This window comes from Xenia sp. Carnegie-2017, unplaced genomic scaffold, assembly GCF_021976095.1.
Source record: "Xenia sp. Carnegie-2017 unplaced genomic scaffold, XeniaSp_v1 HiC_scaffold_23, whole genome shotgun sequence".
NCBI lineage: Eukaryota > Metazoa > Cnidaria > Anthozoa > Malacalcyonacea > Xeniidae > Xenia > Xenia sp. Carnegie-2017.
In genome coordinates, this window is record NW_025813486.1 from 14586113 (window position 1) to 14658201 (window position 72089).

The 72089-nt window shown below is 34.9% G+C and overlaps 5 protein-coding genes, 5 long non-coding RNA genes and 1 pseudogene across 13 annotated transcripts; 6 read left to right on the forward strand and 5 right to left on the reverse strand.

Annotated features, from left to right (window-relative positions):
• Window positions 1-5970: 5970 nt before the first annotated feature.
• LOC124449779 lies at window positions 5971-7108 on the reverse strand. Of its 3 annotated transcripts, XR_006949591.1 has the most exons (4): window positions 6808-7108; window positions 6672-6739; window positions 6483-6561; window positions 5971-6119 (listed from the first exon to the last, which is right to left on the reverse strand). It is a non-coding gene; the product is annotated as an uncharacterized LOC124449779 (long non-coding RNA). The 3 variants fall into 3 exon arrangements; XR_006949589.1 differs by lacking the exon at window positions 6483-6561 and having other exon boundaries at window positions 6808-7103; XR_006949590.1 differs by lacking the exon at window positions 5971-6119 and having other exon boundaries at window positions 6126-6561; window positions 6808-7106.
• A 565-nt stretch (window positions 7109-7673) lies between these two features.
• LOC124449202 (enoyl-CoA delta isomerase 2-like) lies at window positions 7674-10076 on the reverse strand. The gene is made up of 5 exons (XM_047000145.1): window positions 10025-10076; window positions 9609-9706; window positions 9037-9082; window positions 8080-8222; window positions 7674-7891 (listed from the first exon to the last, which is right to left on the reverse strand). The coding sequence occupies exons 1-5, from the start codon at window positions 10074-10076 to the stop codon at window positions 7748-7750; spliced, it is 483 nt and encodes a 160-aa protein (XP_046856101.1). The 3' UTR covers window positions 7674-7747.
• A 7805-nt stretch (window positions 10077-17881) lies between these two features.
• Window positions 17882-20281, forward strand: LOC124449776 (annotated as a pseudogene).
• Window positions 20282-22318: 2037 nt separating this feature from the next.
• On the forward strand, window positions 22319-25254 carry LOC124449778. Of its 2 annotated transcripts, none has more exons than XR_006949587.1 (2): window positions 22319-22463; window positions 25141-25254. It is a non-coding gene; the product is annotated as an uncharacterized LOC124449778 (long non-coding RNA). The 2 variants fall into 2 exon arrangements; XR_006949588.1 differs by lacking the exon at window positions 22319-22463 and adding an exon at window positions 24792-25078.
• LOC124449781 lies at window positions 22745-22953 on the forward strand. The gene is made up of 2 exons (XR_006949593.1): window positions 22745-22835; window positions 22890-22953. It is a non-coding gene; the product is annotated as an uncharacterized LOC124449781 (long non-coding RNA).
• Window positions 25255-28747: 3493 nt separating the features above from the next.
• On the reverse strand, window positions 28748-29192 carry LOC124449203 (myosin-2 essential light chain-like). The gene is made up of 2 exons (XM_047000146.1): window positions 28951-29192; window positions 28748-28886 (listed from the first exon to the last, which is right to left on the reverse strand). The coding sequence occupies exons 1-2, from the start codon at window positions 29190-29192 to the stop codon at window positions 28748-28750; spliced, it is 381 nt and encodes a 126-aa protein (XP_046856102.1).
• A 12218-nt stretch (window positions 29193-41410) lies between these two features.
• LOC124449543 lies at window positions 41411-43244 on the forward strand. Its single transcript, XM_047000478.1, has 3 exons — window positions 41411-41579; window positions 42602-42703; window positions 43123-43244. Exons 1-3 carry the CDS (start codon window positions 41420-41422, stop codon window positions 43203-43205), a joined length of 345 nt encoding a protein of 114 aa, XP_046856434.1. The 5' UTR covers window positions 41411-41419; the 3' UTR covers window positions 43206-43244.
• A 574-nt stretch (window positions 43245-43818) lies between these two features.
• On the forward strand, window positions 43819-44426 carry LOC124448651. Its single transcript, XR_006949197.1, has 3 exons — window positions 43819-43941; window positions 44062-44248; window positions 44315-44426. It is a non-coding gene; the product is annotated as an uncharacterized LOC124448651 (long non-coding RNA).
• Window positions 44427-44508: 82 nt separating this feature from the next.
• Window positions 44509-44762, forward strand: LOC124449370. Its single transcript, XR_006949368.1, has 2 exons — window positions 44509-44579; window positions 44664-44762. It is a non-coding gene; the product is annotated as an uncharacterized LOC124449370 (long non-coding RNA).
• A 6090-nt stretch (window positions 44763-50852) lies between these two features.
• On the reverse strand, window positions 50853-51906 carry LOC124449369. Its single transcript, XM_047000293.1, has one exon. It carries the CDS (start codon window positions 51844-51846, stop codon window positions 51142-51144), a length of 705 nt encoding a protein of 234 aa, XP_046856249.1. The 5' UTR covers window positions 51847-51906; the 3' UTR covers window positions 50853-51141.
• Window positions 51885-52849, reverse strand: LOC124449205. The gene is given in 2 exon segments (XM_047000147.1): window positions 51885-52666; window positions 52669-52849. Coding segments are annotated over 2 exon segments (963 nt in total).
• Window positions 52850-72089: the final 19240 nt, after the last annotated feature.

Sequence of the window (72089 nt, forward strand, 5' to 3'; positions counted from 1 at the left end):
TTTTGTGTAAACGCTCTTTTTGATGTAGAAAATGTGTTCAAATGCATTAATGATGCTATTTTGGTAAAAATATGAAAACATGATAAAATTGATTTTAGGTTGCAAATGATCATCTTTTGTAAAAATATGAAAATATGATGAAATTCATTTTCAGGTGGGTGGACTCACTTTTGTGTAAAGTTCTTTTTGTGTAGAAAATGTGTTCAAATGCATTAATGATGCTATTTTGGTAAAAATATGAAAATATGATAAAATTGATTTATAGGGGGGTTTACTCAATTTTTTGTAAAAATTCTTTTTGTTCTGGAAAATGTGTTCCAATGCATGAATTATGGTCTTTTTTTGAAAATATGGTTTATCTTAAAATTTATTTTCAGGGGGGTTGATTCACTTTTTTTGGAAAAATTCCTTTTGTTGTAGAGAATGTGTTCAAATTTATGAATGTTGCTCTTTTTGTAAAATTATGAAAATATGATAAAATTCATTTTCAGGGAAGTGTTGACTATCTTTTTTTGTAATAGTTTTTTTGATGTGGAAAATGTATTTAAATACATAAATGATGCTATTTTGGTAAAAATATAAAAATATGATAAAATTCATTTTTACAGAGGAGCGGGACTCAATTTTTTTTGTATTAATTCTTTTTGCTGTGGAAAATGTGTTCAAAATCATGAATGTTGTTCTTTTTGTAAAAATATGAAAATATGATAAAATTCATTTTCAGGGGAGGGTTGACTATCTTTTCTTGTAATAGTACTTTTTGTTCTGGAAAATGCGTTTGCATTCATGAATTATGGTCTTTTTTTAAAAATATGGATTCTTGACAAAATTTATTTTCAGGGAGGGTCCTCAATTTTTTTGATAGTTCTTTTGTTGTGGAAAAGTGTTCAAATGCATGAATTATAGTCTTTTGTAAAAATATGAAAATATGATAAAATTCATTTTCAGGGGGTGGACTCACTTTTTGTAAAATTCTTTTTAATGTGAAAATGTGTTCAAATGCATTAATGATGCTATTTTGGTAAAAATATGAAAATATGATAAAATTGATTTATAGGGGGTTTACTCCTTTTTTGTAAAAATTCTTTTTGTTCTGGAAATGTGTTCCAATGCATGAATTATGGTCTTTTTGTAAAAATATGAAAATATGATAAAATTGATTTAAATGGGGGGGTGGGTTGACTCATTTCTTTTGTAAAAATTCTTTTTGTTGTGGAAAATGTGTTTAAATGCATGAATTATAATCTTGATAAAAATATAAAAATATTATAAAATTCATACTCAAGGTGGTGGCCTAAATTTTTTGTAAAAGTTTATAACCTTTTGATGAAAATATGGAAATATGATAAAATTCATTTTCAAGGGGGCAGGAATTCCTATTTTTGTAAAAGTTCTTTTTTTTGTGGAAAATGTGTTCAAATGCATAAATTATAATCTTGATGAAAATATAAAAATAATAAAATTCATTTTCAGGGTGGGATGGACTCGATTTTTCATGCATTTTTCATGGACTCATATTTCCATGTTTTCATTAAAAGACTATAATTCATGCATTTTAACACATTTTCCACGTCAAAAAGATTTTTTACAAAAAATCGAGTCCACCCCCCTGAAAATGAATTTTAACATATTTTTATATTTTCATCAAAAGACTATAAATCATACATTTTCCAAAACAAAAAGAACTTTTACAAAAAAATCGTGTCCATCCCCCCTGAAAAAGAGATATATCATAGTTTCATATTTTCCCAAAAGACTATATTTCATGAATTTTAACACATTTTCCACATCAGAAGATTTTTATAAAAAATCTACTCCACCCCTGAAAATGAATTTTATCATATTTTATATTTTCAGAAAGACTACAATTCATGCATTTGAATACATTGCATATAAAACTTTTACAAAAATAGGTCCACCCCTGAAAGTGAATTTTATCATATTTTCATATTTTCATCAAAGAGACTATAATTCATACATTTTCCAAAACAAAAGAACTTTTACAAAAATAAGGATTCCACCCTGAGAAAGATGATTTTATCATATTTCCATATTTTCGTAAAATGACTATAATTAATGCATTTGAACACATATTCCACATCAATAAGAACTTTTACAAAAAAATCGAGTCCATCCCCCCTGAAAACGAATTTTGTCATATTTCCATATTTTTATCAAAAGACTATAATTCATGCATTTGAACACATTTTCCACAACAAAAAGAACTTTTACAAAAATAGGGATTCCACCCCCCCTGAAATTTAATTTCATCATATTTCCATGTTTTCATTAAAAGACTATAATTCATGCATTTTAACACATTTTCCACATCAAAAGATTTTTACAAAAAATCGAGTCCTTCCCCCCTGAAAATGAATTTTACCATATTTTCATATTTTCACCAAAAGACTATATCTCATGAATTTTAAGAAATTTTACATAACAAAGATTTTTTACAAGGAAATCGAGTCCACCCCACTAAAAAAAATTTTAACATATTTTTATATTTTCATCAAAAGACTATAATTCATACATTTTACAAAACAAAAAGAGCTTTTACAAAAAATCGTTCCATCCCCTGAAAGAATTTTATCATATTTCATCATTTTCAAAGACTATATTTCATGAATTTTAACACATTTTCCACATCAGAAAGATTTTTTTTAAGGAAATCGACTCCACCCCCCCTGAAAAATGAATTTTATCATATTTTTATATTGTCAGAAAAAGACTATAATTCATGCATTTTAACATATTTTCCACACAAAAAGATTTTTTAAAAAAAATCGAGTCCACCCCCACTGAAAATGAATTTTAACATATTTTTATATTTTCATCAAATGACTATAATTCATACATTTTCTAAAACAAAAAGAACTTTTACAAAAATAGGGATTCCACACCCCTGAAAGTGAATTTTATCATATTTCCATATTTTCGTCAAAAGACTATAATTAATGCATTTGAACACATTTTCAAACATCAAAAAAACTTTTACAAAAAAATCGAGTCCATCCCCCCTGAAAACGAATTTTATCATATTTCCATATTCACGTCAAAAGACTATAATTCATGCATTTTAACATATTTTCCGCATCAAAAAGATTGTTTAAACAAAAATCGATTCCACCCCCTGAAAATGAATTTTAACATATTTTTCTATTTTCATCAAAAGACTATAATTCATACATTTGAACACATTTTCCCAAACAAAAAGAACTTTTACAAAAATAGGGATTCCACCCCCCCTGAAATTTAATTTCATCATATTTCCATGTTTTCATTAAAAGACTATAATTCATGCATTTTAACACATTTTCCACATCAAAAAGATTTTTTTAAAAAACAATCTAGTCCATCCCCCCTGAAAATGAATTTTATCATATTTCCATATTTTCATCAAAAGATTATTACTCATGAATTTTCACAAATTTTCTTCTTCAAAAAGATTTTTTTGAAAAAAATCGAGTCCACCCCCCTCTCCTAAAAATGACTTTTAACATATTTTTATATTTTCATGAATTGTAATTCATGCATTTGAAGACATGTTCCTTATCAAAAAGAACTTTTACAAAAATAAGGATTCTACCCCCCTGAAAATGAGTTTTATCATATTTCCATATTTTCATCAAGACTATAATTAATCCATTTGAACACATTTTCCACATCAAAAAGTTTTTTTCCAAAAAAATTGAGTCCACCCCCCTGAAAATGAATTTTATAATATTTTCATCAAGACTATAATTCATGCATTTGAACACATTTTCCTTATCAAAAAGAACTTTTACAAAAAAATTGAGTCCACCACCTCTCCTAAAAATGAAATTTTCATATTTTCATGAATTGTAATTCATGCATTTGAAGACATTTTCCTTATCAAAAAGAACTTTTACAAAAATAGGGATTCCACCCCCCCTGAAAGTGAGTTTCATCATATTTCCATGTTTTCATCAAAGACTATAATTCATGCATTTGAACACATTTTCCTTATCAAAAAGAACTTTTACAAAAAAATCGAGTCCATCCCCCCTGAAAATGAATTTTATCATATTTCCATATTCTCGTCAAAAGACTATAATTCATGCATTTTAACACATTTTCCACACAAAAGACTTTTTTTAAAAAAATCGAGTCCACCCCTGAAAATGAGTTTTATCATAGTTTCATATTTTCATGAATTGTAATTCATGCATTTGAAGACATTTTCCGTATCAAAAAGAACTTTTACAAAAATTAGGATTCTACCCCCTTGAAATGAATTTTATCATAGTTCCAAACTTTCATCAAAAGGCTATAATTAATGCATTTGAATACATTTTCCAATGAAAACCATAGAACACCATTAAAAAAGAAATTAACAACAGAATGAAATACATGGCTGCGTTGCCGACGAAGGTAGCACAAATCTGGACTTTACAGTTATTGCTTGGTTGCATTTAACCATAGAATGCTTCTCTCCATTGCAGTCGCTTTCATTGTCCAAGAAATTATGTCGCTCAGCTGAGCTGGAGAAACTTCACGATGTGAATAATAAAGAATGCGAACTGCTTGCTCAAAGATGGCTTTCGGAGGAATGCGCGCAAGCAGTGATGACTTTACAACGCAAATCAAAATATATTTGAAACATAAAGTTAATTCCTGTTTATGAAATCTTCGACGTATTTTCTTTCAGTGTATTTTATTCAGTATGATAAAAACCATTTACCACAAAGTGTTAAGCGTACAAAAGCACCTGCGCAAATATCTACTTGATGTCACGTGACAATATGTTAATTAATCACACTTATTTTTAAACAACTGCATCATTTTTCAACAAATGCGCAAGAAAATAAGGTTATTGCGACTAAGAAATCCGTTACGCCAGCAGTAAACACTGAAGTCTCAATGACTTCGACGATACAGAACGAGTGTTCGAAATTTTCCAGCAAAAATTTTTTTGCTATGTTTTGGAACTTGATTCAAAACGCAATTTTTCCTCCAAAGTAAAGATTTTAAAATCGTGGTTAAATGAACGAATATGATTTGTTATTCAACTCAAGTTACGAATGATTTACACCAACAACGCTACAAATTCCGTTGCGTAAAGGTTACAAACGGATCATTGGGACACAATATCCTATTTGTAATATAAATATTAGCACGCGCCATAAGTCTGATCGCAAGTATACCTGGATGGTAAGTCATTCCTGTAAGCTCGTCCACCATCTTCTTACGATGCCATCCACAATATCATCGTTGCTGATGTACTTATGAAACAAATCGCATTCCTCGTGATTTTTATCCTCAAGTTCTTGTATATTACCGCTGACCATCAACGTCTTTCTGTCTCGCAGGAACTACAATATTAAATATGCTGCTTTACTATTTGCTGACATGGATTTTTTAAAAATTCGAAACTGTAAATGTTTTCATCATCTGCGACGCGAACGTCCATGAATAACAATAGAAATTTATTGCATTTTCAAAGGTCCCGTGTCTAGTCGCTCTCCATCTATTTTCTAAGCTCCGCCAACCTCCTCTCCTTCTGCTTTCACGAAACACCTTTTTTAAAGACAGGGGGGTAGGGATAGGTAGTAAACCATTTTGGGGAACTTAGATGAAGCTATTCGTAGTTTTAATTACTTTCCAATGTCACAGTTAACACCTAAAACCATAACACATCCTCTAGGTTTAAGAAAAGAAAACAATTTAATGTTTATATAAAGTGATCAATAGGCGTGTATACAACTCAAATACATAACATGGCATAAATGAGGTAAAGTTAGAGAGCAACATCCAACTGGAGGATGACCCCACTCCACAAACTTCCTTTGAAAAGTTCCCTTTAAAAAAACACGACGAATACGTCAACTGAAATAAAAATTACGTAATGTTGTACTGACGAGCCACTAGGGGGTTAACAAAGTACTCTATTATATTAAGGGGTGTGGGTAAAGAGGGAAGTATGGAAGTAAAGGAAACTAAAACGAACAACTGACATCCACAAAGAATCCAAACTACAAATAAACATTCTTGGCCATGAATCACCATGACACATGAGCAATGAAAAACTAGTAACAGTAATTGAAGTGAATGAGAGAGGTGGTAAAGGGACTTTCACAACTCCATCCATGTGGGATCTACAATGTGAGAAAATATGAAATAATGATATGCAAAGTTACAATGCATCAGCAAATTTAATTTGTCATGAAATCTCGTGCATTTCTTTCATATTATATTACATTGACTCCCAAAGACTATAGTTCCTGCACTTAACACCATAAGACTAGAGTTCATGAACATAACTCCTGACTGTTATAGTCTATGCCACTAAATCACATATATTATAATGAATCCCCCTAACTCACTAACACTATACTTCCTGCATCTAACTCATAAACACTATAATTCACACAATTAGCTGGCAAACACTATATTTCATGCACCTCACACTCAAAAACTATAGTTTATGCACATAACTCCAAAGATTACATTTCACACACCTAAGTACCAATCATTAAATACAATAGATTTTTAAGAGATGACTTTTATCACAATATCTCTTTAGACGTATTCCTGACGCTAGCAAACGTGAAAATCAAGTTGTTAGTGATTATATCTGCTAAATATGATTGAAGAAAAACATCGAGCCAAGAATCATCTAAAGACATAGAAACAGAACATAAACTTACCACATCGCTTTCAATTTCATTGATAATGGCTTCTTCATCAAATTTCAACGAACGAATTTTGACCTTGCCTAAATGTAAAAGGAGTAATGTTGCAAAGGAAGCAAAGCGAGAAATGTCCGACGTCAATATATCTCACATTCAAAATATACTTTCCACGTTTTTCAGCCAAAGCCGTGTTTCGCTTTTCACGACACACTTTACGAGAACGGAATCGTAACCTTCAATGCAACAAGCCCCTAGCCAGCATATAATTACTAGAGAAAGCATGGTTTTTACATATGTAAAAAATTGACGCTCAATATTCAAAAGCATATTGAAAGGAAAACCGAATAATAAATTATGCAACGTCAATTTAAATTTTATTGTAAAACCAATCAAATTCATTCATACACATTACACTAGTTTAAATTCATAAAAAAAATCTTAAATTTTCGATCCGTGCCACGCCTTAACAGCTTTCTCTAATCTCCCTAGTTGACTTTTTATAAAGCATTGATATGTGGTTAATCTCTTTTACCGCGAATTTTGTTGTAGATGGACAACTTTTCATATTAGAAAGAATATTTCACAATAAAAAAACCGTCTGTGAAAAACTATACTTTTAAAATTATAGTTGTTCATTCCTTTTTATGCAAGAGAAATCGCAAGTTATTAGTAGCCTTACAGATCTTCTTTCTCAATCAGTAAACCATAAATTTTCTTTTACTGCTCAACATTCTATTAAAAAAAAGGTAAAAGGTGTGCGAACAGCAAGCGGTTTTAGATTATGTTCTTAAGCCATGAAGACCGCATGAAATCTTTGTGACTATCTATAAACATCTTCACACGTTTCTCAAGATCACATTCAGTTTCGGTTCCAAAATTTATATTTTTCTCGTTATTATAAAGCATCTTGTAAGTTGCGCTATTCATAACAGCTTAGCTTTCCGTTAATAAGTGATAATGAGCAAAGTACATACAACATGTGGCTTTCAGCTTCGTAAACATTATTCTTCGTTAGTGGCGTTGACAAAACTACAACGAGAATTTCTTCTTTTAATCTATTTATTGAGGCTTAAATAATCGCAATGATTGTACTATCTTGAAGCAATTGAATGAAAATTGATGAGAGACTTGCGGCTTCTTGAGAGATGCGGCCCCTTGTTGCAGAGTATTTGTCCTTTGTTGCATATTTCAAAAGGTTTTGAATAAACGGAACTTTTAATGAACTGAACCAGCAGCTGGTGGAAATGTCGAAGAAAATCTTGATAAACCTTTGAATAAATGGCTGGTCATGGTTAGAAGAGGTAGTCTATTGAATGGGTATGACTGGTAATTGTTAGAGATAAACCATTGAATAAATGGCTGGTTATGGTTAGAAGAGGTGGTCTATTGTTGGAGCATGATTTTCTAGTAGTTAACAACAAACCTTTGGGGTCAAAGCATTGTATTTATCAGGCCTGTTCATTGTGATTGTCCTCAAACCGCCATCAGTAGAGACAAGAATATTTTCAAACTCATTTGATGTATTAATGTCTTTGTTGGGTTGGCTGTTGGTCTTGGATTTTTGTCCTGAAGTTACATTTAAGAAATATTGAATAAATTTGCAATAACTGTTTTGGACTAAACAGCCCAAAAGTGTAAGAGATTGAGTTCAAAGATGTTTCATCTCCTTAATGAATGACTAAGGTGTTTCACTTGCATGTCAAACCTTTTAACAATATTTAACTTTAATAACTGTAGTCATATAAAGGGAATATGGTGATCGAGTAAGAGAGATTGAATATGCTGCTTTTACACCACTGGTTTTTTCAACATCAGGTGGTATGGGGAAAGAGACGGCAATTGCTTATAAGCGGCTAGCTGATCTGCTGGCACAAAGAAAGCTGCAATATGGCATCAGGCTAGCGTGGATGCGTTGTAAACTGTCTTTCGCACTGATTAGGTCAGCAATTACTGCGATACGAGGAAGTCAATCTGCCTCAACTCGCGAACATACTTTAAATATTGACCTAGGTTATTGGGAAAGTTGTCTTTACACTTGACTGTCCCTTTATCATGGATATTTTAAACATTGATGTTAGTTATCTTTGATTTAGTTTTGACATTTATATTTGTATGTTGTAGTTTATAATTTTAATTAAATTTTAATTTTTCTTTTTTAATCAAAATCGCGATTAAAGTTAACTAAGACAGGTTTAAAAAACAAAAAACTGTAGACATATAACAAACTTACTCCTGTAATGTTAAAAACATTGTTAGTCAAAAAATCTGTTCTATAGTTCAATGTTGAGAAGGACATGTACACAACAGGGAAATGATGTTCATACAGAATATTTTGCAGAAAAGCTTTGTGTTTATAATACACAGCAAAATTCAAAATCACCTAGTAAAGATTCCACAAGTGCTATATACTGTTTTTGTGCATCTACCTAAAAGAAAAGTTCAATTTAAAAGTATTCATTACATGCAATAGAAGTTTTTTTCAAAAGTACATAGGTATTTGATAGAGAATCAATGGTACATTTGCATTTTTTTCCTGCATCACCAATACTAAGAATGTTAAGTACAAGATTTTACTCTCCTAAATGTTAAGGAATTCTTCGTAAATACAAATAGGGGATATAATTCAGATTGCATGGCTTGGAGAAACTATGTATATTAAAACCATTGAAAAGCACAGATTTACATGCAGATATTTTAGCTGTATGTTCCGATAGGTACTCATAATTTCCAGAAGACCCACACACTCAGTTCTTAATTAACGGTGTGCTGTCAACTTTGCACAAAACAACTTTTTTACTGTAAATAATTTGATGACGATAGATTTTAGTAAGACTTGTGAGAGTGTTCAATAAAATTGTTGAAAGATACAGTCCTTTGGTGATGTTTGAAACTAGATACATATTGAATGTTCATTATAAGATAAGTGCAGCCTTTCTTAAACTAAATATTCACCTGTGATAAATCACCCAAATCGTTCCATGCATTCCATTTTGCCTTTCCAACAAAGTCCAAAGTCCCAGGCTTTGGTGTATTACATTGCCTAAAGAACCCTGGAAATGTATATTGTTATTTGGGTTCGTCTTATTTTTAACTTTGATTGTATTGTATGGTGGGACTGTGAACAGTTATAATTGAAAAAATTCACTGTGCCTTTGCAAAATGTGATTCAAATGCAATGATGCACATTGTGCTTAAAATTTAAAGTCACCATTTAATTGAAGAGTTTGTAGTTAGGAGATACAACAACTAATGTTCAAGCTTTATGTAAAACCGGATACAATATCTTTATGAATCGTAAAATACCTGCTTAAAAGGGCGTACATCTTTAACTTCAATTCATTCCCTGGATCTTGAGTTAAAGATCCTACTTTTCTTTTGCTTCTTTAAACTGGTGAGAGATTGCAGAGAACTTCGAACCATCTTCGTAAAAATGTTCAGGTTTAAATAAGGTCGAGATAGATAGTTCACTATACCACGACGAAAATTTGCATATGATTTACAAACTCTTGGCGTCACGTTCATTTGCTATAATAAAATTTACAATAAATATTTTTTTATTATTGATTGAACGTTGACGAATAAGAAAATTGATATCTAGAAATGACCATTGAGTTCTATAATAACTAGAGCGGCTAACTTTACTGGGGCGAGGATGCCAAAAAAATGGCGGCCAAAGGACGTATTTCCGCTGAAATGATCGCTTTGCAGAAAATAATATTCTCGACCTCCCCTGGTGTCTATAGTAAATTATAAAGAATTTTTCAAAACAAACACGATATCACAGAATATGGATAACGTTAGTTCCATATTCTGTGACGATTCTTTTGGCATTTCTTTATAATGCCAACACTTCAATCGTTCAATTGTTGGATGTCGTAGTTTCCACAAAAAGGAGCATATCGCTTCTCACAGGTGAGGTAGTTGTTTGTTTTGTTAGTCCGTCAACGATTGAAAAGCAATTATACATGCACTTGAAAAGCCATAAAATACATATTAAAGATCGTATTTTTAAGACTGACTTGAACGCCAAATATACTGATGTTTTCCTGTTTTTGTTTATAAAATTCTGCATACTTTTCTGTCATTTGTTAATGCATGAAATCGTAAATTTACCCATTTATTTGCAAAATAGTTTCCCTAAAGCAAAAAAGACCCTGCACACATTTTGCTCTGTGAGTAAGTATCAAAAAGAAATGATCAGCCCCAACGGTACCCATGATTTGGAGCAGAGCTTGTTATGTTCTATTTGCTGACAACATGCAGGGAAGATCAAGGAGCAAAGATGACTGGAAGATATTATTGACCAGGCAGAGTCTTAAAAAATGATAATGCTGTAAAGATAATTGATTTATTGTCTGCCCTATCCAGAGTTATTTAATTTGATCGTGGTCAAATTCTATGGATGGAGACAATGGATTCACTAAGGATGCCTTGAATGCTTTGAAGTTAAAGTTCAAGATCCAAAGAAAGATGGCAAGGTTGTGTGTGTTTTGATGCTTAATGAATTGTCAATTCACAAACATATAAAATGGGAAGGCCATAAAGTTTGTGTCAATGTAAACATTTGTACTGAGATTGATGATGACTCGATGCAGATGTGAAGCTTCAAACTGTATAAGCCATTGGGTTTTATGCAACTTAATGTTTAAATCATGTCATATCTTTACCAAAATATTTTAGTTGAGTGTTGTTTGAATGTTACTAATATCTAATGCACTATACTGAAGCATTAAAGATTCAGTGATGAAACCTTTAAAGTTACTGTACTGTATATTTCTTATATATTTCTTATATTTCTTTAAGAAAAATTTGAGCTTATTTACCTATTAGAGTACAGAATGGAGATTTATCATATGCATTATTGCTGCTTTTTTAAAGAAAAGTTTTTCACTTTTCAAAGCTTTTCTACAAATTTTGCTTCTTATTTCTTATCATGAGATTGATGATATAGAGGTAATATAATACAATAACTTTCAAATTTCTAAAAAGCTTTGAAGCTTCTAGCATAAAAGTACAGTATAGGTATGTAATTCATTTGGTTTTATTGCCTTGCTATGACATATCTACTTGCACTTCATCATTCTTATATGAACAAAACACCAGATGTGGATACTCAGAGAACAAAATGCACTACCAACTGCTTATGAAATTTATTATTGAGGTGAAAACTGTGTTAATCATTCAAATTATAGTGCACTTTTATTGCAAATATAGGAAAAACAAAACAAAGTGAAAAAGAAAGGTAGAAGTATTAAAACTACAAATGAATTATAAACACCATTGGAAGCATAAGTGTTTTGATGATTATTTGCATTTTGCCCAATTCATATATCAATACAACAAAATCAAAATGTGCTACAACTTTACAAGAATTTGATGCAGTTGCACTTCAGAACATCACAAAAAGGTTACTTAAAGTAATTTCTAGTAATTTAAAGTAATTTAAAGTAATATGCACATGAAAAACATGTGACTTGGACGAGATTTGAACTCGCACCTTCGGATACTGGTGTGCCGCTCTACCTGTTGAGCTACCAAGCCCACAGGGATTGGAGACGAGTCAAATTTCTTAAAACTGCGTATGGACGAGAGATTCTCGCCACTATATAGTAGTTTACTGGATGGCACCGTGTTTCGACTTTATTCCAAAGCCATCATCAGAGAATACATATAATATATTAATCCTAACACAGTTTTAATATGAACATGAAAAACATGTGACTTGGACGAGATTTGAACTCGCACCTTCAGGATACTAGTCTGCCGCTCTACCTGTTGAGCTACCAAGCCCACAGGGATTGAACACGGGTCAAATCTTTTAAAACTGCGTATGGACGAGAGATTCTCGCCACAAAAGTAGTTTACTGGATGGCACCGTGTTTCGCCTTTATTCCAAAGCCATCATCAGAGAATACATATAATATATTAATCCTAACACGGTTTTAATATGCACATGAAAAACATGTGACTTGGACGAACTTTGAACTCGCACTTTCAGGATACTAGTCCGCCGCTCAACCTGTTCAGCTACCAAGCCCACATGGATTGGAGACCAGTCAAATCTCTTTCAAACTGCGTTTGGACAGTGGCGGATCTAGGATTTTCAAACATCAGTCATAAAACGTCGGGGCGATCCGCACCTGGGGTGGTCTGAGGCATTCTCCCTGAGAAATTTTGAATTTCAGAACCTTGAAAATGCCATTTTCAGCGTTTTAGAGCAATACAAAATGTATTTTGTGGGCATCGGTTTTGCGTAAATACAACACATTTTGCTTACTTTTTTCAAAAAAAGTGAACAATACTTGAATGTTTTGCCAAATATTTAGGCTCATTATCATGCCAAATATATGGCTCATTAGCATGTCTAGGAACGTAAAATTTATTTCACAATAATGCTATTCAAAACAGATACAGTCTTTAAAAATTTCTACCAAGTTGTCAGGCATAGACCCCCCTAGAGACCCCCATTCAAACCTCTATGTAACGAGTTAAGTTAGAAATTTGGTACTACAAGTGACAGTTCATAGATATAGAAAAGCTCAGACTTCAAACCATGCAAGTTTATTGTAACCCTTTACCCATCTCCACATCAGTGTCAGCAAATTCACTTTTTGAGAAAAAACTCAAAATTTTTCTGCCAAAGATTAAGCAAAAATTATCAGAGTAAAAATTTGCAGTTAAGACAGCTTAATGTCATAAATGTTTATTAGGCATTTCACTAGACTATTATCTTCTGTAAGTATATGCAAGGTGTGCTATATAGCAATCACTAGTAGCATTGTATTTGCAAATACAAACAGAATGTAACCAACATGTCTTTAATTATATAATTACATGAATGTTATATTTGGTTCATGTGTCATGCTTACTGGTTATGATAAATATCTTTTGATATGATCAAAGCTCGTTTGATCTGAAATAATTTAGTTTAGAAATTATAATGATCATCAGAAAAATTACATAGTGATCATGAAAATACTTTGCTGTTTTGCCAAATTTCAAGGTTTATCTGCATACATAGGAAGACATTTATACTCTATAAAAAATGCTTTTCATACATCAATAGCCCTTTGGATTTTATGGCAAACTTTGGATTTTATGGTATGAGCCATAGATTAACACACCTTTACATCTCTACATGAGGTGTTCAGTTTGAAAAGGGGACAATATGTGACATGGGACAACATTTCATGTATGTGAAATACTCAGGTTTAATACCATTCCAGTCAAATTGTCAAAATAAAAAGCTTCATGGATCAGAAGACTCAAAATCACAGGTTATAGTAAACAGCTTCTCATTTAATCAATGTTAGTTTTCTCAAATCTTAAACAATATGTAGTATAACTGTCCAATGATTGAATGATCAATGATCATAAACTGAAAAGCCCCAAACATTTGCTTATGATAAAGTAAATAATAGTATGGCGCCTTATGGCTACAGATTTTTTGTCCATTGAAATATATTTGCAGGAATGTAGGATTTTGCTGCCATATAACGGCCGCGATTCCCCAAGCACTAAAGAAATTATAGCTAAAACCCTTTGGCAACAACAATTTTAGAAGCATCAATCTGCTTACCATACGCCATATTGACATAAATCGCATCACATACTCGCATAAATTGACTTTGATATATTACATTCATGCATACACTTCACTTGTCCTTTACTTACGATTTTGGATGTAAATTTCTGCTGATAAAACTCAAAACAATGTTGGCTTTCTTTTGAACATCAATGACTGAAATATCGCTCGCGAGATCGTCTTCGCCAAGCATTTACAATTTATCCATAAATTTTTCACCCTCTTGAAAAAAATTCACAGTTTGGACAGCTTCATTCATGTCAATATATGAATTTGTAAAAGATTTCCATAAAATCCATCTGATTGTAGTTTAGTTTCTATCATGCTTATAAAAATTGCTATGAAACGATCAAACATTCAATTCAGACAGTGAGCTTGACTATGTTAGTTCAGTTGGCTATCAGTCGAAATCCGTCAAACCAATCACAATAAAACAAAAATTCAAATGAACCAATTGTAAGATAGCAATGAAGTATTTGCCGGTTGCCAGTCTCCCTTAAATTTGCGCAAATTTGCTCATTATACTGAACTACCATTTTGCTTGCACCAAGTCAAATGGAAGAGAAATGGAGTGCAAACCATTGAGCTCTATAAGACCTGGAGGGGCAAAGGGGCCTGGGCCTCGTGGTCAAAAACATGGCGGTAATGGCGGATTTTGGTTGTCAAAACTTCCACTTTGAGAAAAATTTTTAACATTCGCTCCCTCCCGAATCCGGAACTCTATTACTGCTTATGTCAATGACAACCAGCGAAAACAACCACGATACCGTAAGCATAAAATATTGAAAATAATGCTTCAGGTTTTTGTGAAATAGACACACACATTTAAATGAGGTAAATCTACTGTAAAATAACGTATATTTCGTCAAGTAAGGCTTTAGTTATAAAGGCTATGTTATAAAATATCAAACGGCATTCTTTACACTGTCAATGTATCGTTAAGCTTTAATGCATAATCCCATGTGCAATACTTGTGTTTTTGACTGTTTGATAACAGCTTGGTGCAACTGTCTTTCTTGAATAGATGGGTAAATCTTAGTTAAAATGTCCAAAAAAGGAGTCAGAAAAAGTTAGCTTACCCCTACGACTTAAGTCGACTGGAAATATATTATAAGTAGGTATGTAATTGTTTTTGAGTTTTTTTTTGTAGGATTGATTCTGGGTGTCTTATAAGGTATTATGATATTCTGATAAATCTACTGAGAACTTATGAGGAAAATATCTTGAACTAGGAAAGCAAAAGAACGAAATTCAGAAATTCTATAATCATGTTGCTGGTTCTGTTTTGAGCCAAGATATTAGAAACTGGATTGTCATTGACAACCATGGATCTACTACTGAACAGAACTACATTAATTTCCCATTGAAAATACGATTTCTTAAATTAAAGTGCATTGGTTTCTCTGACATAACACTTTTCTTATTGCTGCATGAAGGCAAACCTGTTTAAATAATTATAATGTAGGTGAAGATATTTAGCATGTTGTATAATTGTTATTATACAGACATTATTTATAATATTATGGCCTTGTGTAATGTATGTCAAGAACTTATTAATTCTCAAAAATGCTAAACTTCTTGCACTATATTTCTCTTGTGTCCTTACAAATTACAGTTACCTATACTAATTTTTTCTAGGTTCAAACAACTTGACAAATTTTTGAATTTTACATTATGCCTTTGAATTTTTCTTTTCGTCTTTTGGTAAAAATATCAGTGAATGACTTAAAAATCAAGTTTATCTAAAATAGTATTTTGTACAAAGTAACTATACATAATTGGAAGTCTCATGTTGAAGGCAGATGTGGTTTCTTTTACTAGATTGCTACTCTTATTCTTTTAAATGATATCGTAATTCTTCAAAAGACATAAAAAGTTCTTTGCCATCAATTTTTGCTTCTTACACACATTCAACTTCATTGCAACCAATGCATCTTATGTGAATTTTTAATCACCTGGAATTGAAAAACATATGGACTTTGTCAGATGATGCAGTACTGTATTTAATGTTTCATGCATGTCATGATAAGCTTTTCTTGAGCAAATATTTCAAGGTAGGAGCAAAATTTGGCACATCATTGAACAAAGTAGTTTTTATCTTGATTTTGATGTACTAACCTGTTTACTACACTGTGTAACAAACAATTCATTTACAGAAACACCAGATGGCATTTATAAAACTTTTAGCATAAAGCAAACCTTTACACACCATCAAAATGATTGTCCATAATCGGTCAAATTGTCCAGGCTAGCTGTTTAATACAGGTATTTTTTATTGTACGACATGTACCAAAGAGCTCATTAATTAATCTTGCACTGCATTTTATTTCAATACAGCTCTGTCCTTAACATTTGCTTCATATTTTCAGGAAAAATATCATGAAAAAATCCTCCATTTCAACTGAGTTAAAACAAGGAGTTTTAAGATATGCATATCTCGATAAGAACTGGTTGCTTTGCCTCGTCTAGCAAGCGATTAAGTAAAGAACAAATAAGAATGGATAAACATAACTTAAATTATAACTTAGGAGTAAAAACATTCACAAAATATATACCATCACACTTCAAGTATTGACTTAAAACAAAACACTGAACACTTTAAATGGTAAACAATCTTACGTTGCTTACCGGTATCATGAAATGTTTCCTTTTCTGGCATTACTTCAGCATCCGTCTACCAAACAAGTTTGCAGCATGTTTTAAAGATAAAATTTCTAAAAGTTTTGTGCTTGGCATTGATATTTTATATAATCGCTATTGTGGTTGTCAAATCCGGGTGGGCGAAAAAATTCATTTTATGAGCCCGCGTTTCCGCTGACTTTGACAACCAAAATCCGCCATGTTTTTGACCACGCGGCCGCGCGCTAATAATTCTAGTAATTTGGTTGACGTTTCCCCTCCAGTTATTATAGAACTCAATGGTGCAAACAATGACCATTAAGTCGAGTACGTATATTTCCGATCGTATTGAAGTCACATTTTAACAGATGGAAAAATAATGCTACAAGTTAATGTTTCCTTGACACTTGTAAGAGTTTCTTAAAGAATCCTTTTACGTGGAGAACTGTGTCTTTACATGATCGCCGATATTGCTTTTGCTCAAAAGTCTTGGTAGTGTTTATGCCGATGAACTAAAATGGCGGGATAGCTGGTCATTTATCGTCACAAAACGTGGCCAGAAATACTCAGAGAAACATCATCACGCAGCAGACATATCGAACTGGGGTGAGCCTGTCACTGCTCGTGCTACAGTTCCTCTTGTTCCTGCTAAACAATCTCAATGTGCTTGGGATGACAGTGAAGAATCAAAGCAAAGAAGAATGTTTTGTGATAAGTTTGAAGGCTATGGAAGTGTATGCAGTTGTAAGTATCTTTCGTTACATCCATGTAGGATTAGATTTCTTATTTAATTGAACGTACAGCGATGTGTTCAGTAATTTTGCCATTCACATTGTGCATTAAAACTTCGAGAAAATATTCTGAGAATACTCCATGGAAAAATTGTAGAAATAAGGATATCACTGTTATTGCAGCTAATGTTAGAACGATATGAAGAACTGACAGAATATGTTCTTAAATGTTGTAGGTAATAATCCTGCTCCAATTGAAATTAAAACAACACCGTTGAAGTTAGAAAAGTTCAAGACATTCCTGTTGCTGTGATTGCTAGTAACAGGCCACATTATCTTTATCGTGGCTTACGGTCAATGTTGTCAGCTCATGGAGCAAAGAAGGAGTTATTTACTGTATTTATTGATGGATTCTTTGAAGAACCAGCTGCTGTGGCAAGGCTATATGATGTAAAAGTCGTACAGCATATTCCTATTAGCAGTAAGAACGCTAGAATATCACAGGTTGGTAAGGCTTTTTCTTTGAGAGTGTTTACACGATGTAATCAAAATTTTTTCGTTCCTTTTATTACTTTTTAAATGTATTTTCTCTTCCTCCCAGCATTACAAGCGAACATTGACAGAGACGTTTAATGCTTATCCCAATGCTGGGTATATGATTATTTTGGAAGAAGATTTAGACGTATCTGTGGACATATTTAGTTATTTTAATCAATTTTTGCCTTTAATGGATACAGATGAAAGTCTGTACTGTATATCGGCGTGGAATGATCAGGTTTGTTATAAACGAAAGCTAACAACATTCTTTTCATCTTTTTAGTCTTTTACTCTATTGTTGGCTTGTGTTTGCTACACAACAAAATTTTAATTCGTTTTCAACTTTATTAACGTGGTTTTGAACGTCTCTGATTCTTTTTGCTTTTTTGTCGAGTCCAGTTTATCTCTGACGAGAGTGCAGAATGTAAATTAAATAAATCTCAAATATTTTTCACATTATAATGGAAAATGGAAATCTCCGTACAAGAATCTGTTATCTTATTGTAGTTTTCATTGGTTACATTATGTTTGTCTTTATCGAGCTTCCTTCCTTGCACATCACAAAGTGAAATTTAGGAAATTTACCTTAGAAATGGTACATCCATTGAAAAACTAATTTATGTGATTAATGATTTAATTGCAAAAACAAGTATTTCTATTTTTGGGGTTATGATCACACGTGTAATGATCCTGCAATGTTATATCGTGTAGAAACAATGCCTGGTTTAGGCTGGTGAGAATTTTTATTACTACAAATGATTTTGTTTACGCTATGACATCACGCAACAGTGACGTCATGCTACAATGACATCACACTACAAGCACATCACGCTGCAATGACATCACGCTACAATGACCTCACGCTGCAATGACATCACGCCACAATGACATCACGCAGCACTATAAATGTATAGATAGTATAAACTTCATTCTATCTATTATTTCTCTTTGCATTAACAGGTTGCTCAAACGACGACTGTATAAAGAAGAACTTGAGCCAAAATGGCCAACCCCTGATCTCTTTTGGGATTGGGATATGTGGATGAGGATGGACAGCAACAAAAAGGGACGTGAATGTATCATTCCGGATATCTCAAGAACCTACCATTTTGGCGCCAAAGGCCTGAATATGAATGTATTTTTTCAAGAATCCTATTTCAAAAAACATACGTTGAATACTGAACCTAACGTTAAGTTTAATGTTGGATTGTTGAAAAAAGAAAATTATGAGAAGGAGATTGAACGGCTTGTAGGGTATGTCTTGCAGGATTTTATAAAATATTGACAACAATATTTTTCTTTTCACAGGACAATGAAGGAGATTTCTACTTAGTGATTCAGTGATCTAATTATCATCATAGTGCGTATATTTATGTCATTTGATTGTTGAGATGTCTATCTACTGTTTTTTACAGGTTGGCAGAGCCGTTGGATCACAGTAAAATCCTTGCAAGAACGAGAAAGACTTTGTTCCAGAAACATCTGATAAAACATATATATTTTATATTGAAATGAAACATGCTAACGACTGGACAACATGGAATAATATAGCGAGATGTTTACGAATCTGGGACTTAGATGCTCGAGGATTTCATAAAAGCATGTGGAGATTATGGTTAAAGGGTAATCACGTGTTAATTGTTGGATCACCGGCTTCACCTTACGCCAAACATAAACCAATTAACGTAAAACCTATTTTCATTCCTAAAAAATCGGAGACTGCGTGATCATCTTTGATTAGAGATATCATTCGTTTATCATGCGGGATTTAAGCTAAATGAATGTGGGGAAATCTTGAAGTTTAAAAAACTTTAATGTAAATGTGATTGGATAAATTTTCATCATGGTTTGATCAAGGAAATGAACTCGTTGAACAAGGAATATAAGAGGAAAAGATAACTTTCAATTTGTTCAGTTTTACTGTTAATAATGTAATTTTAAGGATTACAACCACGGAAAAGAAACAATCGCGCTTTTCCCACAAAACATTTACCGCATTTGAAAGTCCTGCTATCGTTACATCGCTAAAGATAATTATTTGAAAACGAACTTACCTCTCATTCTTTCCCTTTGTCCCATCCTATTAGGATTGCTAAAATGAATCACTTGCTACCATTTAGTTCTGTCAATAAAATTCTCTCGTTAAATTATTACATTACATTTTACAATGGCAAGTCATATTATTGCAATAAGCAGGGCTCCAATGTTCATAATAAGTATTGAGCACGACAAAAGCTTTTCTATAACATGTGGGTGATTCCCACGTGAATAAATTACAAGCTTTTGATATGCCTTCTAATTTATTTGTTGACGTAACAAGTTGAATAAAGGTGGTCAGGTGGGAGAAAATGATAACTCTCCTAGCTATGGTGCATTGAATTGCGGTTTTGGGTGAGATAATTTTTTGTTCATACTAGATAAAATTTACCACAACACGACATGCTCTGTCTGCCGTCATAACCTTACAATCATTGATTTCGCAAACTCTTCATTGAGGAAACAAAAGAAATATTCTTTTGTTTTCTCCAAACCTCTGGGGAAAAGGCTTTGCTTTCTTTTACTAACCAATGTCGTTAGTTAACTTATAACCAGGCTTAATTCCTTTTGTCTTTGCCCTGCATATATTTTCATGCAATCAATGAATTTAATCCCTTTTTATCATGGTTTGAACAAAATTGACGAATGAATTAATAATTAATTCATGTGATATATGAAAGTTATCAGAAGAAAAGTAGGGTCTTTCACTTCGATAACCCTATTTGACCGAGCTGTTCGTCTGGGAAAGGTGAAAGTCTGTTGAAAGTCGAAGACAGCCTTCAAGAAATGCGACTACTTGTTGGAAAGGACGAGCAACTGAAGACATGACACGGTTGAGATATTTTAGCCATGTTTGAAAGCGGCAGGTTAAATACAGAAAAATCGTCGATGACATAAAGATGTAAGTTTGAGATCGATGAATTAAAATGTATAACCCAATTGTGATGTGAATTCTCGTTACAGCATATTCAAAGCATCGTTATGAGTCCTATTTGTTCGAAGGAATGATCGATTTCTTTGGTTTCTTAGTATTTCTATGTTTCGATCTTGGAGCACAAAATGCCGTCAAGTTTCAGTTACATATTGAAGTGAGAACACGAACGAAACTGCCAAAAGTTTCCCACTATTCTTGACATCAATTATTGGACCTCTTCAATACATGTCCAGAAAATATTTTCATTTTTGCATTCATCGTTATCATTCACATAAGTGTGATGATTTTGCATTTTGCCTATTTCTAACAACTGGCCATTGTTAGAAATAGCAAGTTCAATCCTTTGTCTTTGTGACAAAAGGATATAATATTATGTCTCCCGAGCAGGGCCGGATTAAGATGTGTGGAGGCTCTGAGCAGCAAAAATACGTAGTAAAGATCCCCTTTCCCTTACTCTAAACGCAATGTGCTGCTCATTTTCAACAGTAAAATTTACTTTCAAATTTCGTAAAGCATTTGATAAAAGTATAAACTTCGAATATAGCGTGTAAAGCGGTTGCATACGACGAGTGAATGCTGCTACTTGAGATAAAGTAGTTATTGCGATTTTATTCTGGCAGTCTTTGATAAGTTCTTCCAAGTTTATTTCTGTTAGAATATTGTCCTCAATGCTCATCAGAGCAAAATGGCTGAGTTTACTGTGATTCGTTGTCATACGTGGTCTGTTCTTCATCAGCTGAAATTGATCCAACAAATAAACTAAATGCTTTTCCTTCGTCTTTAAAGCAACTATGTTTATTCTTCCTTTGAATAATGTGAAGGCCCTTGTTTGTGGAGGCTTCTAGACAGCTTCCTTTGGTTAATCCGTCCCTGCTCCTGAGAGGAACTACTGTAGCATCAAGTGATGTTATAGTAGGTGAGATAAAGTGGGTAATTCACTTGAGAAACGTTCAAATGAATTACCTCAAATATATATTATAGAGTATACAAGATATTGCAACATGGGGCAAAATGTTGCTGAATCTTCAAATGCGATGATGTTTTATAAACCTTCGTACCTTACCGTAATAATTAAACAACCTTTTCAATGAAATCGAGCAGAGAATATATTGCATGAGACATTCGTTAATTATCTTGTTTTATCTAGGTATTTTGAATTATATCGCATGTAATAAATCGTTTGACAATGTTACAGAACACTGCATGTGTTATAACATTGAGGGTGTTACAGCACAATGCACGGTTCAAACGATAAGCTTTCCGCGAGTCTTATAATCTTCAAAGAGTTGTTCACTTAACATACATGTTCAGTCATGTACAGTGTCGAGCGTACGGACAGTGAAAGAACGCGAACTCTGGCAGTGGTATGTGCTAAACAATTGTTTGTTTCCATTAAACAAATAACTCCTTCTTCAGTCTTTTTTTAGGTACAAGAGATGAAGATCAGGAAGAAGATAGAGGAGTACGTTATTATTTTTCCTGTCCTTATCTTAACTTGTTTTAGATTTTCGTTTAGATGAGGAGGAGGCTGATGAAAAGTAGAGGAGGATGCTGACGGAGAGACAAGAAGGATGCAGATGAAGAGACGAGGATGCAGATGAAGAGGAGGATGCAGATGAAGAGACGAGGATGCAGATAAAGAAAAGGAGGATGCAGATGAAGGGACGAGGAGGATGAAAATGAATGGACAAGGAGGATCAAGAACGGACAAGGAGGATCAAGAAGGATATAGAGAAGTATGTTACTTTTCCTGTCATAATCGTAACTTGATTTTTAGGTACTTCGTTTAGATGAGGAGGATGCTAATGCAGAAACGAGGAGGATGCAGATGAAGAGACGAAGATGCCGATGAAGGGAGAAGGATGCAGATGAAGAGAGAGGATACCGATGAAGAGAGGAGGATGCAGATGGAGAGAAGAGTATGCAGATGAAGAGACGAGGTGTATGCAGATGGAGAGAGGATTCAGATGAAGAGGAGAGGATACCGATGAAGAGACGAGGAGGATGCAGATGAAGAGACAAGGAGGATGCAGATGAAGAGACGAGGATTGCAATGAAGACGAGGAATTATATATTATATATCATATTTTGTATATTAATATATAATTGAGGTAAGTCATTTGATATTGCAACATGCGGGCAGAATGTTGCAAAATCTTTAAACTCGATAGTCTTTTATTAACCTTAGTGCCTTACCGTAATAATCAAACAACCTTTTGGATGAAATCGACAAGATTTGAGTAGAGAATATATTGCATGAGACATTCGTTAATTATCTTGTTTTTATCTAGGTATTTTTGAATTATATCGCATGTAATAAATCGTTTGACAATGTTACAGAACACTGCATGTGTTGTAACATTGAGGGGTGTTACAGCACAATGCAAGGTTCAAACGATAAGCTTTCCGCGAGTGTTATAATCTTCAAAGAGTTGTTCACTTAACATACATGTTCAATCATGTACAGTCATGGATATCGATGTTTTAGCATGATAGAACTATAACAATGTGAAAGCACGATCTCCATAATCACTTGCTATGATTTTCATTCAACAATTTTTGTTGCATTTATGTGGACATGTCGGGCTTACGGACAATGAAAAACACGAACCCAAACAGTGGTACGTGCTTACAATTGTTTGCTTCCATCAAACAAATAACTTCTTCTTCAGTCTATTTTTAGGCACTAGAGACGATGATCAAGAAGAAGATAGAGAAGTATGTTATTTTTTTCCTGTCATAATCTTAACTTGATTTTTAGATGTTTCGTTAAGATGAGGAGGATGCAGATGAAGATACAAGGAGGATGCAGATGGAGAGACAAGGAGGATGCAGATGGAAAGACGAGGAGGATGCAGATGAAGAGACGAGGAGGATGCAGATGAAGACAGGAGGATGCAGATGAAGAGACAAGAAGGATGCAGATGAAGACGAGGAGGATGCAGATGAAGAGACAAGAAGGATGCAGATGAAGAGACAGGAGGATGCAGATGGAAAGAAAGATGATGAGCGAAGAATGTGGAGGACAAGAAGGATCGATCGGATCAGATGGAAAGACGAGAATCAAATGGCGACGAGATCGGATGGAAAGACGGATGGAGAATCAAATGAGAAGGATCAGAAATCGGATCATGGAAAGACGAAGGATCTCAAATGCGTCGTGGGATGGAAAGACAAAAGATCGTGGAAAGGCGAAAGATAAGATGGAAAGACGAGAAGGATGCAGATGGAAAGAAGAGGAGCAGATGGAAAGACGAAGAAGGATGCGTGGAAGAAAGGAAGATCAGATGGAGAGAGGATGCATGAAAGAGAGGAAGCAGATGGAAGAAGAAAGGATCAGATGAAACAGATGGAAGGATCGATGGAAGACAAAGGAAGGATACAGAGAAAGATGCAGATGGAAGAGGATGCAGATGAAGATGAAAGATCCATGGAAGATGGATGCACATGAAAGACGAGGAATTAAATAATTATGAATATACAATTGAAATAAATGTAAGATAATTCATTTGATATTGCAACATGCGGGCAGAGTGTTGCAAAATCTTTATAAACCTTAGTGCCTTACCGAAATAATTAAACAACCTTTGGATGAAATCGAAAAGAGTTGAGCAGAGAATATATTGCATGAGACATTCGTTAATTATCTTGTTTTTATCTAGGTATTTTGAATTATATCGCATGTAATAAATCGTTTGACAATGTTACAGAACACTGCATGTGTTATAACATTGAGGGTGTTATAACACAATGCACGGTTCAAACGATAAGCTTTCCGCGAGTCTTATAATCTTCAAAGAGTTGTTCACTTAACATACATGTTCAATCATGTACAGTCATGGATATCAATGTTTTAGCATGATAAAACTATTACAATGCGAAAGCACGATCTCCATAATCACTTGCCATGATATTGTTGTTGCATTTTTATAGACATGTCGAGCGTACGGACAGTGAAAGAACGCGAACCCTGGCAGTGGTGGGTGCTTACAATTGTTTGTTTCCATCAAACAAATAACTTCTTCTTCAGTCTTTTTTTAGGTACAAGAGATGAAGATCAAGAAGAAGATAGAGGAGTACGTTATTATTTTTTCCTGTCCTAATCTTAACTTGTTTTTAGATTTTTCGTTTAGATGAGGAGGAGGCTGATGAAAAGAAGAGGATGCTGACGGAGAGACGAGGAAGATGCTGACGGAGCTACGAGGAGGATGCTGATGGTGCTACGAAGAGGATGCTGATGGTCCTGCGAGGAGGATGCTGATGGTCCTGCGAGGAGGATGCTGATGGTCCTGCGAGGAGGATGCTGATGGTCCTGCGAGGAGGATGCTGATGGCGCTAGGAGGATGCTGATGGCGCGAGGAGGATGCTGATGCTACGAGGAGGATGCTGATGGCGAGGAGGATGCTGATGGCGCTACGAGGAGGATGCTGATGGCGCTGAGGAGGATGCTGATGGTGCTACGAGGAGGATGCTGATGGTGCTACGAGGAGGATGCTGATGGTGCTACGAGGAGGATGCTGATGGCGTTACGAGGAGGATGCTGATGGAGCACGAAGAGGATGCTGATGGAGCGACGAAGAGGATGCTGATGGAGACGAAGAGGATGCTGATGGAGCGACGAAGAGGATGCTGACGGAGAGACGGGAAGCATGCTGATGGAGAACAAGATGAAAAACAAGATGAGGTATAAAATTTTTTATTTGTTTCACTGACTTGTAGCTTAGTGACTTCAGTCTTTTTCAGGTTTATGTGTTTGTTTTATTGTGTCGCTAATTTGTTCTTTGGCTATCTTTTAGATTTTTAAGAAATCTTGGATTTTGAGAGCATATATACTCTGTTGAATTCGGTATTCTTACTAAGTCAGAGAGTTCCCTCGCTCTCTGACTTAGAAAACGAATTTTGTGGTAAAGTATTTCAAAGTAGGCTCCTGCCACCTATTTTGGAATAATGTTGTACAAATTTCTATTAAGTAATGATTTTAGAATAATAATGTTGTTTGAAAAGCATTTATGCCGTGATGAATAAATAACATCCATCGGTAGTTTTGAAACGACTGTCAGCTTAAAATATGCATATGTATTTAAATTAAACATGGTCACCATGCCAGCAAGTGTCAGCGTTTGATAAATGTTTTCGAAATACGCTTTTCAATGCAATATGGAAATTTGTCATCATAACGTGCACAAAATCGCTGTTTCGTAATAATATATACGCAATTTTAACAAATATTTAATGATGTTTGGGGCTGTTTTCATTCAACCGTAGCTATAGTGTGTTTTCTTTTGACGTCATATAAGCCATGTTGGGAGAGTACATGAGAGTGTCGAAGCTCAGCAAAGCATAAAATTAGCAGAAATTCTTTTCACTGTATGGAATTTTGCCCCAACATGGTAACTGATGAAAACAATTTAGAGGAAGAAATCATTAAGGTGTAAAATGATTTTTTCATCAGCTGGCAATCCATTTGGGACTTTTCACAGTATTTTTAATTCACGAAAATTTACATAAAACGTACAAAATGACATACCTCGCAACAAGTATAAAACATGTGAAAATTGATCATCAAATTTACTGGCATTTCCCCAGTATAGTAGCGGCATCTTCTTTCATGTTTAGAGATTATTTTACACCTCAATGTTTTCTACTCATGTCCTTAGACCCAAAAAAAATTTACATCTGTAATGTAATGTATGATAAACTTAAGAATAAATTTAAGAGAAAGGAACTTCTCAAACGACTTCCAGTAATATGTAAGTTTTAGCAAGTAAAATGTTCGTACAATAAATTATAAAAACTGTGACTTGTGATGGATTTGTTGTTTCATGGCAAGACTCTCTTTCTTATTTATCAAAATCAACTTGGATATCGCAGTTTGGCCCTCTATGGTCTTTAAACCTAAAGTCATAGACAAGCAGGAACAATATGTTACTTTGTCTTACAACGTATTTTGTGTCAAATTATCTTTTTCTCATTTATCAAATGGGGAATGAAATATACATTGAATAACAGTTCCATTTGACTTATTAAAACAACATTGCAGTGGGTATGTGGTCAAGTCATATTTAACATATCTAATTGTCTATCGTATTCTTTAACATCGATATGATATCGTTTACATAGAAGAATGTCATGTGACTAATGTTTTATCCATATATCTGGATCTGGTGAAGTCAAATTGGCAAGTCGATACAGTTGAATTGAATCAAGCTAAAGTGTGCATGTAGCTTCTATTTATATTAACTGCTATTTTTCCAACAAAATGATATGCACTGCAAGTCATTCGAAGGGCAAAGAAACAAACTGTAAAGAGTAAAATAAAACCATTTTTTTTTTAATAATTCCTGCAGAAGAACACGATGAATTTTCGCTAAAGATAATTATTTGAAAACCAACTAATCTCTTTCTTTGTCTTTCCCTTTATCCCATCCTATTAGGATTGCTAAAATGAATCATTTGCTGCTACCATTAAGTTCTGTTTACTCCATACTCTTGTGTAAAACCACTAACAGTTATTTTCAAAAATCATCTCAAAAACACCTGAAACTTCTTAATTACCCTTAACTATCCTTTTAAATTACGTTAATAATCAAAAATTGCATCATATGTGGTAGGTACATACATATTTCTAGGGTTTATCGCTCTTGCAATATCCTTAACTAAAGCATATAAAAACACTACATAATAATTCAAACAAAAAACTAGTACAACGTACTTTAAACGTTCCTTTTTTTAAGAGTTCAATGCGAGAATTTAATTGTACCATTTTGGACGTTATGAACTTTTGCTTTAGTCTGAGGACATTGGAAGGATTAACTATTGGAGAAGAAATTATATAATCTGATTTTGATATAAGAAATGATAACCCTTGCAAGACACTGGAAGTCCACTCCAACCCCCCCTTTACCCATTTCTGAAAAAGATTTTGTTGTTCATAAAGAATATCTTCAGAGGTCATTCATTTCTGTTTTGCATGGATGTGAATAAATATTCCATGTAGAACAACACCAAAACGGACCAAAGGCCGCCAGAATAAAAGCCTGGAAGGTTGGAAGGCTGTAACCAAAGATTTTCAAACCTTGTGCTGTTTTGACGTATTTACACATGCGTCTTATGGCGTACATATGGAAGAAGATGTATCCTTTCTTTTCTTGCTCTTCTAAATCACAGTCCTCGATAACTTGATAGGCTTGGTTTAAGCGGTTTTGAAGGCGAACCATCAAACCAATAGGAAGCAAGTAAAGCAACAATGATTCAAGTGTCTTCATGATGGTTTTAACTAGAAATGTTTTTTAAGAGCAGAAAATGCAACATGAGAAACACTTGGAAGGCAAATCCAGTTCTACGAATAGCTGTTTTTATTTTGCAGAACTTTTTCCTCGCTTCATTCTCGCCACTGCTGATAACGTCGTGGTTTATTTTTCATCGGGGCCTAAACAAAAATGTATATAACATGAATAAATACGTTAGTTTACCTTAATACACATAGTTTGAATGCAAAGGTTACAAATAAATTACCAGCAAACTGTCTAACGTCACGTTCGAAAATATAAAAGTTTTAAACTTAAGTCAATAAAAACCGATGACAGATAATTAAAATGTTTTAAATATCAATGCTTAGTCGTTTGTTTTCGAAGTTTCGATTTCGGTTTCAACCAGACATGACACTTCGCACAAATTCTTCGTAATTCACTTGTCCTTTCTGTTCCAAACCACTTGTCAACATGTCGACGTCTTCAATGGTCAATTTATCTCCTAATGTAGTCAAAACTTGTCGACGTTCAGCACAACTGATATTCCCAGAGCAATCCTTATCAAAACACGGAGGCATTCAACGAATTCTTGAGGTTTAACTTTCCTCGATTTTGCTTGCAAGAAAGTGCAATTGGTATAAGATCTTCGTGGGTTATACGCTTGTTTCCAGAAGGATCAAGTTGAACAAGAAATTTCTGAACTTCGCTTTCTGTAGGATTCTCACCGATCGCTCGTAGGATATCAGCTAAAGCACTAGAATCAACTTTTCCATCACCCATAGTATCATACAAATCTATAGCATCTTTCAATGCATTTATATCACGTTCGCTTAACGAAGACATTTCTGATTTCTTTCAGAGGCAGAGCAGTTGACTCAAAATTTCCTTGTTTACAACACAACGGAGCATACATAAATATTAAATGTAGAATGTGAACGAATATTTAATTAGGTATGTGTTATTCGATTTATTTCAATAGTTGGAGGATAATAATGAATATGAGAGAAATCCTTTCCTGTTCAAGTACGCACGTAACGTTATAATCTAATTCACCTAAATATTTGGCAGAAATAAAACAGAAAAAGATATTTTATTCACCATTCTACAATTTTATTTTGATAATAATGACCTCCTACGCAGTTCTTGTCTTAGGTTAGCTGTGTCAAGATGGCGGTCGACGTGGCAATTAAATTGCAATCACCATTCATGAATATTTACTAGAATCAAGTGATTTAGTGATGCGAGTATTTTGAATGAAACGAAAGGACTTCATTAAGATGCCATTCATGGAAGGGCGCTTTGGAAGTGGACAAATTATGTTACTGGTATATAAATTTATCTTTCGATAGAAGTTTATTTATTAAATAATTAAGTGGGTGGAATTTCTTAAGAATACATTCTTTTCACGGCTCCATTTTGTGCACCTGCAAAGCTCTCATTATTTCATATGCTATAGCCTACGCAGGTGGTCAATACTTTTAGGTCAAAGTGGATTGGTGTGGTTTACCAAAAATGTAGATTCGATTACTGAAATATCACTGGTGTTTAGAATCAATTTTAAATTTGGTTAGTCCCTAAGTCAAATTTCTTCTTTGGGAGAGAAATTAGTTTGGGAATCAAATCAAATAGTATGGTGTCATAACTTAACGAAAACTACCATGAATGGAGGTTTGGATATAAATTTATATAATTTTTCATTCTCACTAATTCTCGAATTTGAACTTCTAAATCATGTGGTCATGAATAATTTAAAGAGCAAATTTTTCAAACCATACAACGAACCATATGCCCAATAGCGTAAATGGTAAAGTTTAGAATAGCATATACAATGGTTTTGCAATGCATTCTGGGATCGCCAGGCAAAATTTTTTCATGAAATAATTATTTTAAAAAGTTTATATCTCAAATTATAATGGAATAGGGATCACAGTATGTTTATGTGTATAACGATAGGAGATAATGAAAAATATAAAAGTTTCCCATCACGTTGGTATTAATTACTTTTTTTCATGAAAAAAAGACAAGATTGCTTGGAAAAAGCAAATAAAAGAAAAAACTAAAACCATTACTAATATGATTTTGTTTAATAGCATTTTATTTATATTATTGTATCGAAGACTTTATAAACTCTAGGTTTGTATTGAAAGTAAAATTACAATCAGTCCACCATTATGGCCAACAAGATAAAAAAACCATTTTGTCCTATTAATAAAATGATTTTTGATATAAGTTTCTCCATGAAGTAAGTAATTAATAATTTAAAAATATATAATTTATTTTTTTTGAACTCACTGTCCTGATCATGTACTGACCAAATCTGTGCTCCAAACAATACAAATAAATTGTCAACAGACTTGATGTTACAAAATGATTTGTGATAGTTACAGCTTTAAAAGTTAAACATGCGTCATTGCTGTTATTGTTGTTTATGTTAAAACATTGAAAAGAAACTTATTTATTGAACAAGCTATCAGATACCTAAAATGACTTGTACCTGAAAATATCTTGGAGTGTAAAAGTCTTAAACTATGGTTATAAACTTGCTAAAAAATGTGATGGTGACATGCTGATAAAGGATTTTGTTAGAGATCTACTTGTGGTGAAGAAAATTCACCTTATTTCTGTGCCTATTGTCATGGAAAATCATACCCGTGCTGCCTATTAAATTCATGTACGATGGAATATAATGAAACTTGCAATTTCTATTTTATCATTATTCCATTGAATTAAATGAGTTTGGCAACATTTTGTTTCTTGTACATATGTAATTTAAAAGGTGGTAAAAGAACCTCACAGAATATAAAATAAATTTGTTTCATTTTTATTTTTAAACAGCTGAGTATTTGTAAAAGAAAATTTTCTCATTGCACATATTTGTAAAGATGACAGTGATGGACTTTTTATTATTAGAAAACATTTTTCAAGTCATCATAGAAGTAGCATCAAATAGTAACTGCACTATTCACTGCTTGTGACATGTTATATTCACAGTTATACACAAAACCCTTTTTTGTTTTTACTTCTGCCTTGCAAAAGGTGTGATTAAGGTGTGATGTTTTCAGTTGTAATGTGTGGGTGTCTATTGTCATTGTGAATTAGTGTGAAGTGTAATGTTTTTAGTTTTACCCCCTCTGTTATTCTTCTCGCAAATTCTGTCACGAATATGCCACAGTCATAACCATTTGCTTGTTGTATCACCTGTCGTCAATAGTTAAGTTATCCCTTTGTAAATGATAAGTACTTGCCATTGTAAATGATAAGTACTTACGTCGGCATATATAGGTTGGGAAATTCGAGCAATGTCTTCTGGCCATCTTTGCTCTTGCCTCGCATGCTGAAAATATCTTTTTCACAAGAAAAATGATTTGTGTAGACCTGCTAGAAACATTCACTTTGTCAACATGTTAGATACATGATACACTTCATTCTTCAAGTAAATTGTTATGTACGTCATATACCTTCGTATAATAGATGCAACTTCCCTTTTTTGCCACCCCATACTGCATAACACATAGAGTTTGCCTGCTCTAATATTGTATGCAATGAGCCACCAATGCAGCCTATATTTTTTAAATGATTATGGAGTTGGCTCAGGTTGGCCTTTGCGTCACGAAACAGTAAAAATTTAGTGCTTCCACCCTTACATGTCACATATTGGCACTAGCACACATTCATATTTATTCATTTCTTCAGGTGTGAACATCCCCACTCTTGAAATGAAACATCCTGATAATCTCAGCGGTCTTTCTCCTCTAAAAAGTAGGAAATACAGCGACACATAGGTAACATGTTGGGTATGGCTAGTAGTTGGTCATCGTCACTGAGCCTTGTGACACTAGTTCAGTAGACGTTAATTGTCCTGAAGACGTTGAGGAGGTTGCTAGTAAAGCGTCGCCTAAACCAGAAGTTAGTTTTCATGGTATGCTAACGGATTACGCAAACGTTGTTAGGAAGAAGCTCACATGAAATGGTTATGGTCTCGTTCCATCGTCTTCTGATGATGTTTCATGTTTATCCTGTATCTTTCACCAATGTTACAAATACTTAGTTTTTTTATGTTTTTTGAAATTGTCGTTTTTATGACTATTATTTTAGAGCATAGACATTAAAGAATCTTGTGGTAGTACAGGTATTTTCAACATTTTTTTGTTGAAAAATTCTCTAGTTTCAATTCTTCGAAATTTCTCATCTTAATTTTCATCTTTACTTTAGAATCCTTTCGATACGAGAAATCGTCGGGATTTGAGGTACTTTATACGATATATTGAATTTAAGTTTTATAGCGTTAATAACTCTCATCTGTCCATCGTAACTTTGCTATAATTCTATGGATAAATTATGTTTTTATATATAACAGATTATTGATGATCCTACTTCAGCTGAAGGTGTTCAGCAAGAACGACGTATGAAGTTACTGTCGTTAATTAACAATATAGTCCTTGATAAAGGCTTGGATGGTCAAAATTATAAATGTCATGGTTGTTCGAGACCAATTGGAATGAGTATGATCGATGAATTCTCGACTTGTCATTTCCTAATAACTCAAATATATTTATTTTCAAATTTCTTAGCTTAATAAATGTTATGTTTGTAGAAACTATTATAACAAAGTACATAATCCCTTTTTTCCGTGAAGCCCATGGATGCGTTCGTTCATGATGAAAGAGTCATATTGTATAAGGAGGCTCTCGTTCATCACGAGAGAGTTATGAGAAAGTTACGTTGTAAAAGGTAATAAGTAAAAAACGTATAAACATGCTTAGTGTTTGTTTAAGTTATAGTTCAAAAAGGCAGAAGTTGTTTGAACCTTTGAAGTATCCTTGGACGTTCTAGTTTTTTTTATGAGAAGAATTCTTGTAAAGAAAAAGACAAATTTTGAAAACCAAACAATCCCATTTTCGGTCGATGCCTCCCGATACCCCGAAATAGTTGAGCACTAGAGCGTTGCATGTTAATTAAGGGAACCACATAATCCTTGTTTGTTTTCCATGAAACATATGGATGGTTTGCTCGTGATACATGAGAAACAGTAAATGGGAGAGTTAAATCAGAAAGATATAAACCGATAAAATTGGTGTAAACATGTTTAGTGTTGTCTTTAATTATAAATGTCAGAAAAAGACAGGGTCATAAGAAGTTAATTGAAACATTGCTTGGTTTGTTTTATGAGATGAAAACAAAAAGATAAAATTCGAAAGCAAAAAACCCCGTTTTTGGTCCATGCTTCCCGATACCTCTTAAGCGCAAGGCACTAGAACGTCGCATAATTTAAAATAGTAAACAGTCTCTGCATATTGTACATCACCACACAATACAAACGAAGTTAAATTTCTGTTTATGTTTCCGCTGGTAAGCTGTTCTTATAAGATCAAGCACATATTTTTATACATATGGAAAGTATTGACATTTCAGCAGCGACTTCTTTACTTAAAATCAAACTGTCTGAACGCTTTGGACTTGTGCAAAATGTAGAGGAAGCAGAAAGTCTTCTTAGTGAGTACGAGTTGGCAAGCACAAGTAATTTTTGTGGAAATAAAGCAAAAAAAGTATTTGGGAACACAGGTTTGTATTTTTTTCTTCTTAAAATATAACTAATCTATATTGATCTATACGCTTTCCTTATTTCTGTTGTCCAGATCAAATTGTTATATGAAACCTGAGAACTGTCATATTCTTTAATATAAGAAGTACTATAATAATGTCCATGCACATTTGAGTCTTACTATCCTCAGTCTGTCATTGTGTGTCGAACGAGGAAGGAATAGGGAAACTACACTCATCGCAAAAAAGGTAAAAACCAACTCATAGGTAGTACTTTAGTCTAAAAAAGAGCAAGAGGCAAAGCACAGTTTTTCGTTAAAAAGGGTTTTTCGTTTAATGTGTACAGAATACAACCACGTAAATGACACAGTAATGTTGAATATAATGGTTCAATTTGAACTAAATGAAATCACTTATTCTATTTTTAATCGAAAAAATGTTAGATCTCACAAGTGCCAACCATAAGGTTTGGTGGGAAGATGGCCAGCTTCCATTTGACCATACACCGTTCGTTCAAGTGAACCATAGGGTCTACGATTGTCGTCATGGGGTAGATAGGCATTCAAGCCAAAAGAAGAAAAACAGAACGGTAATAGATATTATTCATGTGCTAATGCAATACTACAGATTTAAAAATAGTAAAATGAAAGTGAAACGACGTTGCTAACCTTATAGTACGTTGCAATTAAACTTCCAGTGTCAAGAGCTTTGATTGAAACTTTGAGTTTTCTTGTATTTTTAACATTGTCATGTAATCTTGGTTTCTTTTTCTTCATGAATTTCTTCAGCTGCCTTTCCTTTTAGGTGTAATTATTTTATTTATTTACCAACATGTTTATATATTTTAGTCAAATTCTAGCGACCTCTCGTTTAAGAAGCACAGAAACATGTTTCAAGGAACAAAGAAATTAAACTGTTCAGCACAAGTTCACATGAGGGAATACATCAAATTTCCAGACTTTAGGGTAATTTTAAATAACAGTGTTTATTCACATGCATTACTCGATGTGTCAGGTGTAAACAACAAAAATATCTGGATGTGTCCAAATCAATTTGCCTTGAAACTTTACTCACACAGGTTTTTTGATAAATTTACGCGCCTTTAGATTAAAGAGCAAACGGTTTGGCGACAAAAATCGATGTCGAAAAAACTTAGGGAAAGGTGGAAATGCCAATGGAGAAAGGTGGATCCATATCCAGTTGCCTTGCTTATCTGAGCACAAAACTCACCCTATAGGAAGCGTAAGGATATATTTAGTCCTAGTTTTTGTACGGTGCAAGTCAATGTCTTACGTTTTATAATTGGCTCCTTTATATGTAGGCTGGAGGTTTTCATTAAGGAATTGATAAGATTCTTGTTTCCAAGATTCAAGAATTGGTTGTTGCTGGGGCTTGCTCAGTTAAAGATGTTAGGAGGCATCTTAAAATCTATGTGGAGCAAGACCTGTACAAAGCAACAAAGGCACCCGCTAAAACCAATCGGATATTTTATCCTTCCAAGCAAACCATACGCAGTCATCAAAGCAAGATTTTTAAAATTTGACCAAGAAAATCTTCAAAAGAAAATCGAAGACTGGAAACTGAGGTGTTCCGACGAGTCTTTCTTCTTTCGCCCGCCTGCTAAATATTCAGCAGAGTCTTTGATTACTCAAGAAAATAGTGTTGATAACGAAGAAGACGACGATGACGATGATGATGACAACACAGTTTTGCCAGAGTCAAAAAATGGATTGTTATTCATTCACCAAACTGTTAATCAGAAACGTCTTCTAAAGAGATATGGTAACGAACTTACCCTTCTAGATGCCACTTACAAAACGACAAAATACAGCCTCGCTTTGTTTTTTCTTGTGGTAAAAACCAATGTAAGCTATCAAGTCGTTGGTTCTTTTGTCCTGCAAAGTGAAACATCGTACGCTATTGCGGAGGCTCTTCAAGTTATAAGAGGTTGGAACAACGAGTGGAATCTAGCGTATTTTATGGTAGATTACCCTGAAGAGGAAATGTCGGAGATAAACCGAGTATTCGCAGGTTAGTCAGGAAACCTTGAACTAAGCTACTTTCAAAGGCACACACAATGCTACACACCTCTTTTGTTTTTAATTGAGGCAGAAATATGCAAATTTCTTTTTTTGTGGGGTGGAGTAAAAGGTACAATCTAGGCAATACACTTCATGTTAATTGTACGTATATATTACAGAATGTCAGACGTACATCTGCGATTTCTATCGAGAGCAAGCGCGGGAGCAATGGCTTTCAAAAGCAGCAACGGACTGCTCCCGTTAAAAAAAAACGATTCTTGCAAAACTTCGATTAATTGCCAGAGCGAGGACGGAGGCTGATTACGAGGAAAATGTTAATAATTTTAAGTCATCAGAAGAATGGAAGACAAACCCAAAACTGCGCAACTGGATTGGCAATACATGGTTATCCCAATACAAGGCAAGAGAATTTTATAATTTGCTAATAATATCATTAAAATAAATGGTTTGAACCCGGGAGTATCGTTACATGTTTGTAAATGTATATCGTCCAGGTTGGTATAGTCCTGAGAAGGACTGATTTTGCTGTTGTTAACTGACGTTTCGGCAACCTTAGCGGTAGTCGGTTACGAAGATGACTACCGCTAAGGTTGTCGAAACGTCAGTCAACAACAAGAAAAACAGCCCTTCTCAGGACTATACCAACCTGGACGATCTACATTTACAAACATGTAATAATATCATTCTTACAGTGCTCATCAATAATTACAATACATGTTGATTTCGTTAATTTTCTCGCGCGGATAAAGTTTATAGAAATGGGTGTAGACCTTTCGAAAAGATCGACTGCTAACAGTCATAAACACAAACAATGGCGTGGAAAGGCAAAACAAAGCTTTCAAGCATGAATATTTGGATGGCTACAAGAATTCAACGTTGAGCGTCATGCTGACAGTGCTAATTGAAGACTTTTTGCCCGACCTTTATTTCAAGTGCTTATTTTTTCTTTTTATTTACTTGAACAAGTCTCTTAGGCGATGGCGAAGCCAGCCCGATCTTTTCCTCCAACAAATCAGATTTCTCAGCAAAATTATTGTTCATTTCTTTAGAAATTCGATTCCATTCATTGTCTTTCCATTGATTAAACACAAAATATATGATTTCTAGAGGTACAAAAATGGGCTGGGAATTCGCTGCTGCTCTTAGCGCTAGTATTTTAGCAGGAATAACGTAGGAAATTCTTCTCTAATTTTACAGATACATCGAATTAAATACGAAATTGCAGAGCAATTACAGGCAGTACAATTCTGATGTCCCGTCATACCTTCACGAAAGACCACACACTATGATTAGGCATTGTATGAAAAGACTTGCATCGTCAGAATATACCCTTGCATCACACATCATGGTTGTTGACGAAATGCATGGAATTTTCAAAGTTCGTAGTCAAGACGTATGCAAGTTTTATACATTGTCGTTTGGAAGTGATCCAGGTGATCTGACAAGCTGTGATTGTTATGACTGGGAAAGACACAGGTTGCCATGTAAGCACTTCTTTGCGATTTTCAAGAACTTTCTACTTTGGTCATTTGATAAACTACCGAAGTCGTACACGGAATCTCCATTTTTAACAGTTGATCGAATAGGTTGCACGTTTGTAATGGAAACAAAGCCATTTGAGGTAAGCCAATGTCACTCCGATGATTCTTTACAAACCGTCAAAGCACCAGAGGAAAACGAAATCCACGTAACTAAGGACAAGAATATTTTTCCCACCATTGTAGCTGAGCTAAAACGAAAGCCATCTTCACATAGAACAGAAGCCGCAAGGTGCAGAGAACGGTTGGGACACATAAAGAATTTAACTTATGTTGCTGAGGGATGGGGAAATGGCAATGTTTTGCATGAAGTAAAGGTCAAATTGGATGAATGTTATAAAATACTGACTGATGTTTTTCCAAAGGAAAATGGTTTAGTGTTGGAAGTGCCAGATATAAAGAAATCTTCCCCAAAATGTAGCGTCAAAAATAGCAAGTGTTTAGTAAATCCGTTTAAACCCATCCCAAAACCGGCAAAGAAAAATCCCTGGTCATGTCGAAGTGGTGCAAAAGCACCAACTTTAAGAAGAAGTTATGCTTCAAAATTAACAGAAATAGAAGGAAAGCAAGCAAAGATTGGACGAAATGATTCAAATATTGTGACAGATGAAATAAACTCTTCACATTACAGACCTATTGAGCCCTTGAACAAAGAATCAGGTGATAAACTGGAAAAGATCGTTCAGACCCCAAAGCGTGGATTTTTTAAAATTAGTAACATTTTGACATAAATATAATCATCACCAGAAAAGAGTTAACAGATCACATCATTGGTGCTGCACATGTTTTGCAGAAAAAATTTCCTGCCGTACTTGATTTAGAAAACACAACACTTGGCCCTTTTACCAATTTTTCTGTACATCGGGGTACTTTTTTCCAGATTCTCACACAGGTATTCATCACTGGGTATTGGTTTCAAATATTGACTGTCAGCCTGCTTCAGTCAATTTATATGACAGTTTGTACAATGGAAGAGTCAGATCTTTAACAGAAAAACAAATTGCCAACCTACTGCATGAGCCAACACCATCAATCAGAATCAACATACCACATGTCCACTATCAATCCAATTACGTTGACTGTGGGGTGTTTGCAATTGCATTTCTTGTTTCATTACTTTTTAACCAAGATCCAACAACTTTGATGTATAATGAAGGTTCCATGCGATCACACTTGTTGAGTTGTCTGAAAAAAAATAAGTTCACTCCTTTCCCTTTGACAAAGAAAAGGAAAATTGATGACAAGAGTCAAATCCAAAGAAAATTGAAATTTTCACTGATGTTCAACTGTCGAATGCCATAGAACCAGAAAGATCTTGAAAACCCAGACCTATGGTGTACTCAGTGTGAAAAATGCTTGGAGTGGTTACACAAAAAGTGTTCACCAACAATGCCAGATTCAGTTTTCCACAAGACAAATGTCACTTGGAAGTGTCCAAAATGCGTATAATGAATCAAAAGAATAAAATGCTTTAGAGGAAACTCAAAGTTGTAACTATAGAAAGAATTGTTATATTTTGTATTCAATTGTAAGAGTTTCTCTGGATTTTTATTAAAGTGCTTATATTACGAATTTTAGCCCCCCTTTTTTATGAGCTTAATTGAAAATTTGGATTATTTGAAGAACTTTGACATGTCGCTGGACTTAAACAGATAAATATAAGTTCCTTAATTTTGCCTCCAAAGTCGGGTACTATTTGCGAATTTTTTACGACGCCATATTGATACTTGTGACGTAGATAGTTGAACACGTCTGTTTCCGTCAATATAATATTATATTATAGGAGGTGATTTTGTTGTCGTTTTTCTTGTCTTTTTAACAAATAATGACAGTATTTTCAATAAAATATTAAAAAACAAGTTTTCCGGAAAGTATGGCCTCAAATCAGTGCTCAGATAATTCGAATTCGATGTCTGAATGCGCATCTGATTCGAGCTCGGAATCCGTGGGTTATGTCGAGCATTTAAACGACTTTGCATATGACGATGAACCGCTCGCAGGAGATGGTGATGAAGTGCATACTCCAGATGATCCCGATGGAATTCTCCCTGCGACATTAGAACAACGAAGTGATGGCGTAATTCCACTCGGTGAATGGTAAGTTGTTGTTTTCCCCTGTTTGTAATATACATAAAGTTACTTTATAAACCACAATGCTCCCACGTTTCAGGTGTAATTGTCAATGCTGTCATACCGATTTGTTAGAAGGCGCATTAGAGTACAGATGCTGTAAGGAAATAGGACCAGCTTTGCAGAAAATGACATTCGATGGCAGAATTGAGAAAATATCATGTATAACACAGCATGCCAAATTTGGGCCTTTAGTTCACGAGGCTGTCCTTGAAAACGTCGGGCCACTATTGAGAGATAGGAATGGACGTGCTTTTCGCCGCCAAGCATCACAATCATTAAATATGTAACATTGTAAATTTTATGAGAAACAATGTTATCATCAACATTGTTTCATCAACAATAATTAGTCCAACCTTTTTATTTACTTCAGGTACTTGAGAGCTGTGGCATACAGATGGTTGATGCGATGGTTTTGTGGGTCTATGGGATGGGAGAATACTTGGCCTTTACCTGCTTGTGTTTGCCACATAAAGTTCTTTTCAACACATTTACCACAATTTTGCTCTACAATGGCCATCGAACCAATGTTTTTAATGTGTACTTTTGGATTTTCAGCCTTGCAGTTAAAGCAAAATTTTTCAAATAACTCAACCAATGAGATGTAAAATACCATGAACATAGGTTGTTTATGCGAGCTTGTTCCTTCATCAATTCTGTAATACGATTAAGAAAATTCATTATTATGAAATACAACAGAGATCTAATTCTTTATAAGATAAAATACCTGACTGTATTACTTGTGGTATCTTCATCTAAATCTTCACTCTGACTAGACTCTTCAAAGAGGAGTAGTCCATGTATGATTCTCCTTCGAAAAGCTCTTCAGCACTCCCCTGCATTCCATCGTCTATATTAATGCTGTTCACCACGGATGTATTACGATTTTCCCTGATTTCGCTTCGATATTCATTTTGCAACTTCGGGGCCTTTTTCTTCAAAGATGCTTTTGTCTTTTTATACCAGCTTAAAGTCTTTTGTAAAGATGTAAGTTTTTTCTTAAGACGATGGCATGATTTACATGGAGACTGGATTCACAAATATCTTCACCAACTGCATGTAGTTCTTCAAATGGCGAATGGTTTGCTTCCCCTGTGCATACTTCAACATGCTCAGCTCCATCACTAGTAGATGGTACTTCCTCATCGAGAAAACATGTTTCCTTCAGCGATGGCTTATGGAGAGTATGTCGAATAATCTACAAAACTTATATCGAATTTACATATGACAAAAGAAAAATTTACATAAACAAGCGTAAACTCGGTTATTTCGTCCTGTAATGGTTCAGGAATCCCAGCCACGTCAATGGTTGGGATAGCATCTTTCTTCAACCTTCTTTTGAGCTTGACTTGCACGCTCAAATTAAGGTCAAAACAAGAATGTTCAAAATGCGCAGAACACAGACACGAGGTAGAGGAAGCCTCAAAACCCGGTCTATGTTTACGCACAGAATGTACCCATTTTCTATGTCTTTGCGGCTCTGTTTCTTTTTTAGGAAACAGATGCATCGACATTCCTTCGGTTTTTGAATCATTGGCGCAACTAATTTGATTAGGTCCGCCAGCAACACAGCGTTTTCCTCCGCGTTTCTTATTAAGATTACTAGTAGAATACGCCATGTTGATAAATGTGTTCAACTTTTACGTCACAAGTCATTAGCATACCGATCAAAAAGTTCGCAAAAAAAATGCTGAAAGTCGTGACTTTGAACATCCGTAAAATCACTTTCACCAATCCAATTTCAATTGTAATTGCAGATTTAAAATCACTGAAACAAGGTCTTTCAATTAAGTTCATAAAAAAGGGTGCTATAATCTGCATGTATTTTTTTCTTCAGCATAATTTATTTGTATTTGTACATCGATATCCCCACCTATTGCTTGATGGCTATGGTTGGATATTGTGCTGCTCATGTGATGCAAATAGAAAGCAATTTGTTGAAGCCCTACCTAATAATATACAATTAGATCCTCAAAAAGGTATGTAAAATAGATTTACTGAAATGAAATGATTAAAACAGGCCAAACAACTGTAACGATGGTGAACATCAATTGCAGTTTCCCTATGCACTTAGTTCTTTCTAAGCGCGTTATAGTGCTTTCATGCTTTGTGGTCGGGCTTGTGTGGTTAGCTTGTAGCGCGTTGTTGTGCTTACTCACATCCTATATCCGTTGACGCACAACAACTATGACTAAGCTTGATTCGTTGCTACACTATCCCCTTCTTAGAGAAAGCATGTCCCATGCGCTGATAACCCTAGTATATTATATATGTCTCCTAAATCATGCAAAATTCAAACAATTAAAATCATGTTGTCCAGAATATTCAGTTTATGTCTACGTCAAAGTCCGCCATCCATCCGGGAGGTCGAATTTGACAACGTGGTCGGGACAATGAAGGTTGCCGTTCGTCAAGTATGGGTAGTTCGCCCTCACGTATTGGGTTTGTGTACTCGAAGACAGGTGAGTCGCGGGTATACATAAGATCAGTTTCGTCCGGAACGTAAAGTTGCTCGTTGACACGATGTTGGTCATCTTCATGAACACTCTGTCCACGCGTTGCTTGAGGGTGACTATTCTCCACAGACTTGATTGTGCAATGTTTGTGCAATGAGCCGTATAACGGTCAGATTTGGATCCTCATGTCCCTCGGTATATGCACTTGCGCCAGGAAATCATACACTTGCCACGTATCGTTATTATTATTACATTATATTTAATTATACGAGTTTACATTCAATTTTACTATGCTCTATTCATCTCTTGTCTTGTCTTGTCTTTATATAATAACTAAAGGGAGTGTTTCCCGTCATATCCTGCACGTAATAGTGGGATGTCTTAGTTCTTTCTAAGCGCGTTATAGTGCTTTCATGCTTTGTGGTCGGGCTTGTGTGGTTAGCTTGTAGCGCGTTGTTGTGCTTACTCACATCCTATATCCGTTGACGCACAACAACTATGACTAAGCTTGATTCGTCGCTACACAACGTTTTTTTACTTGTCAGATATACCATATCCCAGTTGCATACACATATTAGCAATGAAAAAATATCTGGTTGTGTATGATAGAAAGTTTGGTATTGAAGCCAAAGATTTTATTGAAAAAAGTAAGTGTTGTGTGTTACTCTTTCAGGATATAAGGTGTCTGAACAGCTTCACCAAATTTTGAGTTACACTTACATACTATTTGTTTCAAGACCCTTGTCAAAGATGTGAGAACTTGTTACATATTAATCTGACATTGCATGTAGTGGATGTCTCAAATTTGTATTTGGCTTATTTTTTCAATGTGAAGTTCTTCATGTGGTATGGGAGAAAATGTCTTCATCCTTAAATATCAGTTTATTAGACATTTCCAACCCTTGTGAAGTCATCCTTCTGTGTTTTTACAAGACCCTTGTTCGACATTGTTCTTATTACATGTGGATGTTAACCAGCACAGCTTTACAAGCAAAATATTGTTAAAACTTGTGAATGATTATTTACACAATATATTTATCTCATGGAATTTCTTTTATGAATGCAGAATCCACATCCATGATGCAGTCTGTTTTCAGAGATCATTCCTACCATGAGATGCAACCTGAAGAAGTATATTTTGTTATGTGAAAATAACTTTTTTGTACAAATACACGTATTGTTTCTCAACCTTCTAATACCCCACAATTTGTTACCATACATCCTGTGCCTAAGTTCAGGAGCTTCTATAAAGCTATTAGGGTGATAACCAACAGGGCAAATTGAATTTATTTATGACTATTGAGGTATACACATTCATACTCACATACATACATAGTCACATACTTACAGTACATACATTAAGTAGTATAAACTAAATGTATGACAAAACTAGTAAAGTCATATTCACCATTTGCTTTACGTGCCTGATATATATATATATTAAGCACTTTCTAAGAATTTTGTGAAGTCATAATTAATCATAATTATTAATCTGCATACACATACACACACATACATACACACACATACACACACATACATACACACACATACATACACACACATACATACACACACATAATATAACCTTAAGATAAATGATTTTACATATTTTAGGACTTGTCTAGTGCAGTGTGCAGGGAGGTTCAGTGGATTGCTGTAAAACCAGTGAATAGTCCATTGGGGGGGTGGGGGGGGGTGGGTGGGTTGTACTTTTGTGTATTCAAAAGTAATGCCGCCCCAGCGTTGCCGCCCTAATCGTTGACGAGGATGAAATGGATTCTCCATTGGCACTTTTTAAGTTTTCCTTTGGAATTACACCAGATGCGAGACTATTTTGAATTGGCTACACTTAGCAAAGAAAAGGTTTCTTTATTTGAAACAGGTATGCAAGATAATCTGCAATGGTGAACATCCTTTTAGCTTTACATATACTATTTCCTTTATCGGTATGGTATTTAGCACTTTCTAGCATTTTGTAAATATTACAATTTAATTATTTTAGGCAATGAGAATGATGCAAGCGATTTTACTGATCTTCCTGAAAAAAAATGGTCATAAAATTTTGGCGCCATCTGAAAGTGGTATTTGTTCTTGTGGTGCAGAGTGGGATAAACGTTCTATTCAAGATGAATGGTTGTACGTAGACTTGTGTTCAGTTGCGTACTTTTGTTCAATCCATGATGTGAAGGGTAAGTTCTGATTTGTTATATGTTACGCTTCACTTCATAATTATTTGACTTAAATAAATTATTTAGTGTATTGTAGACCTTGCTCCTCTTGTGCTACGAAAAAGCATTATGATGGCATTGAAAACAGGATTGTATGGTTTGGATCATATGCAATATCTCATGCCGTTCTAAAAGATTACATTCGCTTTTAATAACATACATATATCGTGGTTGAATATGCCAGAAAATGGATGCGATACATATATCCCTTTGAAATTTGAAACATTATGTAGAAACTAGAGAGTCAACAAAAAACGATGTACGTGTTGTTTGAGTTTGTCGTCAAAAGCAGGTATGTATTCTCCTTCTTTTCTTATTTATTTTTATTATATTAACTTTTTTCTATTTTGACTGTAATTAATTTTTGACTTTTAAGTTAAGCATCTGAATTAAGAAACTACAACCATGCTTTGAGAGTGTATAATGAAAGATGTTTGCAAGCAGAATACAGGAAATGGATAGGCATTATGACCAAGTTGTGGTAAGCTTTAAGTGCTACCCATTCAAGTTTACTTCTTCTAAATACAACACAATCATTGAAGCACTTATGACTGTTTGCCTGTTTCCTTGGAAATTTATTTAATGTTGAGATGGTAAATGTAGACATTTGTGTGATATTGTGCCAAGAGTTTTGGCATGGACAAACAAAATAGTTGGCAAGGGCAGCAGAAAAGTCCAAATTTAAACACCTGTAATGAAAAAACTGAAAGCATTTGTTGCATCCAAGCCAATCTTCACCATCATTGTCTTTGCATATTTTGCAAACACCAGTATTTCCTCTACAGCAAAACAAACAAAGGAATTTAAAATGAATTTAAGTTTCTCATACACTATATAATGGGTTAAAGACTTGTTAAAACATACTCATGATTGTCATCATAGCAAGAGCTGAATATGGGTGATATTAATTTCTCTTTCTCTAATTCCATTTTAAAATTTCTGTTTAATCTTGAATTTTCACAAATACACCTTGGAAACTGTGGAAAAGAAATTGTTCAAATTGTAGAATACCGAGACAATAACAGAAACAATTCCAGTTCGAGACTGACTTTATTAACGTTAGTAGCAATATTTATAATGTAAGACATTAGGCGTTAACTATGACTAAAGGAAGCATTTTATATAAAATATGTATATATAATATGTAATATGTATATGTACAACGTAATGGAAGGGTGTATTGGACAGGAAGATTATTTAAAGCGTATGTTATTTTTGACAGCTCAAAGAGAACTATTTTACACAGCTGTTTTGAACAGATGTTCGCCGCAAAATTAACCTACATAAATAACCAGCAATAAATATTTTTATATATTTATATACATTGTGATTTGTGGACATGATTTGCATTGTGCAGAAATCTAATGCAATAACTACAAGAAATGACCAATGGATAAATTAATAGAATAAATTGTTAAATGTCTGTGGGAGTGCTCACTTACCAGGCAATTGATTACACCACATTTCAAGCTGTCCTGCTGTGTGAAAATTAATGGTTCCATACATGGCCAATATCAAGAATGCCGACCAGTTTTTATGTCAGCAATTTCACTAAAAAATTCATTTGCAGTACAGTAACAATCGAAGGAGAGCTGGAATACTGACAAGTTGTCATGCTAATGCATTTTATGTAGGGATTGTTACGGGCCTTTACGGCGTGACTTAAGAATATTCAGAACGGATTCCAGCTGGATACACCACAAAAAAGCAAGTCATACAAATTTTTGAACTGTTATTTTTTATTAAATGTTGCTTTCGCTGTCTTATAATCACTAATCACTATTATTATTACTGATGCATAAAATCTCTCTAAACTGGCTTTCACAAGTTATATACCTAAATATGGAATTTTGAACTATAGCTATAAATTTAAATGTATGAAGTTACGATGACGCTAAATGATAACATAAAACATTGTCTTATTAAGAATGCGTGTTAATTGTATTCTAAGGCAGTCATGAATCCCATCTGGAATCTCGTGATACATCGAATCATAAATAACATAAAAAAATGTAAAAAAAGTTCTTCAATTTTCTTCGCTCGATGCAGCTAAAATCAAATCTGGATATTTTTTGGTATGGTGGTTTAATACAACGAAATGCATATAACATGCATTTACGTAATAAATTGGACGTCATTTAAATTCCTTCTCTTCTGATCAAGAATGGAATTATATGTGCTGAATGACCTTTCAACATCGTATGATCCCAATGTTCCAGTGCAATAGTGGGAGGCAAGCTTGTAAAGTTCTGGAAGTTCATCTGCATGGGATTTCCAAAACAGCTTCAGGTCTACCTTACCTTGTGGACTTTCTGACACAGCAGCAGGTCCGAATATATCAACATACTTATGCCATTCTTCATCGGAGACACTTTCTTTGAATCCAGGAATATTAGTATATGAACTGTGTAGCTTTGATGAAGAGACTATGTTGCGTGGTTCAAGTACTTTGATTTCCTTCAAAAATTCTGATGCTGGTTGTCCTCCATTAACAATATACTTCTCGAGTTTTGCTTTTGCTTGCTTGAAAGCACTTACAAACTGTTTCTTCAAATCATCCTGGTGATCTATCTCCAAATCATAAAACGATTTTGAAAGATCATTAGAATCCACTGTAATATTTTGCCTCAAGTAGTCCAGTAGCTGATTCATTTTTACATAGGACTGAGTAATGTGAGGAATCTTCATTTGAAAGTAATCAAGATATATAAGCAAAGATGGTGCTTTCATCTTAATGAAGTCAAACTGAGCTTTCAGTTTCAATAAGTATGTCTCATCTTCGTATATTTCTCCCAATCTTATCAAAGAATTGGATGGTTGATCCGAGACCTCAAGCTCTGCTGATATGAAGCTCCTATAGTGCAAAAAACGGTCTGCGTGATATAGCACAGTGTCTAACCAAGCACTCCAGCTTTTTGTTGTTGGGTTAGGAGGCATACAGACAGACTCCTCTTTAGTTGAGACTTTTTTCAAAAAGTTTAGAAACCTACTTTTTCGGCCACTTGGAATGTAAAACAAATTTCTGAAACATTTAACAAACTCAGTTATTTCAGAAAAATTTTTCTTGAAGTCTGAAACAACGAGATTAACAATGTGACTATGAATGAATGAATGAATGAATGAGAATCTTTATTTTGACACGCTGGCCTTGTCAACTGGGGTTGATTTCCACAAGGGGCGTGCTTTTGTTCAAAAACAATTACAAAATTTACTAAGAAATAAATTATCTACAGAAGAGAAGTTTAAATATTTACAGAGTTTAGTTTATTCCATCAGTTACATGTTAAACTAAATCATAAAATACAAGCAGCAATTTTCTTTTGAAAACGTGACACGCTTTTGCTATTTCTGATTTCTGCTGGAATTGAATTCCAAACAGAAGCCCCATCATACGCAAAGCTTTTCTTCAAGGAGTTAGTACTAGGCATAGGAACATTTAGACAACTTGTAATATTGCGTAGATTGTAATCAGTGATGTCTTTTTTATAGGTAAACAATCAAGTAAGTGAATTTGGTCCAGCATTTTTTAATAATTTAAGCATCAGCTTTGCTTTAGCTTTTTTTCTAAGTATTTCAAGAGGTTCCCACTTCAATTCTTGTAACGCGTTACAATAATCGACATCAATGCCCATGCTTATGATAATTTTTGCAGCTCTAGTTTGAAGTTTTTGTAGTCTTTTGGACTGAGTTTCCCCCAATACACCCCAAACTTCACAGCAATATGTGAAGTAAGGATGTACCAGGGCATTATAAATAGAGATAAGTGTTTGTTTGTCTGTGTATTGCTTTAATTTTCTAAGGGCGGAGATACCGGCTGCTACTTTTTTGCAAATTTTATCAGTGTTACTCCTCCAAGATAAGTGTTGGTCAATTATTAAACCCAAACTTTCGTACTCATAAATTCTATTTATAACGTAATTGCCAATTGCAATATGCAAATTAGAAGTAAAAACATTCTTGATCATTTGTTTCGAGCCTATGATCAAATATTCAGTCTTGGTTGAATTCAAACTAAGTTTGTTTGCTATCAACCACTTTTCAAGATTATCCATGTCAGAGTTTACTGTCTTTTCTAGTTCAACTATATCATTATTTGAAGCAGTTATGCTAGTATCATCAGCAAACATTTTTGGTTTACATTGCTCTAAGCATGAGGGTAAGTCATTGATATATATTAAGAAAAATAACGGACCTAGATAAGAGCCCTGGGGAACTCCACAGGAGAGGAGTTGTTGGGATGAAATAAAATTTTTGATTTGGCATCTTTGAGTTCGCTTTGACAGATAGGATTCAATTAGGTTGTAGGCTTGTCCTTTAATTCCATACAACTCAAGTTTTCTTAATAAAATTTTGTGGTCAACAGTATCAAAAGCCTTTTTTAGATCAATTTGGACTACAAGGTTGAGCAGCCTTTTATCCATGTTTGTGTACCAATCATTCGTACAGTCAATTAAGGCAGTTGTTGTTGAATGTGATTTTCTGAAACCAAATTGACAATCACTTAGGATTTCAGATTTAGAAAAGTAGTTGTAGAGTTGATCGTAAAGTATACGTTCAATGATTTTACTGACGACTGGAAGAATTGAAATTGGTCTATAGTTTCCAGGCAAGTTACGGTGTCCATTTTTGTAAAGAGGTATAATTCTTGCTGTTTTCCATTCATCTGGGAAGACAGACAAAGTTATGCACTGATTGAAAATATAGGTTAATGTTTCAGATATGACAGGTGCAGCTAGTTTTAAAATTTTACATGATATTCCATCACAACCTGTTGCCTTATTTGCCGAAAGTCCACAAATGAGATGGTACACATTATGGACAGTAGTTGGCCGAAAGGCAGCAAACTCTGATTTAGTTGTATTTATATAATTTTCAAAATTAGTTTTTGTGTTGTCTATTTCTTCAGCAAGTTTTGGGCCAATATTAGAAAAATATGTATTAAGGCCCTCTGCTATGCTTTCTGAGGTTGTAAAAGTGTTGTCATTGATAATCAATTCATTTATAACTGTTTCTTTCTTTTTTTTTCCCAATAAATTGTTGATAGTTTTCCAGGCCTGTTTAGGGTTTTGTTTTTGACCAACAATCTTTGAAGAGTAGTACTCTTTTTTTGCGTATTTTAGTTTAATATTTACTTTATTCCTGCTTTTCCTGTAACACATCCAGTCTGTTTCTAAATTTGTTTTCATTGCCTTGTGTTTCAAATAATCTCGATTTTTCATCAGTTCTTTTATGTCCCATAGAAGATTTTTCCTCGAATCTTTTTATTTTGAATGGGTGCATATTTGTCAAAAATCTCAAGGAATAGACCTTTCCACATTTCCCACATAGCATTAGTATCATGGGGGAAGAAATATACAGAATCCCATGGTTGCTCCCTGAGTTCATCAAGAAACTTTTTCTCATTAAAGTTTTTCATGTTTCTTATTTCAATGATGTTTTTACTTTTTGGTATGGAAGTTTTCCTAATTGCAAAAATCATATCATGGTCACTAATACCTGTGTAAATAACTCCTGATTCAGATATTTTTTCAGGAGTATTTGTGACTATGTGGTCAATCAGGCTTTTGGAGCATTTTGTGACTCGTGTAGTCTGATTGATTAATTGAGTAAGCTGATAGGTTTCGTAAAGTGATTTAAGTTTCTTTGTTTTCTCTAGCATTTGGTCACATGGTTTTAGCATGTCACAATTTAGATCACCTAATATGTACATTTCTTGATTTTCATCATCCATTGACTGTATACATTTTTCAAATTCATTAAAGAACTCAGAAGGAGCACTAGGGGGTCTGTAGATTGTGGCAACTAAAAATGGTTTACTTTTTGGTTTAATAATTTCAATGCAAATTGCTTCTATATTTGTGGAGACAAGGTCATTTCTTATTTTATAGTTTGTGGTATTGCGTAAATAAATGCAAACACCACAACCATTCCTTAAAAGGTCTTTTCGGATTAAATCATATCCAGTTACATGCATCAAACCATCGTTAAGGGTTGAGTCAAGCCTAGTTTCGTTAAAGGCTATTAAATCAATATGACTCTTTGATAAGGAGCACCTTATCTCATCAATATTTTTTGGGAGACTGACTATGTTCAGGAAAACCATTTTAAAACCCCTTTTGCTAGAAACCTTGTTAAGATCATATGAAAAATTGCTAATTGCATTAATAGAATTTGCTTTTTCAATAGTTAGACCTGCCTCAATGTTTGACGTACAAACTGCAGATAATCGTTCCACTTTTTTGTCCGATAATTTTGGTCTAAAAAATGCTTATTTTGGCCATATCTTGCTGACTTGAGATAAGTGCAAAATGCACTCCCTAATGCTTTATCACCAGCCATGTTTAAATGAAGGTTGGACCTGTTTAGCAGGCTCTTATCAATTTTGTCATTATTTATAAATATTAGGTTGTCTTGTATACACATTTCACTAACCAATTTATTAAATTTAGTCAGGTTGTTTGGTTGAACACGGCCATCATACCTTTTAACTACGCTTGATACAGCAACTCTTTTGACTTGTTTTTTGGCATCAATTATTAGCTCTTTTATTTTGGATGCAGCACTTTCAGCATCTTCATTTACCAGATTGTTGGTACCCACATGGATAATAATTGAATCATAGTTTTCGTTCTGTAGTGTTTCGTTCATTTTGGTATAGACGTCCTCTACTTTTGCTCCACTGTTTGTCAGTACTGTAGACTGTGCACGCGCTGCTCTTTGAATCTTTGGCTGGTTGATGTGCTTCACCATTGAGTCCCCAATAATCAAGGTCTTATTTATTGCTCTAAATTTTACTTATGAAGTTGGCTTTTTTGATGAAATAGGGTGTTCTACGCCTTGGTTTTTCTTTTGTATCACTTCAAATTTGGATTTGTGGAAAGATCTATATTCAGCAATTTGATTCTGAATCTGACTTCTTTCTCCGGAGAGGGACATATATTCTCATTGGCGAGAACTTGAAACGTATTCGACAGAGTTAAAGTACCATCAGTTGTCGGTTTAGAATCTGCTAGAAGAGGATTAGTTGTTGGGTTTTTTCGGTTGGTCTTGGGTTCATTCTTACGATTGGCATCTATCCAAGCATTTTGATTGTTATCAAGGAGAGACAAGATTCGATTGTTGTCTTCTCTTAGCATGCTAATAGAAAATTTCAAATGGTCAATCTCAGCTGCCATTTTCGCGTTGTCTACTAGAAGGACGGCTTTTTCGTTATCATCGTGTTTCGATTTTTCTTCTAAAATACCTAGACGAGTGAGGATTTGGTCGAGTTTACTTGCATTATCGTCGATATCTAACTTTTTTGAAACAATTTTGTCTGTGCTGGGTAACGTTAAAGCAAATTTCTCAACATCAACCACGTGCGCCCGTAATTTTGGTTCTTTATCATTAGGTTCGGTGCACTTTTCATTTTCTTTCGTCTTGTTTCCCTTATCTTTGGGAGATCTTTCTGATGGAATATCTTTTTCTTTGGCTTCATCTGTTTTGGGAAGTTTCAGAATCAAGCTTTTAATATCAGCATCTGTAAGCGTGGATAGACTGTTCTTTGTTCGGCGAGACATAATAGTGATATTACCAGTTGATTAATTGATATCAAATTTTATACCACAAAAGTCGAAAGTTGTATCAAAACGATCACAAAAACTTCAGCAACAAAGTGTAATAGATTTTTATACGAATAATTAAAGATTTCGGCTAAATCTTGAAAGAAACGCAGAGCGCAGTTTTTGTCGATACACGTTATGTAATGTGATATGCAAGTAATGTGCACACAATTTGGAAAAATAACCGAAAGTGTGGACGAAAATGCTTTCTTCATGTATGCCACGTTATCAGAATTAAAAATGAGCACATTATCAAACGAAATATCATACTCATTTACGACTTTGAGCACTGTCTGGGACACTGTCACATTGTTGGTGCTGGTCAAAAAATGTGTATCCAGTAAATAAGCGCAAGTATTGCCATGAGGAGATAGTTCATCAAAATCAAGAATAACAGCCAGGACATCCATTACATAGCGTCCCTCATCATCGCTCAGCTCATCAGTCAATATAGCGACTTTTTTACCGTTAAATTTTTGCTTCAATTCCTCTTTCTCTACAACATATACATCAAGAAGATACTCATCTCGCAGTTGAGAGGATCCAGGAATAGCACCGCCATTTTTTACCATTGTGGTCAAAAACTCTCTTAGATATGCGTTATCAGATTTTAATAGCGGAATATTCGCCGCAGTGCATTCATATATCCATTCTTGACAAACCTTGATTTTCTCTGCCTTTGTATTGTTAGAGAATTTCAGTGCTGTTTTGACAGACTGCTGCTTTCCAAAAGAGTTTGCTTTGGCCTGACTCTTTGATTTTAGGTGGTCATCGACGGTGATGTCCTTACATGATCAATTACGACATTGCACTTTGAACAGAACAACAGACCATCATCCAGGTGAAAAGTTCCTGACGGATATTTACTTGCTCGCTGTTTTGCATCTATATTCACAGAAAGGTGTGACTTTGTCTTTGGATGAGGAACTTGGGACAATTTCTGTACAACAAATTTATCCATCCGCAAAGCTTACATTGAATGATCTTCGCTCGTATAAACTGCCGCCATTTCTTCCTCGTATTTAATTTAAATAAACTACGTGAACGGAAGTGAAACGGAACGGAAGTACTTCCATTTTGTTTAAAATTTTACAGACGTAGCAACTAGCAAAGGCAACGCCCTAGTGTTGTTTCGCTCCAGACTTCATTTAGAACACCATATAATTCGTAAGTTCAGGGAATAATTTTGAAAACAACGTGTAAAAATTAAAATTCCGCGATATTCCGCGAATTTTGATCGATTCTGCGAAATCGCGGCACCGCAGAATTCCAGAATGTCTGTATAAATTAAGAAGGAGGAAGTTATTTGAACCTTTGTAGTATCCTTGGATGTTCTAGTTTGTTTTATGAGGTAAACAAAAACATAAAATTCGAAAGCAAGAAAACCCGTTTTCGGGCCATGTTTCCCGAAATATGTTTCTTCTTATATGTAAGGCACTAGAACGCCGCATGTTAACGTTTCGGTAGGAGATTTCGGCCACTCCACGCTATCCTACTTGGGAGATGCCAATAGCAAGCTTCCGCTCATCAGACCTGAGATCATTATATCAATTATAGTTCAAAAAGGCAGAAGTTGTTTGAACCTTTGAAGTATCCTTGGAAGTTCTAGTTTTTTTTATGAGAAGAATTCTTGTAAAGAAAAAGACAAATTTTGAAAACCAAAGAATCCCGTTTTCGGACCATGCCTCCCGATACCCCGAGATAGTTGATCACTAGAGCGTCGCATGTTAACTAAGGGAACCACATAATCCTTGTTTGTTTTCCATGAAACATATGGATGGTTTGCTCGTGATACATGAGAAACACTAAATGGGAGAGTTAAATCAGAAAGATATAAACCGATAAAATTGATATAAAACATGTTTAAGGTTGTCTTTAATTATAAGTGTCAGAAAAAGACAGGGTCATAAGAAGTTCATTGAAACATTGCTTGGTTTGTTTTATGAGATGAAAACAAAAAGATAAAATTCGAAAGCAAAAAACCCCGTTTTCGGTCCATGCTTCCCGATACCTTCTTAAGCTCAAGGCACTAGAACGCCGCATGTTAACGTCTCGGTAGGAGATTTCGGCACCTCCACGCTATCCTACTTGGGAGATGCCAATAGCAAGCTTCCGCCCATCAGACCCTGAGATCACCTGCGATAGGCTTTGCTCAGGATACGCAGGGAGAGTGCGGTCGCCACCGAAGTGAGGGCCCCTAAGCCACTGCATACTATATCGCACCCAGCCTCCACTGCTAGTTGACATCTACTATATGAAGTTTTAGCTTTATATATATATACCAAAATTTAAGGGCATACGAAAGTTGGGGGTTAATGTTATCGTTACTGCGCATGCCCAGATAATTTCTTTTATAATTTGCGACTAAATGAGTTAATTAACACAAATGTAAAGCAAATACATATAGTTGGTCGTTGTCATGACTAAGCACAATTACTCGAGTGGACTGCGCATGCTCGAGCGCATGCGCAGACGATTTCTTTATTAAATTGGTACTAAGCATACTATTTACTTCAAAATTGGTGCTAGTAGATGCAGTTGGTCGTTGCCATAACCATGAAATTTGGTAGCAGGTCAAGTTGACTGCGCATGCTCAATGAAACTGCGCATGCGCAGATGATTTGTCTTAAAACGTGTGACTGAGCGAGATAATTACTCCAAAATCGATACTAGTACATCCAGCTGGTTGTTATCAGGAGCTTGGAGAGTTTGTGGAGTTGACAACGCATGCTCAGACTCTCAATTAATTTTTGACAGAGCGAGCTCTGAAATTGGTGCTTGTAAATGCGCTGAGCAAGTTTTCCATCATATATTTTATGCATGCTCTTTGTCTACTTAAACTTGTTTTAACAAATGCATGTGAACCTCGTCAACACTTTGTTAAGTCAATCGTAATATCCGTGACAACGTTAAAATGTTTTTTAATTTTCTCTACAATTTTATACCTGCATATTGCATGTCATATCCAAGCTCTCCTTTGGTTTGACGGGAAATGGTTTTTATTCACTCTTACATCTTCTGCCTTTATAATTAGTCAATCTGTATTTCTAAATTAATATTTACAAATGCCTCAAGAGAATGTTTTTATTTTATTGGCTCTCTTCTACAAATACAATACCATGTCCGACTATTTGATTGCACGAATTTTTTAATTTGATCACGTTTTTTTGACACGTGTGTTTACTATGGGAAAGATGGATTGCTTAAATGTACGTAGTTGTTTAGACTGGTTGGATCCATAGTTATCCTGTAATATATACTCTTGTGAAACACCAATGAGCATACGTAGTGCGTCTTCTATAACCTCTATTCTTGTTCTCCACTTCATCATCTATCCATATTTGCTCCTTTTTAGTTCTCAGCTCAACACAACCCTTGTCTGAAGTTCCTAAAACTTTGATCTACCCAAGAAAGATCTCTGGTGGTAACATGTTAGGTATGGCTTGTGGTTGTTCATCGTCAATGAGCCTTTTGACACCAGTTCAGTATACGTTAAATGTCCTGAAGACGTTTAGAAGGTTGCTAGTAAAGCGTCGCCTAAACCAGAAGTTAGTTTTCGTGGTATGCTAGCGGATTACGCAATCGTTGTTAGGAATAAGTTCACATCAAATGGTTATGGTCTCGTTCCATCGTCTTCTGAGAAGGTTTCATGTTCATCCTGTATCTTTCACCAATGTTACAAATACTTAGTTTTTTTATGTTTTTTGAAATTGTCGTTTTTATGACTATTATTTTAGATCATAGACATTTAAGAATCTTGTGGTAGTACAGGTATTTTCAACATTTTATTGTTGAAAAATTCTCTAGTTTCAATTCTTCGAAATTTCTCATCTTAATTTTCGCCTTTACTTTAGAATCCTTTCGATACGAGAAATCGTCGTGATTTGAGGTACTTTATACGATATATTGAATTTAAGTTTTATAGCGTTAATAACTCTCATCTGTCCATCGTAACTTTGCTATAATTCTATGGATAAATTATGTTTTTATATATAACAGATTATTGATGATCCTACTTCACCTGAAGGTGTTCAGCAAGAACGACGTATGAAGTTACTGGCGTTAATTAACAATATAGGCCTTGATAAAGGGTTGGATGGTTAAAATTATAAATGTCATGGTTGTTCCAGACCAATTGGAATGAGTATGATCAATGAATTCTCGACTTGTTATTTGCTAATAACTCAAATATATTTATTTTCAAATTTCTTAGCTTATTAAATGTTATCTTTGTAGAAACTATTATAACAAAGTACATAAATCCTTTTTTCCGTGAAGCCCGTGGATGCGTTCGTTCATGATGAAAGAGTCATATTGTATAAGAAGGCTCTCGTTCATCACGAGAGAGTTATGAGAAAGTTACGTTGTAAAAGGTAATAAGTAAAAAACGTATAAACATGCTTAGTGTTTGTTTAAGTTATAGTTCAAAAAGGCAGAAGATGTTTGAACCTTTGAAGTATCCTTGGACATTCTACTTTTTTTTATGAGAAGAATTCTTGTAAAGAAAAAGACAAATTTTGAAAACCAAAGAATCCCGTTTTCGGTCCATGCCTCCCGATACCCCGAGATAGTTGATCACTAGAGCGTCGAATGTTAACTAAGGGAACCACATAATCCTTGTTTGTTTTTCATGAAACATATGGATGGTTTGCTCGTGATACATGAGAAACAGTAAATGGGAGAGTTAAATCAGAAAGATATAAACCGATAAAATTGGTATAAAACTTGTTTAAGGTTGTCTTTATTTATAAGTGTCAGAAGAAGACAGGTCATAAGAAGTTAATTGAAACATTGCTTGGCTTGTTTTATGAGAAGAAAACAAAAAGATTAAATTCGAAAGCAAAAAATCCCGATTTTGGTACATGCTTCCCGATACCTTCTTAAGCGCAAGGCACTAGAACGCCGCATGTTAACGTTTCCGTAGTAGATTTCCTACTTGGGAGATGCCAATAGCAAGGTACCGCCTATCAGAACCTGAGATCACCGGCGATAGGCTTTGCTCAGGTTACGCAGGGAGAGTGCGGTCGCCACCGAAGTGAGGGCCCTAAGCCACTGCATACTATATCGCACCCAGCTTCCACTGTTACTTCACATCTATTATATAAAGTTTTAGCTTTATATATATATACCAAAATTTAAAGGCATACGAAAGTTGTGGGGTGATTGTTATCGTTAGTGCGCATGCACAGATGATTTCTTTGATAATTTGCGACTAAGTGATTTAATTGACACAAATGTGGTGCAAGTACTTATAGTTGGTCGTTGTCATGACTATGAAAAATTACTCGAGTGGACTGCAAAATCTATAGCGCATGCGCAGATGATTTCTCTATTGAATTGTTACTAAGCATGCTATTTACTTCAAAATTGGTGCTGGGAGATGCAGTTGGTCGTTGCCATGACCATGAACTTGGGTAGGTGGTCAAGTTTACTGCGCATGCTCAATCAGACTGCGCATGCGCAGAAGATTTGTCTTAAAACGTGTGACTGAGCGAGCTAATTACTCCAAAATCGGTAATAGTACATCCAGTTGGTCGTTACCATGAGCTTGGAGAGTTTGTGGAGTTGTTAACGCATGCTCAGATTCTCAATTAATATGTGAGAGAGCGAGCTCTGAAATTGGTGCTTGTAGATGCGCTGAGCAAGTTTTCCATCATATATTTTTGGCATGCTCTTTGTCTACTTAAGCTTGTTTTGACAAATGCATGAGAACCTCGTCAACACTTTTTTTAAGTCACTCGTAATATCCGTGACAACGTTAAAAATGTTTTTTATTTTTCTCTACAACTTTATACCTGCATATTGCATGTCATATCCAAGCTTTCCTTTGATTTGACGGGAAATGGTTTTTATTCACTCTTACATCTTCTGCCTATATAATTAGTCGATCTGTATTTCTAAACTAATATTTACAAATGCCCCAAGAGAATCTTTATTTTATTGGCTCTCTTCTACAAATACAATACCATGTCCGACTAATGGATTGCACGAATTTTTTAATTTGATCACGTTTTTTTGACACGTGTGTTTACCATGGGAAAGATGGATTGCTTAAATGTACGTAGTTGTTTAGACTAGTTGGATACATCGTTATCCTGTAATATATACTCTAGTGAAACACCAATGAGCGTACGTAGTGTGTCTTTTATAACCTCTATTCTTGTTCTCCACTTCATCATCTATCCATATTTGTTCTTTTTTAGTTCTCAGCTCAACACAACCCTTGTCTGAAGTTCCTAAAACATTGATCTACCCAAGAAAGATCTCTGGTGGTAACATGTTAGGTATGGCTTGTGGTTGTTCATCGTCAATGAGCCTTTTGACACCAGTTCAGTATACGTTAAATGTCCTGAAGACGTTTAGAAGGTTGCTAGTAAAGCGTCGCCTAAACCAGAAGTTAGTTTTCGTGGTATGCTAGCGGATTACGCAAACGTTGTTAGGAATAAGTTCACATCAAATGGTTATGGTCTCGTTCCATCGTCTTCTGGGAAGGTTTCATGTTCATCCTGTATCTTTCACCAATGTTACAAATACTTAGTTTTTTTATGTTTTTTGAAATTGTCGTTTTTATGACTAATATTTTAGAGCAAAGACATTGAAGAATCTTGTGGTAGTACAGGTATTTTCAACATTTTTTTGTTGAAAAATTCTCTAGTTTCAATTCTTCGAAATTTCTCATCTTAATTTTCACCTTTACTTTGAATTCTTTCGATACGAGAAATCGTCGGGATTTGAGGTACTTTATACGATATATTGAATTTAAGTTTTATAGCGTTAATAACTCTCATCTGTCCATCGTAACTTTGCTATAATTCTATGGATAAAATATGTTTTTATATATAACAGATTATTGATGATCCTACTTCACCTGAAGGTGTTCAGCAAGAACGACGTATGAAGTTACTGTCGTTAATTAATAATATAGCCGTTGACAAAGGGTTGGATTGTCGAAATTATTAATGTCATGGCTGTTCCTGACCAATTGGAATGAGTATGATCAATGAATTCTCGACTTGTTATTTGCTAATAACTCAAATATATTTATTTCCAAATTTCTTAGCTTATTAAATGTTATCTTTGTAGAAACTATTATAACAAAGTACATAATCCCTTTTTTCCGTGAAGCCCATGGATGCGTTCGTTCATGATGAAAGAGTCATATTGTATAATGAGGCTCTCGTTCATCACGAGAGAGTTATGAGAAAGTTACGTTGTAAAAGGTAATAAGTAAAAAACGTATAAACATGCTTAGAGTTTTTTTAAGTTATGGTTCAAAAAGGCAGAAATTTTTTGAACCTTTGAAGTATCCTTGAACGTTCTAGTTTTTTTTATGAGAAGAATTCTTGTAAAGAAAAAGACAAATTTTGAAAACCAAAGAATCCCATTTTCGGTCCATGCCTCCCAATACCCCGAGATAGTTGATCACTAGAGCGTCGAATGTTAACTAAGGGAACCACATAATCCTTGTTTGTTTTTCATGAAACATATGGATGGTTTGCTCGTGATACATGAGAAACAGTAAATGAGTGAGTTAAATCAGAAAGATATAAACCGATAAAATTGGTATAAAACTTGTTTAAGGTTGTCTTTATTTATAAGTGTCAGAAGAAGACTGGTCATAAGAAGTTAATTGAAAAATTGCTTGTCTTGTTTTATGAGAAGAAAACAAAAAGATTAAATTCGAAAGCAAAAATTCAGTTTTCGGTACATGCTTCCCGATACCTTCTTAAGCGCAAGGCACTAGAACGCCGCATGTTAACGTTTCCGTAGTAGATTTCCTACTTGGGAGATGACAATAGCAAGCTACCGCCCATCAGACCCTGAGATCACCAGCGATAGGCTTTGCTCAGGTTACGCAGGGAGAGTGCGGTCGCCACCGAAGCGAGGGCCCCTAAGCCACTGCATACTATATCGCACCCAGCTTTCACTCCTAGTTGACATCTACTATATGAAGTTTTAGCTTTATATATATATACCAAAATTTAAAGGCATACGAAAGTTGTGGGGTGATTGTTATCGTTAGTGCGCATGCACAGATGATTTCTTTGATAATTTGCGACTAAGTGATTTAATTGACACAAATGTGGTGCAAGTACTTATAGTTGGTCGTTGTCATGACTATGAAAAATTACTCGAGTGGATTGCGCAATCTCGAGCGCATGCGCAGACGATTTCTCTATTAAATTGTTAATAAGTATGCTATTTACTTCAAAATTGGTGCTAGTAGATGCAGTTGGTCGTTGCCATAACCATGAAATTGGGTAGCTGGTCAAGTTTACTCTGCATGCTCAATCAGACTGCGCATGCGCAGAAGATTTGTCTTAAAACGTGTGACTGAGCGAGCTAATTACTCCAAAATCGGTACTAGTACATCCAGTTGGTCGTTACCATGAGCTTGGAGAGTTTGTGGAGTTGTTAACACATGCTCAGATTCTCAATTAATATGTGAGAGCGAGCTCTGAAATTGGTGCTTGTAGATGCGGTGAGCAAGTTTTCCATCATATATTTTTGGCATGCTCTTTGTCTACTTAAGTTTGTTTTTACAAATTTATGTGAAACTCGTGAACACTTTGTTACGGCACTCGTAATATCCGTGACAACGTTAAAAATGTTTTTTATTTTTCTCTACAACTTTATACCTGTATATTGCATGTCATATCCAAGCTTTCCTTTGATTTGACGGGAAATGGTTTTTATTCACTCTTACATCTTCTGCCTTTATAATTAGTCGATCTGTATTTCTAAACTAATATTTACAAATGCCCCAAGAGAATCTTTTTATTTTATTGGCTCTCTTCTACAAATACAATACCATGTCCGACTATTTGATTGCACGAATTTTTTAATTTGATCACGTTTTTTTGACACGTGTGTTTACCATGGGAAAGATGGATTGCTTAAATGTACGTAGTTGTTTAGACTAATTGGATCCATAGTTATCCTGTAATATATACTCTTGTGAAACACCAATGAGCATACGTAGTGTGTCTTTTATAACCTCTATTCTTGTTCTCCACTTCATCATCTATCCATATTTGTTCTTTTTTCGTTCTCAGCTCAACACAACCCTTGTCAGAAGTTCTTAAAATCTTGATCTACCCAAGAAAGATCTCTAGTTGTAACATGTTAGGTATGGCTAGTGGTTGTTCATCGTCATTGAGCCTTTTGACACCAGTTCAGTATACGTTAAATGTCCTGAAGACGTTTAGGAGGTTGCTAGTAAAGCGTCGCCTAAACCAGAAGTTAGTTTTCGTGTTATGCTAACGCATTACGCAAACGTTGTTAGGAAGAAGCTCAAATCAAATGGTTATGGTCTCGTTCCATCGTCTTCTGAGGATGTTTCATGTTTATCCTGTATCTTTCACCATTGTTACAAATACTTAGTTTTTTTATGTTTTATGAAATTGTCGTTTTTATGACTATTCTTTTAGAGCATAGACATTGAAGAATCTTGTGGTAGTACAGGTATTTTCAACATTTTTTTGTTGAAAAATTCTCTAGTTTCAATTCTTCGAAATTTCTCATCTTAATTTTCACCTTTACTTTGAATTCTTTCGATACGAGAAATCGTCGGGATTTGAGGTACTTTATACGATATATTGAATTTAAGGTTTATAGCGTTAATAACTCTCATCTGTCCATCGTAACTTTGCTATAATTCTATGGATAAATTATGTTTTTATATATAACAGATTATTGATAATCTTACTTCACCTGAAGGTGTTCAGCAAGAACGACGTATGAAGTTACTGTCGTTAATTAACAATATAGCCCTTGAGAAAGGGTTGGATGGTTAAAATTATAAATGTCATGGTTGTTCCAGACCAATTGGAATGAGTATGATCAATGAATTCTCGACTTGTTATTTCCTAATAACTCAAATATATTTATTTTCAAATTTCTTAGCTTATTAAATGTTACCTTTGTAGAAACTATTATAACAAAGTACATAATCCCTTTTTTCCGTGAAGCCCATGGATGCGTTCGTTCATGATGAAAGAGTCATATTGTATAATGAGGCTCTTGTTCATCACGAGAGAGTTATGAGAAAGTTACGTTGTAAAAGGTAATATGTAAAAAACGTATAAACATGCTTAGAGTTTTTTTAAGTTATGGTTCAAAAAGGCAGAAATTTTTTGAACCTTTGAAGTATCCTTGAACGTTCTAGTTTTTTTTATGAGAAGAATTCTTGTAAAGAAAAAGATAAATTTTGAAAACCAAAGAATCCCGTTTTCGGTCCATGCCTCCCGATACCCCGAGATAGTTGATCACTAGAGCGTCGAATGTTAACTAAGGGAACCACATAATCCTTGTTTGTTTTTCATGAAACATATGGATGGTTTGCTCGTGATACATGAGAAACAGTAAATGGGAGAGTTAATTCAGAAAGATATAAACCGATTTCGGTAGGAGATTATAAACCGTTTCGGTAGGAGATTTCGTCCCCCCTTTTGTTTGGCGATGTTTAGTGGTATGAATGTGAAGAATGATGTCACGTCGTAGGATGTCATGATTTCGTCTGGTCGTAGTTTAATGTTTTCAATACTGGCAAGGAAAGTGGTAGCATTTCTGATGGTGTGAGGTGAATTTTTGACTTATGTATACAGAATGTTATAAAGATATTTTGAAAGTTCATACGTAGGTGATCCTGGAAGTGATACGATAGGTCGAAGTGGGTTGTTTTCTTTATGGATTTTTGGTAGTCCGTAGAATTTGGCGGTGGATGCTTCATTGGGTCGGATTCTTCTGTAGTTGTTTCAGTTTCTGGTTGATGAGGTTGGTGGTCGTTTTGCTGGGGTCTGTGTGAAGAAGTTCGTAGGTGGTGGTGTCTTGTAGGAGGGATTCGGCTTTGTCGATGTATTCTGATCTGTCCATGATAACTGTTTTGCGTCCTTTGTCAGCTCGTAATATGATTATTTGGTCGTCAATTTGTAGGTTTTTAATTGCTCGTAGCTCTTCGTAGTTTAGGGTGACAGGTGGTTTGTGGCAGAAGTTATTTGTGATTTTGTGACGAATGTCTTCTTTCGTTTGGTCTGTTAAGTTGGTGTACTTTAAAGCGGATTCCAGGTCGGCAACGTAGTCAAGTTTGTTTGCGTCTTTAAAGTTGTAATTTAATCCTTTGTTTAAAATTTTAGTTTGCTGTTCGGTTAGTGGTTTGTTCGAGATGTTTGTGACAAATTCGTTTGTGTTGGGATGGAGTTGTTTGTAAGATCTGGATTCTTGTAATTTTCGATGAAGCTCGTTGTGTCGTTTTGTTCTATATGCGGATGTTGCTTTTTTGATGGCTTCATTAGTGAATTTGGCGTCTAATTGTGTAGTGTATGTTGTTATGGTTTCTCGATGTTCTTGTAGTTTATGACGGTAGATTCGTAAGCGGTTGTGGGCATCTGATATGAGGACGTTTAACATACGGCGGCCGTTTGATTGTGCAATTTGTTGAGCGTGAGTTGTTTTTAATGGTGGTCAATAGTTCATTCGTCACAGTTAGAAGACATTCGTCAAGAAGAGCACGACAAACAACTTACCTTCCTCGACATCCTACTAACCAGAACAGATGACGGTACACTAAACAATCAAATATACCTCAAAACCACCCACACAGACCAAATACTCGATTTCAACAGCAATCATCCAACACAACACAAAATAAGCTGCATTCGAACACTTTTCAACAGGATAAACACTCATTGTAATACGGAAGAAGCCAAAAAAACAGAACGCAACTACTTATACTCCACATTTATTAAAAACAATTACCCTAGAAACTTCATAAACAAAACTATATACAAAATACAAAACAAAACACAAACCGACAAAAGCAACAAAAAACCGGACGAAACAGTAAAAATCGTCACATTACCATACATAAACGGAACATCAGAAATGACTGCCAGACTTCTTCGACCATTTAATATTAACGTCGCCCACAAACCCACACAAAAACTCAAATCATGTTTCACCAAACATAAAGACAAAACAAAAATTCATGATACAACTGACGCGATCTACATGATACCATGTAAAGACTGTTCAAAGCAATACATAGGACAAAACATCTAAGAATATTGAAACAAGACTCACAGAACACAAAAACGCCACAAAACGACGAGATCCGAACTCACTACCGGCAGAAAATACCCACGGAAACAACCACACATTCGACTGGACAGAAACTAAAGTACTCGGACGCGCACAGACTAAACACGCACGCGAATTTAAAGAAGCTTGGTACAGTAAAGACAACGACACAATAAACAGACATATCGACATACCCATCATATACTCACAACTAAAGAAAAAGGACAAAAAACTACAAACAACACCAAAACTAAAACACTACACTCTAATATTATTAACACCAATCATATTCACAATACGCCAAAACCCATGGCAACGCATTTCACCCCATCCAATCACATTATTCCACCCACTAATCCAATTAGACGCTCTAAACGTCTTCAAGCTAAATGTGTAAAATAAATATCCTCATTCTGATGAAGGCTCGAAGTAACGAGTCAAAAGCTCAATAAAAATCACTTTAAATCCGGAGAAACTTTTATCTGTTATGTATTAAATGCCTGGATTACAAATTTTCAAACTTAGATATGTATATGTATAGATAAATATAAAACAGTCATCGAGTATTAATTTTGAAAATTGTTTTTTCTACAGAAAATTGTGTACGGAAAAATAATGCTCATTGTAACGGAATGAAAAAAGTATGTTTACAAATGTTTAATGACTCGTGTTTCAAGTTTGCTCATTTTATCTTAAACAAATATTTCACGCCAATTGTTACAAGTGTATTTTAGTATCTCTTAGTATCTCGACTCTTTTAACAGGTGGCTTGACATCTTCAATGCTTTTCATAAAATCCTTGATGGCAATCTCTTTGGAGACATTTTTCTAGGCATTCTCAAAATACAACATCACACGCTCGTCATGCTCCATCATGAAATAATCATGTTAGCGCTGAGAGGGATGATTGATCATATAGCCATTGCAATTCTCACTGGAAGCAATTACGTAATTGCTAAAGTAATTAAAGTAATTTTTCACTGAAGCATTGAATATATTCCAAAGTATTCCCTGCTTCATTGTCCATACATGCAGTTGCACAGTGGATTTTCCAGTGGGTGGCTATCTGGTATTTGCTGATTTCAAAGCCCAACTTAACAATATGTTGACCAATAGCGAGTCTTGGAAATTTTATTTCGTAAAAACGGTGGAACATTGTAAAACTGTTTGATTTTTGAAAAGCAGAAACGAAGTCCGAACATTTTGCTAAAACCTTTTGTCCCGTAGCCCCGTTCTCCCAGGCCATTCACATGTCATCAACTAACCTGGTCTCTACACGAGCTAATTTTTTAGCTTATAAACACTACTAACCCTGGTTTAGCTTCAGTTTAACTCACCCCATCCAATGAATTTGGTAATTAGGTTAGTTAATGTCGTGTATGTTGGGCTTTAGGCTCAACGTGAGTTTCAGCGTCTTAGCTCATATATGGGCTGCTGTCATTGCTTCGGTATTCATTGATTTTGCTTTACATAGCTACGCAAATGAACAACTGTTGCGTTTGCTATCTTTGTTTTGTTATAAGCTTTTTAGTTTTGTTCTGTTTTATGTTTTTTATAATTTCAATAATTTGTAGCTAACAAATCCAACTAAAGTGTTAGAGCGTCTTTAAAAGTTGTTGGCACATTTAGCCCACTTTCATCCATAGTAATGCCAGCCAAATTGTTAAGCTCAGGCTAACAGCCGTTTTCAGGTATTTTACACAACATACGTCTTCTGCAATGTCGATATCCCGGCTTTAAACAGCCGTCGCACAATCAAATGTCCCATTCACTTCTGGAACAAAGTACAATGTCTGGTCATTCAGAAGGAGATTCGGAATTTGCACGTGCTCGAATGTTATTGGTGTTCCATAGCTTAATAACGTTTTGTAACTCATTCCGAATAACGTTCATGTAGACGAGCTTCAGACATTGTTGTGGCATAAATTTGCATCACAAAATATTGCTGAATCTAGCAAATCTATAAAATATTTTATCGACCATTTGGCACAACATTTTCGAAAGTGACTCCACCATGCCTCGATCCTCTGATTTGAAGTCAACTTCCCATACAAGAAACGTTTATCATCTGCCAACGCGTCATTCGCCGTAGATCGAAAAAGTCTTTGCATTGCTGCAACGTGCACATTTTCAGTTCCACAATCTGCTCGCACTATTCTTGCAGTTTTACCAATAAGTCATACATAGTTGACAAAATACTGACCTATGATTCTCTGGTCGTTAATTTATGGGCCAATTTCCAACCATAAAATTCTTCTATTGTATCCGTCATATTGCCGTAGACGCAAAAGCCGAAGGGCTTGAGTTTATCGTAGCCTAATACGGGAATCTCAACATAGAATATTTTCCAATTAATCTCTCCTTGGATGGGGATTCTTCTTGTAAAGCTGACACACAATCATGCACATTCACACACGAGCAAACATTAGAAGAGATGAGCAAAACCAAGAGGATAATAAAGAAAGAGCATAACGCCATGTTTATTTTAAAAACAATGAAAAGTTAATTGAAATAAAATTTGAAAAAATTGTTAGCTATTTCAAAAAAAATTCCGAATTTCAAAAAAATTCGGAATTTAAAAAAAAGTTGCGATTTCAAAAAAAAATTTGTGATTTCAAAAAAAAATTTGTGATTTCAAAAAAATTTGTTATTTCAAAAAAAAATTTGTGATTTCAAAAAAAAATTGTGATTTCAAAAAAAAATTTGTGATTTGAAAAAAAGCTGCGATTTTAAAAAAAAAGTCGGGATTTCAAAAAGAAGTCGTGATTTCAAAAGAAACTCGGGATTTCCAAAAGAGTTTGGATTTTAAAAAATATGCAAGAAAATTTAAGAAAAAGCTGCACGTTATCTACTCACTTGAGATATAGTTCGCGAACTGACCAAGTTCGTGAACATTTAAAATGTTTTTAGTTTGATCAGTCTCTTGCAGACTATTGTAGGAATTGAGTGTCTTCTCTTGACCGAAATCATTAAAACTTGCTTCATCTCTACTACTAACAGCTCAATGGGTTCCTTTTGAACAAGCTCAATGTAATGCTTTGCTTTGAACTCTTGAGTCATAAATGTTTCAAGGTCTTTAAGAGTAGAGATGATCTCGCTCGTAGAGTTATGCACGAGTAGAGATGATCTCGCTCTTCATCAGCCTTTCGTCACTCGTCCACTCCTTTTGGACCCTCTATTCACGGCAACAGAAATCGAATGCAATGGTCCGTCAGGAATAACAAGACATGGTTACCTCAGAGATGAGGTCAACCGGGTATTGTATAATTATTACGCACTATTCGTTCTAATAAGTAACAAATGAAACGAAATAGGTTAGTAATTACTTCTTAAGAAATTGAGCATATACGTCAACGTGAACTTACTTCTTTGACGGGCTTTCAATTAGGTCAACGTTTTATTCTAACTGGTTAGCTATAACTGTCTTCGGCTTAGCCTTTCGTTTACTTTACCTGTGCTCAACAAACAAAATCTTTTATTCCTACTTGTTTTACCTAATTTTAAAGGAAATTATCTGACGTCATAATGTAAGCAAATTAATGTTTCTCACGCTATCTTAAGTGTTATGTTCGTCCTTTAGCTCTTCACGCAACACAACAGTGCTTAACTGTATGCTGTCTTAGTGAAAAGTAACGTGTGGATATTGAAACGTGAGTGACTTGGATTTATAACTAATAATTATATGACAAGCTACATTTAAGTTAGTCAATAGCTAACACACTTAATGATTTAGAGTTGAGCAGAGAAATTTGTGTTCCTGTATTTCATTACATAAAAGTGATTTACGCATGATTTATAAACTTCGATAGTCATTTTGTTGTATTTTGCTGTATGAGGATGTTGAAAACAAAGAAATGTGGTATGTATAATAGCTTCGAAGAACGCAATCCCTTTGCCCACTTTGAACTTAACCACAATAGTTTTGTTTACTTCGTCTACAAAAATGATTATATGTGGTTTACACCTGCCAAATACCAAGTGAGCAGAACTTCTTGCAAATCACTGTCATTAAGTAGGAAGTAAACTAATGTCCTTGCCTGTTTAAAACGAAGCGAGTGATTTTATCGTGGATTGTTGAACTGTTTGCTATTGCGATTTAATTTGCATGGTTCAGTATATGATGTGATACTAATTCTGGCGGATTTCCGAAATCGTCGCTCATAGCAAAATTTACTGGCGACAAATGTGCACGCTTTTTGTTATTTTTATTGTTGCCTTGCATTGCATTACGCTGATGGCCAGTTTTTTGTCTTTGTTTAGCTAAATTTGGTAGATGTCCGTCTTTATTATCCCACGTATTAAAACGATACGTACTAAGATTGTATATGTAATCAGCGCAATATTTTCCTCCTTTTGGAGTTTCGCTTGGCATTCATCGCGATTAATGTTACAGGTATGCAATGGCTTAGGTTTACTTGTAAACACTAGACAAAGCTTACTATACACAATTCACATCACAAATACATGTTTGCATATAATTTTCTTTTCTCTCTTGCCTGTCACTAAACTTTTCTTTTGACGACAAACTACTCTTTGTTTTCTGCAAAATATGTTTATAGCTTCAGGGTCAAGTCAACTAGGGTATATAATTGTGGCGGTCGCGAGTAAAAAGTCGTTTGAAAGACGTTGAGGCTGAATTTTTATTAAATCTTTATTTCCAAGTACATGCACACTTGAATGTGCTGTTGGAGTCCACGTTCTCTGCTGTCAATACTAAAATATGCTGTTGAGAGGGCTTGGCTCTAAAGCTAAAGTCTTCAACTAATCACAATATGGAGACTCGGCTTAAAGAAAACTTTTATTATCGTCTTAAAGAGAGAAATATTTATCTTAGGTTTCGTGGTTTTTTATTTGGTTTCAGTCCATTCACCTTGATAACTGCTCTCTTTGGCGATATTCAAATTTGTCACCACGACAAGATCTCTGTTTTACTTTTATTATCACAAACAAGCACATTTATCACGATATAACGTTAGAGAACGTTTTATCTACGACGACAGCCAAATTACAACAACAAGCGTCTTTATTCTCTGCATTATGTCTATACTTATTGATAAGTAGAAGTGTTAATTTTCTTCTTTTACGTAAATGTCAAGTCAGTTTCGACACACTCCTCATACATCTTGTACAAGATGTATGTCAATAAGGAACTGTCTTTTCCTAGTTTATTGAACGTGACCACCTTCGCTACAAGTTTTGCTTGCACTTTTTTTGTCAACTTCGCTTGCTTCCGAAGCTCCCCCTCATTCTCATATCTTTGCTTTTGGTTCTTGCAATTTGTTTGGTTTGATGTTCAATACGGAAGGAGTTGATACTGGGAGTTCCACATCATTTTGGAGGTACCTGCAAGACGATCGTTAAGTGCGACATATAGAGCTAGGACCACGTCTTGATCTTAAACGTATGCTTACCGTTTCCAATAGATTTATGAAATGCCCTCTTGAACAGCCCAACAAGCCTTTTGTATTGTCCTCCCCGCCAAGGCCAAGGCGCTCGGCTATGATTAAACTTCCGTCTGATCTCTCTGGCTGAAAGAAAGAAATGAACTTCTTGTCATTCTGCATGCATTTTAACCACTTTTCCCCTGCCTTGAAGTTGCACCGATGTCCGAATGTATTATTTTGGGTTGACCTCATTGTGCAATCAACCGCTTGAGACAAAGTAAAAACTCATTGAGTTCCAGTGATCAGGGACGGCGCTAGAACGCTAATGAGAGGTTGCCTGTTCATATATTCAGTTGTGGGCGAGTGATTTCTTTTGAAGTGATTTGGTTTTCTAAAGAAGTAAGTCGGGCACAATTGAGTGTATGAATAAACACCCCCCCCCCACCCAATTAACGTTCTAGGACCGTCCTTGCCAGTGATGATAACAACTCCAAGTGAACAGCTCTCGTCAATCTATGTAAAAATAACACTAGATATAATTTCTTTATCACTTTTCCTTTGCTTCGGTAATAAATTGGACCAGCAAAATCCACCCCCAGAGTTAGAAATGGTGCTCATTTAATGTAAGCGACGAGTTTTTTTAAAATAGATATGTTTCGACACCTCGTGATGCCATACATAAAAGTAATATGATACAGTGATATATTTATAAATATGAATAAATTATATCATTAATGAGGAAATGAGATAAATTAATGGAGAGCGTGTTATAAACTAAATATTGTGTTGAATCTAAAAACTTGAACAATGAGTTCAGAGTTTTGATAATGAGGAGTGCTTTTTTGGTTTTGAGAGAGAAGGAGGTGTCTGCAGTGTCGATGATTTTAAAGCAGGAAGGCGAGTAGTTGGTTTTACATGAATAAGATTTAAGAAGGTATCGGTAGATATGAAAGTGTTTGTCTGTTGTGGTATGTTCCCTGATTCTAGTAGATAAATTGTGCAACGTTTCGCCAATATATCGGGAGCTACATCCCGCGCATTGAATTCATATATCACCATGGATTCCATTAAATCAGGGATCGGGTCTTTGAATGAGATAAGGTTTTTGATTTTAAATTATGTAAATATTAGTCAGTTAAGTCCATGGTAGTATATGAATTGCGCGCGATGTAATTCCTGCTATATTAGCGAAACATTGAGCCATTTATCCACCAGAATCAGGGAACATATTGCAACAGACAAAACTCTCATATCTACCTACACCTTCTTAAATCTCACTCATGTAAAACCAACTATTCACCCTCTTTTTTTTAAAATCATTGACGATGCCGACACCTCATTCTTCCTTAAAATCAAAGAAGCACTCCACACTAACAAAACTAACCCTGACCTCAATGTTCAAGTTAATAAATTCATTACGATATTTAGTTTATAATACGCTTGGACGCTCCCCATTAATTTATCTTATTTCCTTATTATTGTTGTAATTTATGTATCATATTACTTTTATTTAAACACTGTATTATTTATTATTTCATTTATACTGAACATGGCATCATGGGGTGTCGAAACATTTCTGTTTTAAAAAAATCGTAGTTCATATTAAAAGCACATTAGCTATAGTGCTTCCACGAAATTATGGAAACTTCAAATGGTGATGAACCTTGTATTGGGTACGCGTTGTGGGAAGGCTGGCAAAAGGTGGGTTCGCGTAGGACTGTGCATAAAATCGTTTACATCCCAGCATTTGCTTCTCACCATCTTAATTATTTGACATAGTTTTGGGACCAAATGCCGCTGTCTGACCTTTGCCACCGTCAAGTGTTTGACGATGAGCCTGTTCGACTAACTTCCAAGTGAAAGTGTGGTCCTTTTGGAGGTGTATATGATATTCACCCTCGATTCTACCACGAAATTCCAGGAGTCTTTTGTGGTCTTTCTGTTAGTTTAACGAAACTTCAACTCGCTCCACCTTTCCATTGTTCATGGCGTCTTGCTGTGCTCTTTTACACCACCAGAGATATTGGTTTTGATTTCTTCTGTCTTTATAGGAACATTTACTCGCTGTGCATTTGGACTTCTGGATTTGTAGACAAATCTTCTAATCCATGCCCGACTTTGAAAGTTTTGTGGAGGTGATAAGATTGCAAAAATTCACCCATAACATCGTGGTCGAGAGTTGCTGTGGCGAGAACACTCTTGACCTTTACTTCATCATTTAATTCAGCACAAGGTTCTAATGCCATAGTTCGTGGCTATCTTTGTGCATCACTGAGCCATTTAAGACCATTTTTCCAAGGTTTGGTTATTACTGTACTTACCCCACCACTCCCGATGTCTGCAGGATTTTCTACGCTTGGGAAATAATGCCAATTACTATCATATTCTTGAATTCGTTTCACTCGGCTGGCGACAAACTGCCGTATACTCCTCGCCCTTTGATCTAGTATAATGTCAATGCTGAATCATTGCAACAATGTATCAATTCTATCTTGCACATTCTTATTGCTCGCTCTACATTATTCAAGAGATTTGTTGCCAGCCATATGTGCAGCAGCAAGTAGTGCAATCCAACCTTGGTTGTACCCTTATCTTGTATGACTACTACATAGGCAACCGCTTGCACTCCCAAAATGCTTGCGTCTCTGAAGCAATGAAGTGTAGTATCAGGGATGGGTTGGCGGAATGGATCAAGTTATCTCAAACTTCCTCCACCATTTTTGGATAATGAGATTCCTA

What these genes read in the sequence shown, in the direction of transcription:
- LOC124449202 (XM_047000145.1), bottom strand. Translation starts at nt 10,076, where the DNA reads ATGGTTCGAAGTTCTCTGCAATCTCTCACCAGTTTAAAGAAGCAAAAG. An exon ending in ATTTGGGTGATTTATCACAG is followed by an intron (nt 9,083 to 9,608) that starts GTGAATATTTAG and finishes CTTTTCTTTTAG; the next exon opens with GTAGATGCACAAAAACAGTA. An exon ending in ACTTGTGGAATCTTTACTAG is followed by an intron (nt 8,223 to 9,036) that starts GTGATTTTGAAT and finishes ATGTAACTTCAG; the next exon opens with GACAAAAATCCAAGACCAAC.
- LOC124449543 (XM_047000478.1), top strand. Translation starts at nt 41,420, where the DNA reads ATGTATTTTTTTCTTCAGCATAATTTATTTGTATTTGTACATCGATAT. An exon ending in ACAATTAGATCCTCAAAAAG is followed by an intron (nt 41,580 to 42,601) that starts GTATGTAAAATA and finishes TTTACTTGTCAG; the next exon opens with ATATACCATATCCCAGTTGC. An exon ending in CAAAGATTTTATTGAAAAAA is followed by an intron (nt 42,704 to 43,122) that starts GTAAGTGTTGTG and finishes TTATGAATGCAG; the next exon opens with AATCCACATCCATGATGCAG.
- LOC124449203 (XM_047000146.1), bottom strand. Translation starts at nt 29,192, where the DNA reads ATGTCTTCGTTAAGCGAACGTGATATAAATGCATTGAAAGATGCTATA. An exon ending in TGCAAGCAAAATCGAGGAAA is followed by an intron (nt 28,887 to 28,950) that starts GTTAAACCTCAA and finishes TGGGAATATCAG; the next exon opens with TTGTGCTGAACGTCGACAAG.
- LOC124449369 (XM_047000293.1), bottom strand. Translation starts at nt 51,846, where the DNA reads ATGTCTCGCCGAACAAAGAACAGTCTATCCACGCTTACAGATGCTGAT.